At 25.9% G+C, this 72,089-nt stretch overlaps 1 protein-coding gene and 2 long non-coding RNA genes across 3 annotated transcripts; 1 reads left to right on the top strand and 2 right to left on the bottom strand.

Moving 5' to 3' along the window:
• Positions 1-8,893: 8,893 nt before the first annotated feature.
• On the bottom strand, positions 8,894-10,834 carry LOC135927286 (GATA zinc finger domain-containing protein 15-like). Its single transcript, XM_065463249.1, has 2 exons — positions 10,160-10,834; positions 8,894-9,043 (listed from the first exon to the last, which is right to left on the bottom strand). The coding sequence occupies exons 1-2, from the start codon at positions 10,832-10,834 to the stop codon at positions 8,894-8,896; spliced, it is 825 nt and encodes a 274-aa protein (XP_065319321.1).
• Positions 10,835-43,255: 32,421 nt separating this feature from the next.
• LOC135922486 (uncharacterized) lies at positions 43,256-43,719 on the top strand. Its single transcript, XR_010570926.1, has 3 exons — positions 43,256-43,446; positions 43,489-43,557; positions 43,618-43,719. It is a non-coding gene; the product is annotated as an uncharacterized LOC135922486 (long non-coding RNA).
• Positions 43,720-61,705: 17,986 nt separating this feature from the next.
• On the bottom strand, positions 61,706-62,082 carry LOC135931299 (uncharacterized). The gene is made up of 4 exons (XR_010573006.1): positions 62,022-62,082; positions 61,952-61,978; positions 61,860-61,910; positions 61,706-61,815 (listed from the first exon to the last, which is right to left on the bottom strand). It is a non-coding gene; the product is annotated as an uncharacterized LOC135931299 (long non-coding RNA).
• Between the last annotated feature and the right edge of the window lie 10,007 nt (positions 62,083-72,089).

The following is a 72,089-nucleotide window of genomic DNA, read 5'->3' as shown; positions in this document are numbered from 1 at the left end:
TGTTACTTAAATAAAACTATATGATTTTCGCAAATTGGCTAAAAATATAAATAAACTTTTGACATTAAAACTTTATTATTTTTGCTCAAATAAATCATCTATTTATTAGTAGGGATGTACCGATATTTTTTATCGGATCGGGCCGATATTTTACCTATTATAAAATATCGGTTATGGCCAATATTATAAAATTTGCCGATCCGATCCGATTTGATATCAAATGGCGTCCTTATCAAAAATAAAATGTTATAAATTTTTTTTTAAAAGTTATATCTAAAATAATTTTTTTTTTTATAAATAAAATCGAAATCCATATTTTTTTATTAATAATAATTAATTAATAAACATTCTGCCCAATTGTTAATTTTTTGCGCATTCTGTTTATAAAAGTGTGCGATAATCTCTTCAGAATCTGTTTTTAGTGAAGCTGGTGATATTGACAGTTACCATCACCGCAGGCTGATTTCTGATAAATTGGAAATTTTGATATTTCTAAATATAAATCTTCGATATATTAATGTTAAATATTATTTTAAATATTTATTTAAATTTCATAATATATTTGTTTATTACTTATTATGTATATAGATTAATGTTGTTACTTATTATATAAAAGTGATTTAACAATAAAAATATTTTATATACTTTTAAAATTGCAATAGAATTGAATATAAACTATAACTGATCATTATAATATATTTAAATGACATAAGTTATGGTATAATTAAATTATAGATGTTATACTGATAAAAAGTATATAAAAAATTAAAACCATTGTTATCTTTACAGAATACAAAATTAGATATGATATCGGATCGGTTATCTGCCGATATCAATTTAATATCTGGAATATCGGATCAAATCGTATCGGCCTCCAAAAAGTATTGTATTATGATATTTTTGTACATTTTAAAATAAAAAATATTTAAAAAAATTAAGACCCTATTTGAAATAAATGTTAATTATGACACAATTAAAATTTTTGAAATTGCAAAAAAACTAAAATCACTAAAATCTTAGTTAGTGTTGTTAAAAAGTGAAGTTTTTACCGCTCAGACCTTGAGTTGGAGTCGTAAAAATTGGCTCAGGCTCAAGCCCACTCAGGAGTTGGATCAAGCCGGCACTGGAACTTCTCGAGTCTAATTTTAAGTCAAAGTTTATATATTTATTTACCATTTAGAAAGAATATAATAAAATAATAATCTAGAATTTGTGTACCATGCCAAGCTATATATTCATAATGCCTCCTGTTGGAAAATCCTCTCTCCGAGTCACTTGAGTGGACTCTAGAATCTTAGGTAGCTCACATTCTTATTTTTAACAAGTATAAATATATTTAAAAATTCTTCCACTCTTAAATACTTTGTTTTGGATAATTTTATGAATAATATTTTAGTTTCTAAAGTAACTTTATTTTAAGAAAATAATAAAAAACACAAAAACATCTAAGATTAATTTTTCTTTTAGTGCTGCTTCATCTATTATACTTTAATATTTTTTATATAGTAAGTGATTAGGTAAAGAATGCATATATTTATATATAATAAATATCATAATATGACACTAGTGGTAAGGCATGATGGGGGGGGTTGACATTTTTAGTGTTTTTGCTGATGAAACTTCTGACGTGGCCAATATAGAGCAACTATCTATAGCCATTAGTTTTATTGATCTGGAGTCAGAAGATTTTAAAATGAAGGAACTGTTTGTTAAATTTATTTCATTGCATTATACTAAATCGGAGACGATAGGGAATAAATTATTTCATCACGGTTAAATTTGAACTATTAGAGGCCAAGGATATGATGGACTCCCTCGTTGAGTGGTCATGTAACAGGTGTGCAATCAAGGATAATAGAGCTTTACAACACAGCCCTCTATGTTCAATTCACATTGTCTAAATTCAATTATATCTGAGGCGTGTGGAATAAGGGACATCAAGAACAGTTTATGTGAACATATTTTAATTTAATTAGAATTTATTTGTTTTTTAATATTATTATATATATTTAATATATATTATCTTTAATAATGCTAATATATTTTACCATATTTAGAAACAATATCTTTGGGTTGGAACTATTTCACACCAAGAAGTGGGATTTATTCAAACGTATCATGACATTGACTAAAAATTAAAAATAGAAACTAAAAAGATTTTGTCCAACTAGATTCGTGAGTAGGTGAAACTATTTATTGACTATATTATGTTGTCTTTGCAGCACTGGAATTTATATATCAAGCAAGGAAAGAGATTCGGCATATGCTGTGAATCTTTTGCATGCTATTATTAAGCCACAATTTTTAATATCAATTCAATGTGTTTATTTTTGATTTAATTATACATGTGATTTTAGTAAAATGTTACAAAAAATTGATTTAGATTTAGAAGTTATGAATGGAGCGTTGAAATATTAACAAATTCAGAGAATAGGGATGAAAAATTTTATGAAATATATGAGAAAGTAAAGGAGATTACTAATATGTTTGGGTTTGAAATTTTAAAGCTAAAGTAGTTTCTAGACAATCCAATCGCTCAAATATTGATGCATCTACGATTGAAGATTTTTATAAAATAAACATTTTTATTCCCCTTATTGATAAATTTTTATTTCAATTTAAGAAAAGTTTTATTATTCATAATTTTATTTTAAAAAGCTTTTATTTTCTTTTGCCGGAGAAAATCTTTTATGCTGATGTAGTAGTCTCACATATGATAGTTACTTTGTGATATAGAATTTTGGTAAAAAAATCTTGACAGAATAGAGTATTCTTTGAAACCAAAAAATGTTATGCAAGCCCTTTCCATGTGTAATTGCACTTTAGACCTGCCTAAAATATCAAAACATTATTAATTATTTTAGCTTTTACCAATTCGTACCTGCACTAATGAAAGATCTTTTTCAACTTTAAAAAGGTTAAAAACTAGATACCACCGGTGAAAAACATTTAAATGTAGCCCTATTAAATATTTATAGGAGATTATTCTAGATAAAAATTTGATCTAGATGAATTAACCAAATTTCAGAGAAAAGATTTTTTCGTAAAATGAATTCTTAGTTATAACATTTATATAATTTTTGTATTAACTCTTAAAATTTATGCAATTAATCAGGGTTGGCATGTCGGTCAATTGACAGGCCAAATTCAGTCAATCAATTGACCTGGTCAAATATTCTAAAAAAATCTGAAGACATCATCATCAGAAGAACTTGAATTCATAGTGGCGCGATTGCGATTGCGATTTAGACGCGATAAATACAAAATGCAGTAAATATCATATCGCATTCATAGTTAAGGATCGCGCGATTTGAATCGCAAAAGCAAATCGCCGCGATTTTTTGAAAACACAAATCATTTTGTGTTTATCGCGAGATTTTGAAATAGTGCTTCGTTAAATACAGATTTTGGTGAATATAGCTCAAAATTTTTGATTTTGCGTTACTTTTAAATTTAGCGCTAATTTTTTATTAATTGAAATGAATTCAATGACAACCTTTTTTGATGATATAAAACCAAAGGATCAAATTAAGATTATGATTTAAATTTAATTTTTTTTTAGAAAATAGATAAAATAGCTTTCATTCTTTCTGTTAAAGAGTACGAATGTTTATATAATAAGCATAATCATTTGTATAAAAGTATTATATACAAGAATAAAGTCTGGGAATTATTAGCCAAGCAGTATAATACGCCTGGTAATAATCTTGCATACATATTATATTTATAATTTTTTTAGGTTCATCTCTGGAAAAATCTGAGAGATTGTTTTATAAAAGAAGGCAAAAGACTGAAAAGTGGGTCAGAGGGTGGCCATCACATCTCATGGCCATTCTATCAGGATATGCTATTACTGGTAGAAACCTTAACACCTAGATCACATAAATCCTCTTTAGATATAGAGGAATGTACTACTAAATATGCAAATGATATATTTAATGAAATAACAGGGGGTATACATGAATGTAAAATATAGCATTTTAATTGATAAAATATATTTATTATTTAGGTGATCTCATTGATAGTGAGAATATATCAGATGATATATTTATTCCCAAAGATTCTGCAGCACTAAATCTTAGTAATAATTCTGGTAATTAATAACATCAAATTTATATTATCTTTTATATAGAATGTCCTTGTTGGGTCACCTAGTTCCTATTATAAATGTCCTAAGAGAAAGAACAATGATATGGGCAATTTATATTTTTTGATAAATTTTAAATAGATAACTATAGGAAATTAATGAAAATAGAAGAAGATAAAGCATTAATAACCTTGGAAATGCTTAAAAATAAATCAACAGAACATGCAATATGTTTAATGTTAAAAGAAAAATTAGATGATTATACCAAAGAGGAAAAAAAAGAAATAACAAATAAAATACTTGATATAATAAAAGATTATTGATTAAAATTATTTTGTATATATTTTTGTTATTTGAAATATATATTTTGTATGTATTTATATTATTTGAAATAAACATTTTGTGAAATACATTGAATGATATAATTTTCCCAAAAGTCCTGCATTAATTAAGCTTTGTACTGAGTTGGTAATTAATAATGTCTATATATATATTATTTATAATGAATGATCTTTATCTTAGAGAAAGTTTAATGATATTGGTAATTTATGTTAACTTGCTTTATAAAAATATTTTCAATGGATGAATTTAAAACAACTATATAGCTTTTTTAGTGACATATTCCTACATATATATTTTATGAGTTTAGACTATATTAATAACAACTTTATTTTTATTATAATATATATAGAATACAAAACAAGATATTTATAAAAATTAGATGATTGTACCAATCAGGAAAAAAGAGAAATAACAACTAGAATACTTGATATTATAAAATGATATTAATAATAACTTTATTTTTATTATAATATATATAAAATACAAAACTAGGTATTTATATAAAATACAAAACAAGATATTTATATAACATACAAAATAAGATATGATTAAATTTATAAAAATCTATAATATAGGATTTTTATATAAGCATAATCATGGAATGAATTAGAATAGCAGTGTTGTTTTAATACTATATGAACCTTATGTTGCTAAATACCTAAATAAAAAATATATTTAAATAAATTGCTTTATTTTTACCTTAAACAAACCATAAGCTTTTCTTCAACACTTATAGGATGTTTTATAAATATGGTACATTTGGTATGTAATAAAGGTTTTACATGTTTGAGTGTATAATAAAAGGTTTCCTAAATTAAAATGAATTATATATAAAATAGATATAGTTGAAAAATTTAGGCTCATTTTTTAATAGTTTAGGAAAGAGAACATAAAATTCGCCCTCTTTTGTTTTATTAATATTAAGATGGTTTAATCTTCTCCTCTTCAAGATCATTCTGTAAAAAAATAATAATTTGAGGATGGATACCATTTTGAATTAATAACACTTTCCACCACTGCACTATAATGAAAATCGCTGCGATCGATACAGCTGATCGGTCGCTGCGGTATCGAGGCGAAAACACAATCGCTCTTCACTATGAATTCAGAGGAAGACGCTAAATGTATGGCTAATGATAATGCACGTTAAGCGTGCACTATTTTTTTCATGTTTTTCATAAATTAACAGGCACGCCAAAATACGTTATATATTTATTTTTATGTAAATAAATAAATAAAATTACGAAAGCTCTCGTTTATAAATGTTCGTTTTATAATTATTTTATTTGAATAACAGAAATAATCAAAATGGATACTCATAAATTTTAAAAGTATATTTTATTTATATAGTTACAATATCATTGATCATACCAGATTCTTATGGATGCACATCAAAGCAATTTTGATCTTTTTGATTTAGACAATATAACTTCTACAAGTCAAATAAATTTAGAGGTAACAATATTTTTAAGAATATATTTACTATTGATTTGAAATGTAATTATTTAAAGTTTTAACCTAAATTTTTTATCTATATATATATATTCTATAATCTATTTAATAGGTTGGGGCTCATTTTGAATCATTTAATGATTTGCAGGAAGCTATAAATAGATATGAGAATATAGTATATACAAATTACCATATAGCAACATGTACTAAACTTACCAATTTTGATCAAAAAATTATTCATACAATGATTTATAAATACATACGTTATGTCTGCATTCATGGTGGAAGAAAATTTAAAAGTCGTGGGAAAGGAAAACGACTTACCCAAACATTTCAAAAAAATTGCCAAAATAGTTTCTCAGTAAAGCACATAATAAAAGAAAAAGGACATATGCTTGAGGTTACAAAAATGAATTCTGGTCATAATCAAGATTTGGGTATATATTTTTATCAAATGTAATACCATTTTATTATTAATTAAGATTCTAATTTATTCAAACGCTTACCGAAGCAGCGTAAAATTACTGAAGAATCAAAAGCTGTCATTATTAAATGTTTAGAATATGATGCCTCAATTCCTAAAATAAAATATGACCTCCAACAAAAAGAAGTTTACAGAATAAATCGGGATTTGTACAATATAAAAAAGAAAATATTATATCTACCAGGGGACTCTGAGCTGCAGGATGTTTTTAACTTATTAAAAAATTTAAACCCTAATAATATTATAAAAATAGTTTCTGAAAACAATGACCTTCAGGGGATATATTATCAAACACTCAATATGAGGCAATATTTTAATGAATTTCCAGAAATTCTCATGGTTGATGCAACCTACTAGTATTGTTAAATTGTTGGATTTTTTTGACCACGACCCCGAGTCGAAGTCGTAAAAATTGGCCCAACCCAGCGCCAAGGTCGAAAAATCGACCATGACCCAGCCCGACCCATTGGGTCTGTTGAGCCGACCCGGGTTGGCATACTGGGTCGGCCTGCTTGGTCGACTTGCTGGGTCAATTTGTTGAATATATAGAAAATTAAACTAGTTTGTTTTAATTCGGGTTCATTGTTTTTGATATTAGAAATATGTTTTTTAAAATTTATTTATAAGTAAATTATAATTTTTTATATCTTCTTATCTTATTTATCACATTGGTCATAGATCTGCCGAAAGTAAGAGGATGTGAATTATAAGGAGGCCCACCCTCCCAATAATTTCGTTGATTTTTTTTTCTCAGGGATACCAACACTTGTACAGATGTATATTTATCAAAATGAGTGGAATTACGCCCTATCCAATTTGTAGTTCTAGAGTGAGGTATAGTTATGGGTGTGAAGGAGAAAAAGGTAAGAAAATAAAAACTATATCTTCTAAATACAAAATAGCTATTAATTATTTAGTTAAGATATTGTATTTTAAACTAAATATTATGTAATCATTAAAATACATATGACTTGATAGATTTTCCTTACGTTAAATATTCTTAACTTCACTTTATGGTAAAAAAATATATTTTGCTTCTCATAGTTTTTTTCTAACATCAAATTTATATACCTTTATCATACTATTTGGGTCTATAAGGTAAGGTACCTAGTAATGTTGTTAAACGGCTCGTTTTGAGCCGATTTAAAAAACGGCTAACTCAATATTTCATCCAGGAAAATATTCAGCAAGCCTGAAAATTTTGATCCTAGAAGGAACAAAGGTTTAGACATATAAAAACGAAATCTCGAGGCTTAGGCAATATTTTCCTGGCTAAAATATTGAGCTAGCCTTTTTTAAAAATCGGCTCAAAATGAGCCGTTTAACAACACTAGTACCTAGTCATGATGAATATTAATCTTATACGGATGTATAAAATAATATCATAAAAAATAATTTTATCGGTAAGATATAGTTAATTTAGAAATCTAGAAAACATTAATTTAGAAATAGGTCTCCCGGTGCCAGTGATATTTTTTTTAAATTATAAAATGATGTGAAGTTTTATTTTGTTCCTCTGTTTACATTTTCGTTCGAATTAAGAAAATTTTCTTTGCAGCCCGATATATAAACCAACATATTTTTATTTTAATATATAATATTTTTATAACTTTTATATAATAATATGTTGTGATGATTTAATGAAACATATTGACCATATTTTTCAGTTTTATAAGCATTGTTGAAATTTCTTTTATTTCTTTTGTTGTACATTTGTAAAGATTATAATTATATATGCATGTGTTTAAATTACTTTTATTAAAATAAAATTTTTATTACTTTTATTAAAATAAATTTTTTTTTTAATTTTAAAAAATTGATTACTTTTATTAAATTATGGATAAGGATGACATTATTTTCACCCCATCAGACAGTTTATCATTCTTGGATGATTCCACAAATTTCTTTGAATCTTCACTATTGAATAGTTAATCTCAATTTGGTGAAGATCTTCAGGTAAATTTATATTTCTGTTAGCTATGTTATAAAATCATATAAATGATAATTTTTTAAAGATATTAGATGAAAGTTTGATCCCGTTGAAATCTAGCAATGATCTTTGCAAAAAAATATTTGTGGAAACACCGAAGAAAGGGCATAGGAAATGCTCCCTGTGTAATAAAACATATATTGCACAACAAGTAATTTTATTTTAATATATAAAAGACGTAAAATTATTAGGCCGAAAATTTGTAACTAACGATGATTATAATTAATATATTTTTTTTTACCTTGTTTAACCCTCGCTTTTAAGTAATAAGATTAGTATTGGTTGAGCCAAACCAACAAAAATATATTACACTTTATGTACATTTTCAATAATGAGTTTTTGTAACTATTCACAAAATAAAAATAAGGTTTTTTTAATATGTTAAAGACAATTTTTAAAAGACAATTTGTAAAAGGTTTTTTGAATATCATATAATATAAAAACCTTCAAAAAATATAAATATAATATGTCATATTCAACATCTCCCCCTTTTTCTAAGTGAACTCTTTCTCCATTTGTCATCTCCTTCATAGCTCCATTAATCATTTGTCGATCTGTCTCGAATTAGTTTGTGCCTTGTATCATCGCTCGTCCAACATCGTTTGTTGATCCGTTGTTTGCATTTACCTTTCCATTTAGTTCCAGTCATTCGTTTCTTAATTGCTCCATAAGTCATTTGTTCGTATATCTTTGATTGTTTGTTTGACCAACTGATTATCGTTAGTTGAATCGATTATCAAACATCATGAAACATCGTTGGTTGAACATCATTGTTGAAACGTCGTTGGTTGAACATTGCTTGTTGATTTGCTGTTTGTATTGATCATTCCATTTCTCTTTCAAAATTTTATTTATTTATAACAATCATTTTCTATGTCGTAGGTCATATTTCCTGTTTTGATTTTGTTTGACTTTGAATTTTTTTTGAATTTTGAACTTGACTTTGAATTTTCAAATTTTGTTGCACTTGAACTTGAACTTGTTCACTTTTTCCCCCTCATTTTTTTCTCCTTTGTAGTATTTTCATTTGATATTTTGTTGTTGTTTAGCCTCAGTCATATCTTTTCATTAATTTTAGCTTGTTATCCTTATCATCTAATCATTCGCTTGAACATCATCTTCACACTAGCTTGTTCATCTCGTTATTCATTATCATTTTTATCAATGTTTGTAAATATATATTATGATCAATAAATCTCAAATAAAATAATTTTGGAATAATTGAAATGATTATGGAATAAATAATTTATCTGAATCAATCATAAGAATAAGAATCATGGTTTGAAATATAGAATAGAATATTTGGAATTGTTTCATTTCATTTTATATTATAATTTAATAATTTTTATTTTTAAATTTTACTCCTTTATTTTTCAATTTAAACACTTTTTTTATATCATAATTTCTCTTTAACTTGTTCTTTATAACAAAATTTCTCTTTCTCCTTCCATTTTCAACATACGATCTCCATATCGTACTCCTAATCTCTCTTTCAACATCACGATATTTAATCACCTTTGTTTTAATTTTCTTTTCCAAAGTTTTTTAAATTTTTTATTTTATTATTTTCTTCAATTTTTATTACATTATTGTTTTTAATAACTATTATTTCTTCAATTGTTATTAAATGATTTATTTCTTCTAATTTATAAGAATTTATTTCTTTTTTAACATTTAATTTGCACAATTCAATTTTAATCAAGTTTTTATTATTATGATGTTTATAATTTTCATAATTTTTATTATCTACTTCTCTATTATCCTCGATTATATTTACAATTTTATTAAGTATGTTCCCAAAAACTTTTATCCATGTCCTTCCCAGAATTGCAATTTTGTCATTTTGGACTACAAAAGCATCTAAGTTTTGAGTTTTGTCTTCATATATCACTTTTATTTTAACGATTCCTAGCACCTTTATTCTTCTCCCATCATAGCCAGTCAGTTTCGTATCCGATTTATTCAAGACTTTGATTCCTATCTTTCTAGCAATATTAATCGGCATTATCGAAAATCGTGACCCGGTGTTGATCTGCATGTCTACCGGTATATCGTTAAGGTATATCGTAACTTTGTAAGCATCATTTGCCTTGTCATCATCATCCATTCTATTTACGTCAAATCTGTTCTTGTATGACTGATTATTGTTCTGATTATTATTGTATCTAGGTATGTATCTCGATTCGTTCTGTCTATAATATCTATAATTATTTTCATTATATTTGTAATTATCATTATTATTATATCTATAGTTATCGTAGTAATTATTTTTATTGTTAAATCTCGTAGAATTATTATACGGTCCTGGCCCATTATACCCCCTATCATTATCATAAACTCTAGGATTATAATTGTTTCTATATCTTGGTTCATAATTATTTGTATGTCTCGAATCTTCATAATTATCGTATCTCGGTTTCCACTGATATCTATATACGTGCGACTTCATCCCTTTATAGTGCTCATCGTATTTCATCATCCTTAAATTTTTTACTAAATAATCTTCTAATTAATCTATTAATTTTGTTTTATCAATATTGTCTTATTTTATATATTTCAACATTAAAATTTTATTATATTTTTATTCAATTTTATATTTTAATCATCTCTTACGTTTTTTTAGAATAATATTAAAATCATTTTCCATAATCCTCTTTTGTCTAGCTTCACCATGTTTCAGTATAATTTGTAGCGTCTTAATTCGCTGCCACCATGATATTTTCTAGGAAGGCAGGTGATTAAAAAGTAAAATATTTATTTTATTTAATTTAACATTTCAAATTTATGTATATCTATATATAAAATTCTTGTCATTATATACATTTTTTATAATAAAGTATTTACATATTAACAAAATACATATGTCCTTTACAATTTCATTTTACTTTTTCTTATCTTTAATTACACTGACCTTTTAAACTAAAAAATACAATATTCAATTTTAGACCTTTTAAATTGAGTCTGAGTCGATTTTTCGACTCAAAAACTGACAAAAAAAAAATTTTTAGAGGTGGAAGAAGTGAACAAACAATCCAAACGATATACTCTCGATGATGGGAAAGAACACTCAAGCTTTCGAAGGAAGGAATTTAAAAAGAAGGGGAAATGTTAAATATGATTAAAATTGAATATTGTCGGCTCAGTAGTTGGCTCAAGCCGACTTTTGAGCAGAAATTTATTTATTTGTGAATAAGAATTTTAATATTATAATTATGTAGGAATAGTGTGTCATCTCTATTTTGAGGGAAAAAATTTAAGCTAGCTCGATGAGCACATGAGTGAGCTAGCTAAATTTGTCCCATAACTTTTAGATGGCACTATACCCCTGGCCCGAACCCTATTTTTTAAAAAATTATTTCGATTAGGGCCTAATATATTTTTTTCGAACAGGGTCGGGCTTAAATTTTTATCTTGCGATATCATTACATTTTGTCAAATAAATTGATATATTTAATTCTTGTTAGAAGCCAGGCGCTATTATTCTTTATAGAATATTTTTTATTTTAAATATGGATATAACAAAATTTTCGAGAATATTTCATCATATATTTTTATTATTTAAAATAAATTTCAAAATGTAGACATTTTATACAGATTATAATATTAAAATTATTACTGTATAAAAACTCTAAAAAAATGTAATTTAACAATTACATAAAATATAAGTGATTCTTATGCAAATAATGATAAAAATAAGACGATATTTTCAAATATAAATATACACAGTACTTTGTATTTGACAGGTCAAATACGAAAATTCAAATAAATGTTTTTTTAAGTCAATATTAACTTTATTATAATAGTAGAATGAATCGATATTATCAATTTTTAAAATTCATTGTAATTCAATAACTAACGTTTAGCTCTCAGTAGTGTTCTGATTTATATTCAATATTATCATTTTCTTTAATATTTTTAATCGATTTTCCTGATGTCAAGATCTTCAATTGATTTCTATTTTTGTAAGAATATCCCAAATCAACCTATTTCTTTCTAAAAAAAAATAAAACTAGGAATTGGTAGTCTCTTAATTGGGCATGGTTGGCAAACGGAATTGATTATTTCTTACGGAAATTACTGATTACCATATAACTATTAAACATGTCGTTTATACTTCTGAAATTAATTATATCACTTAAAATAATTTAGTCACCACCACCTTCGGGGACTTAAAAATAATACATTATGATGACATGTATTTATATCATTTTTCTCTTTTTAAACATATTTTTAATATTTTTTTCTTCAGATTTTTTTTAGAGTGTTTGACCAGGTCAATTGACTGAATTTGACTTGTCAATTGACCGACTTGCCAACCCTGATTAATTGCATAAATTTTATGAGTTAATACAAAAATTATATAAATGTTATAATTAAGAATTCATTTTATGAAAAAATTTGATTATGAGGTTACTTTTCTCTGTGATTTGGATAATTCATTTAGAATCAAATTTTTATCTATAATAATCTCCTTATAAATATTTAATAGGGTTACATTTGAATGTTTTTTACCGGTGGTATCTCTAAAATAAGTTTTTAACCTTTTTAAAGTTGAAAAGATCTTTCATTAGTGAAGATACGAATTGGTAGGGAAGCTAAAATAATTAATAATGTTTTGATATTTTAGGCAGGGAATCTAAAGTAATTACACATGGAAAGAGTTCGCTTAACATTTTTTGGTTTTAAAGAATACTCTATTCTGTCAATATTTTTTTACCAAAATTCGATATCACAAAGTAACTATCATATGTTGCATCAGCGTAAAAGATTTTCTTAATATCCTCTCGTGTTTCGAATGTAATCAACAGTTAGACTCGACCGGCAAAAGAAAATAAAAGCTTTTTAATATAAAATTATGAATAATATTCTTTTCTTTAATTGAAATAAAAATTTATTAATAAGGGGAATAAAAATGTTTATTTTATAAAAATCCTCAAACGCAGATACATCAATATTTGAGCAATTGGATTGTCTAGAAACTACTGTTTATATTTTATTTTCTATATTAAAAAATAAATTATTATGTAAAAAAAAACTTAAAATATATATATGAGGCAGCTTGGCATGGTACACAAATTCTAGATTATTTTATTATATTCTTTCTAAATAGTAAATATAAATATAAACTTTGGCTCAAAATTACACTCGAGAAGTTCCAGTGTCGGCTTGATCCAACTCCTGAGTGGGCTTGAGCCTGAGCCAGTTTTACGACTCCGACTCAAGGTCTGAGCAGTAAAAACTCACTTTTTAACAACAAAAGATTTTAGTTTTTTTGCAATTTCAAAAAATTTTAGTATTTTATTGTGTCCATTTATTTCAAATAGGGTGTTAATTTTTTAAATATTTTTTATTTCAAAATGCACAGAAATATCATAATACATTACTAATAAGCAGAGTTGTTAACGCTCCTTTTTAAAAGTAGCTAACTCCCGCTCCCGCTTCTACCTTCTCAAGAGGAGCTAGCTCCCGCTACCGCTACTACATTTTTAAAAGGAGCTAGCTCCCGCTTCAAGTAATGGAGAGCCACTCCATAACCGCTCCTTTGATTTTCATTTTTTTAGAAGATATACGAAACAAAATCATATTTTTTTTATCAAAAAGTTTTATTTATATTAAAATCTATCAAAATATTTATAACCTTTTATTACCATAAAAGTAATAAATTTTCTAATTTAGAATCTAACAAACATGCATGCCTCTTCCCTAAGACCTCTTTTGCAATACTAAATAGGCTCTCCTCAGGAGCACTAGAGGGAAGCGAGATATTATATTTTATAAAAATATTTTTTAATTAAGGGAATTTCTCAAAAATAGTAATTTTGGTATCATTATTTAAAAAATATTTGTCCAATATATTATCTTCCTGATGGTCAATTTCATGGAATCCAAAAAATCTTCTAAATCATTTTGTTAAAAGAAAATTTCTTACTTTTAGATGCTTTTTTAGATTGAAGCTGCTCACTTTTGAAAATTAAATAGTTTTCAAACACAAAAGACATTTTGCCCTTAAATTTGTTTGATAATTTGGATTAAAATTAGAAGTTTAAAATATTTTTTGTATGATGGAAATGGAAATTCGATTTCTTCATTTATGATCTCTAAATCCATAATATCAAAAATTATTTTTTGTTGTATATCTATAAAATGAATATTGACTTACAAGATTTTCCAAAAAATTTTCAATATAAAGAGGAAAAACTTGATATTTAATATTTAAAATGATAAATCAATATAAAACTGGCTAAACATTTAATAATGGATAAATTTAAATTAAATAAAATTTTATTTTTATTGAATTTTAATTAACAAATATTATTAATATTTATAAAATAATTTAATTTATACATTAATCTTATAGGAGCGGTAGAGCGGCGCTCCTCTATTCCAGCCCTAAAAGGAGCTAGCTCTCGCTCCCACTCCTCAGTTTTAGAGAGGAGTGGTACTCCAGGTGCTTTTGAAAAAATGTAGCGGCGCTCCTTAACAACTATGCTATTAAGATATTACAAAAAAAATTAATGATTATTTGAGCAAAAATAATGAAGTTTTAATGTCAAAAGTTTATTTATATTTTTAGCCAATTTGCGAAAACATATTGTATCTCTACACCCACAATCCTTATCCTCAGAATCTGTTAAAGTACCAGATAACCACATTTGCAAATTATACATGCTCATTTTTTGATCCTAGAATCAAAAAAACCTTTTTACCAATTTTCCTAAATAACCTTGGATTATGAAAAATTTAAAAGAATATTTGATGACTACAATACATCGAAATCAATATATGAATTCGAAAAAGAGGAAAATAACGAATCAAATTTAATGTCTGTTAGTATTTTGAACGAGCTAAGAAGGTAAATATAAATATTTCATTACTCCTAAATAACATTTTTAAAACTTAATTGGAGAGACTAAATTTAAATATTATGCTTACATTTAACAAAATTTATAACAGTTATTGGAGTTAATAAAAATATTTATTTAAAAAAATAGAGTCCTAAGAATTTATAAAATTAATAAAACATATCGTTGCAAAATAGGCATTTTTAAAATAGGTTTGTTACAATGTTTTACAGTAGATTCGACGATATAATAATTAGTTAATTTAAATATTTTATTTTAAGGAATGCGTACATTATACCAAATCTAGCTACAGAAGAAATCGAAGTATACCTAGCAGATCCGGTAGCTCAAACGTCCTTTGATATAGTGGATTGGTGGTGTAGAAACTCGAAACGTTTTACAAAGCTCTCGACAATGGTCAAAGATTACTTATCCCAACAATCTATGTCCATAGCCAGCGAACGTATTTTTTCTAGGGCCTGCGCCACTTTTACTAAGAAAAGGAATCGAATGTCAGCGATAACTTTGAAACATTGTCTATGTGTGAATTCGTGGGTTGTTAACATTTTAAATTTGCGCGAAGAATATTTTATGTAATTTATTTTATGAATATAAATCTTTATTTTTTATTTGTGAAAATAATAAAGATATTGAAAATGTGGCGTATTATATATTTTGTATTTGCAAATTTTTTACTTATAAAATGTAAAAGAGCCTATTTACGATAAATAAATAATTCTAAAGATATCTTATAAATTAAAAATTGTTATTATAATTTCCAAAAAGAAAGATAGAAATAAAAATAATTTAATTCCTAATTAGTAGCATCTCTTAAGATCTAAATGTTTCAAAATTTTGTCTATGATAATATTTTTAAGCACGAATATTATGCTTTTGGATTAGTCATTCACTCAATTACCAAAGAAAAAAAAATCAATTTAAAATTATAATTTATAATGAAGCAGTGGTAGATAGTATTTATGGGGTAAGGCCTGTAGTAATAGGAATTCATTATGATTTATGATTACATATTATAGATATTGATGATAAGTTTTTTATTGATATAGATATTTATGAATATAATAATTTGTAAGGTTCAATACCTAACAGATATAAGGGGAACATTGTTATTTTTATGATGTAACTTCATATGAATGAATAATGGACGTCCGAGAATTGCATGTATGTAATTTAAATACACTTATATTACCAATGAATGGAACATATAAATTGGCGTATTATGGCAGAATCAATTCGTGATTTAAATAATAGGTAAATATAATAAATGTTTGTAAAACTCATAAATTATAAAAAATAGTTCAAAATTTGTTAAAATTATTTCCAAGATATTAAATCAAATAATTATAATCTTATGTTTGAAATTTTCCAAATTTGATGTAAAATATGTATAGTAATTATATAAAAGAAATTTAGCATATTTAAAAATTAGGGAAAATTCATTTATCCGAATGCCGTAAATTTAAAAAATGGGATCCTTGCTGAACTTGTCCCGTCTTTTCTTATTAACTACCAATCTCCTAAATAGTTTCAAATGATATACTACTCATATTTTATACCCTCAACCCAAGTTAAAAAAAAAAGAATAAAATAATAGCAGTATCAAAATTTTACGAGACCCTAAGGCTTAGAATATTTTTCTTATATCAAAAACTTTTGCATGGCTCAAAACAAGTATATAATATTTTATTTCTAGATTTTTATGCTTGAAGTTAAAAAGTAATGAAATAATGTAATTAGAAATTACTTAATGAACCCAAAAGTTTTAAAACATCTTTCCAATGTCAAATTTATATAAATAAACTTAAAAAAAAGATCTAAAATAAAATTTTCCGTCGTCGAATAATTATAATGGCAGTGACACCATATTAATGCTCCAAAGGTTTAACAAACTCTTTATAATATCAGAAACTTTTTATTGGGTTCTAACATAAAGAAATAGTTTTTTTTTATCATTTTACATTTCACACATGGAGTTTAGAAAAATGGCACTATAAATTTATTTATAAACATAAAAGTTTTGAACATCTTTCCAATATTAAAAACTATTAACTAGGATAAAAACAAAGTTTTATAAAATTTTCATAATTTTTTCCTAGTGGACTAAATTATAATAACAGTGCTAATTTTAAACCAAAAGTTATAGAACATTTTTTATATCATAATTTTAACTAGGCTTAAGACAAAATTTAAAATTTTTTTTATAATTTTGTTCCTCGTGGTAAAATATAGTGGAAGTGCCAATTTATTACTATATTCAAAAGTTTTAGAACATCTCTCTAATATAAATAACTTTAAACTACGCTTAAAATAAATTTAAAATAAATTTTAACATTTATTTTTTCCTCGTAGAGTAAAATATAATGACAGTGCCCATTCATTACTAAACCCAAAGGTTCTTGAACATCTTTCTAATACATAATATTTAAAGATTTAAAACAACATATTAAAAAAATGCATAATTTTTTCCCTCGTGGTAAAATATAGCAGAAGTGCCAATTTATTATTAGACCCAAAAGTTTTTGAACATCTTTTTAGTATGAAAAACTTTAAACTACCCTTAAAATAAATTTTTAAAAAATTTTAACATATTTTTTCCTCTTGGAGTAAAATATAATGGCAGTGCCAATTTATTACTAGACTCAGAGGTATTGGAACATCATTTTAGTATCAAAAACGCTTAACTTAACTTAAAACAACGTTTTAAAAAATTTCCTTCTTTCCTCGAGGAACACAATAAAATGGCAGTCCCAATTTATTATTAGACTTGATATTTTAGAACACGTTTTTACCATAAATAAAAAACTTTTAACAAGGCTTAAAACATAAAAAAAATCATAAATTTTTTTCCTCGTGGAGTAAAATGTAATGATAGTGCCAATTTATTACTAGACCCAAAAGTTTATGGATATCTTTTCAGTATCAAAAACTTTTAACTAGGCTTAAACAAAATTTTAAAAAATTTTCATAATTATTTTTCCTCGTGGGGTAAAATATAAAGATAGTGCCAATTTATTACTAACCCAAAAGTTTTATCTTTCTAATATCAAAAACCATAAACTAGGCCTAAATTTTTTTAATTTTCACATTTATTGTTTCCTCGTGGAGTATAATATAATGGCATTGTCCATTTATTACTAGTCCCAAAGGTTTTAGAACATCATTCTAGTATCTAAAACTTTTAACTTGGCTTAAGATATGTTTTAAAAAAATTTTACAATTTATTTTTACTTCGTGGAATAAGATATAATAACAATGACAATTTATTACTAGAACCAAAGATTTTTGAACATCTTTCTAATATCAAAAACATTGAACCCGGATTAAAACAAACTGGTTGAATTTTCAATATATATTTTTTTCACCCAGTTAGCCAACCCAGCAGGCCGACATAGCAAGCAAACTCAGCAGGCCGACCCAGCACGCGAACCCAACAGACTGACCCAGCAAGCCGACCCACCAAGCCGACCAGATAGGTCGGCTTAAGAGACCTTATGGGTCAGGACGGGTCTGATCTATGGCTAAATTGGTTTGCTCGGGTTTAGGGTCGTTTTTTTCGGCTCAAACCTTGCTGGGTTTTTGCCAAGCCGACCCGACCCGGCAATTTAAAAACACTACAACCTACAAATTAAATCATTTTCAAATGCCAGACTTTACTCTCTTCGTTATTGATGGAGAAGAGCAAACAAGATTTGCTGCCATCTGGGTTGTAAAGTCTGAAAATTATTTAAACCCTTTCGCGCCCGGAATATTTCCCATGAACAAAAATACTTGTACTTTGAAATAATAAAATAACGATTTTGACATTTTGATATAATAAAGTAATAATTTTGACAGGTTAATGATAAAATACGAAATAATAAATATTGTTTTATAAATAAATATCTCTAAGTACCAACCATTAGTTTCTTTAAATATAAAAATTAATTGAATAAAAATTTTGATGACAAATGATCTCGCTGGGCGCGAAAGGGTTAATAGTTAAAAATATGTGTGATTTATTTAAATCATATAATGATAATAATAATAAAATTAAAGTAATCTCTTATCATATCTTATCTATCACGTTGGTCATAGACCTGCTCAAAATGAGAACGTGAATTTTATGAAGGCCCACCCTTCATAAAATAATGCCGAATCGCAGATAAGGGCTTCGCTGATAAAGTTTATGGGCCGCTATTACTACTATTAAAAAATGTTAAAAAAGCAAATAAGCTAAAATGGCTGTGAAAATGGCCCCTATAGGTTTGAAGCGAGAAAAATATTCAAAATTTAACTTTTACAGATTAGACAGATTTTACTATTTAAAGTAATTTATGTAATTAAAAATTTAATAATATAAATTTAAGAAAATATACAATTCTAATATTAAATTTTTAGTATATATATAATTCTAATATTTAATATAATTATAATATAAATATAATTCTAATATTTAATATAATTACAATATAATTATAATTCTAATATTTAATATAATTCTAATATTTAATATAATTCTAATATTTAATATAATTCTAATATTTAATATAATTCTAATATTTAATATAATTCTAATATTTAATATAATTCTAATATTTAATATAATTCTAATATTTAATATAATTCTAATATTTAATATAATTCTAATATTTAATATAATTCTAATATTTAATATAATTCTAATATTTAATATAATTCTAATATTTAATATAATTATAATATAATTTTTTTAGCAATTTTAATGTTATAAAGAAATTTATAAAATTAATATAATATAATTATTTTATATAATTAATATAATATAATTATTTTATATAATTAATATTAAATTAATGTGATATAAAGAAATTTAGATAATTAATATAATATAATTAATATATTTAATGAATCTATAGTAAAATAATATATATATTTTTTTTAAATAATTTATATAACATGATATTAAAACAATTTTATTTTATGCATGATATACCTTATCTATTTAATAAGAAAAATATGGATTTTTTTTTGTAATATTTATTCTAAAAAAATAACCATGAGTTGTAGAACTAGGAGCCATTTACTTGCATCGTTTTCTGAATATAATATCATGTGGCTTGTAGCTGGGTAGGCAATAAAAATAAATTTGAGGGTAAAGGGGTATATCAAATTATTCGTTCCTCAGATTTATGCATATATTTTAATTTTTTTGAGATTTCTGATAATTAATGGGACTGTTAATCCATTTCATAGTAAGAACTCTTATATAATTTTTTTACCGTATGTTTCTATGTAAATTTTTTAATTTTTTTGAGATTTCTGATGATTAATGGGACTGTTAATCTTTTTTCTTACTAAGAACTTCTTATAAAAATTTTTACAGTATATTTCTATTAATATATTTTAATTTTTTTGAGATTTTTGATGATTAATCTTTTTTATTACTAAGAACTCCTTATATAAAATTTTTACCGTATGTTTCTATGTATATATTTTAATTTTTTTGAGATTTCTGATGATTAATGGGACTGTTAATCTTTTTTCTTACTAAGAACTTCTTATATAAAATTTTTACAGTATGTTTCTATGTGTATATTTTAATTTTTTTGAGATTTCTGAAGATTAATCTTTTTTCTTACTAAGAACTCCTTATATAAAATTTTTACCGTATGTTTCTATGTATATATTTTAATTTTTTTGAGATTTCTGATGATTAATGGGACTGTTAATCTTTTTTTTTACTAAGAACTTCTTATATAAAATTTTTACAGTATGTTTTTATGTATATATTTTAATTTTTTTAAGATTTCTGATGATTAATCTTTTTTCTACTAAGAACTCCTTATATAAAATTTTTACCGTATGTTTCTATGTATATATTTTAATTTTTTTGAGATTTCTGATGATTAATCTTTTTTCTTACTAAGAACTCCTTATATAAAATTTTTACCGTAGGTATTTATACCAGTGACGAAGCGTCCATAGAAGCAAGGGAAGCATTGCTTCCCTTAAAATTTTTAAATAAACTTAATATAATCTTTGTACTATGTTAAATAAACTAAACTGACTTATAATTTTTATAACGTTAAAAAGATTAATATAATTTTTATAACGTTAAAAAGATTAATATAATTTTTATAACGTTAAAAAGATTAATATAATTTTTATAACGTTAAAAAGATTAATATAATTAATATTATTTTTACTATATTAAGAAATATTATTATTTTTATACGTTAAAAAATTTACTATTATTTTTACTTAGTTAAAAAATTTACTATTATTTTTATTACGTTTAAAAAAATATACATGAGGGAAGCAAATTTAATATTGCTTATTTTTTTTAATAAATAAAGAGAAAATCATGCTATGGTATTGTGTAATTTTACCATTAAAAAATAAGCATTAGGGAAGCAAATAAAAAAATGCTTATTTTTTTATATAAAAGAGAAAAAATTTTTTATATAAAATTTTTTTCCTTGTTTTTTTAAAATAAAAAATTTTTCGTTTTTAAAATCCTTAATTAATGTTTATAATTGTAATTCTATTATTGAAAATTTATTAACATTATCACCTAGCTCAAGAAATTTTAATGCGAAAAAATTGATTTTTGAAAAAGAAAAACCAAAACCAATTTTACAAAACTTAAAAAAAGAAATCAAAACTTGCATCCGTAATTTTTTATCGATAAATATGAAAAATATCAATGGCTCGCTGGAATTTTCTAATTCTCTATATTGTTGGTCTTGCCTATTATTTCCAAAGGAAAAATATGTTTAGAATGATAAAGGATTTTCGGATTTGAATATATTTTCAAAGGCAGTTAAACGGCAAAGAATCAACCGCTCATTTGCAGTCGATGCTTTAATTAAAAACATTTGGCCAAAATCGCATTGAAAATATGATAGATTCGATGCGCAAAATATCAATCGAACAGCATAATTCTAAAGTCAAATCAAATAGAGGAATATTGAAAATATTGATCAACTATATGTTTTCTTGGAATTCAGGAGCTCATATTTTGTGGTGATGATGAATCTTCTAATTCAGTAAATAGAGGAAATTATATTGAATTAATTTATTTACTCGCGGAAGAAAATTTACTATTGAAACATCATTTAGAAATAGTCTAGTTTTTATTGTACTATCAAGCAATATTCAAAATGATTTGATTAATTCTATTTCATATGTCTTACACCAAAAAATATTAAATTCGTCGAATTGTTAGATATTAGTAAATTCCAAATAATCAATTTCCCAAAATATTTAATAGATAATTCAAACGACACTTATTCTCAATTTTTTGACTTACACAATCTGGAACCAAATTAAAGGTAGTGTTTCCGGATGTTGAATTCAGAAAGAAAAAGAATGTTAATGAAATATATGCACCGATTTATGAAAAGTTTAAAAGAGTTTTTTAAATTATGCAAATTCATCATAACTTTGGCTTCAACAATAGCAAGTGCAGAACGGAGTTTTTCATCTTTAAAAAGAATCAAATCTTATTACAGAAACAGGATGAGCCAAAATAGATTATCGAATTTATCTTTGATTTCAATTGAAAAAAAATTATTAAAAAATTTAAAATCTAGAGATAACTTTTATAATGCAGTACTTGATCATTTTACTCAAAAACAAAGACGAATACTACTTATTTATAAATCTAATGTTTTTATGGTTTGAGTTTGACTAAAGTAAAAATAAAAATTTTTTTTTGATTGCTTCCCTAGTAGTAAACTTGACGCTTCGTCACTGATTTATACAATATAACTATGGATACATACAAAATTTATGTTTATTTCAAGTGTATAATTTGAAACACAGAACATTCAATTATTATTCATTATGAAATTTTCTAAAAATTCGCGTAGACAATATTATAAAGTATTCTATAAGGATGTAATTAATTATATTATATCAGGTTAAATAAAAAAATAATGTTTTAATGGTGCACGCAACAATAGTATAAACGATTATGATAGGTAGGGTATTACAATATGAAAAATAATTATTTTGAATTGAAATAATATATATAAAAAAAATATCGACAATAAATATAAGTTATATAAACTGATAAAAAAAAATATATGAAGGAAGGGTTTAGTGTACTATTAGCATTCGAATGATAATTATGATTAGTAGTATTATGAACTTTTACTTAAAGAGCTCTCCACAAATGATGATATAGCAATAGTTGAGGAACATAACATAGATTTTGAAATTGGCATATACCACTTCAACCGAACCCAACTACAATAAAATAACTTGGATCAACAGTTATGATATTTTTTTACTGATATCATAAAAAATATAAAAAAAATAGAGTTAGATGATGGGTAAAAAGGTCACCAGTATAGTAATATAAAAAAAATGGGCTAAATGCCAGTAAATTTTTTGGAATATAAATATCTTGATATTTTTTCTAAATATTCAATAGGGCCATACAAATTTCCACAATATATGATTATTATCTCTCTTATCTTATCATCTAGTATGATATATTATTTTTTTCTTTCGGAAACTTTTCGCCCATCATCTAACTGCATCAATACAAGATCCATATCCTGCTCTATATTTTTTATGATATCAATAAATAAATAAATGTTGGGGCGAGGATAAGGAACGTATTCCTTTAAAGCTCGATGAAAGCCTTCGACGTGGTTATTGGTCCTCACCCCTCTAACATCAAATGTGTTCCACATTTCATATTTGAACTTGGCATTACTGTTAATCCAAGTATTTTCAAAATAATTTAAAAAATCGTAAATAGAACTCAATTGAGCGACTTAATTCAATCATTATAGATGGCACATCCCTTTCTAATAAAAATGGGATGGCCATTATAATTCGAAAAATTTTATAAATATTAGGAATTCGTCTGCGCAGTTGGGTCAGGCGATATTCCTGAATGCGTCTTACGATGCATTGACAGAAATGGAAGCAGCAACCCTTTACAATAATTCTAGGGAAAATTTCCTTAAGGGTTAAAAATACGCCAATTTCAAAATCTATTGTTGCACTTGGTGGCGAAAAAATTAAGCCTAATGATAAACAATAATTTTTTAATAAATTATTCGAATATATGTATTTTTAAATTTATCTGGTAAAAGAATATACGCGCAAACAATTAAAGTATTGTTTATAATAATATTTATGGTGTAAAATTGTTTAAATAATTTAGGGGCGGCATTAAATGTGCCATCTTGATATATTTTATCTGCCCAACAAAGGTGAGATAAAAGAATACGAGTAGAAAAAATAAATAATTTATTATTATCATTACAAACTAAAAAATTATTATTATTCAAGGTAACTTTATGTTCATCAAGCAACGCTATATCAGCATTTGTGCGAGGTAACGATGGCCGCGTTGATTGAGTAACGCGCGCCATAATTGTTTTTACTGACAAAGGTTTTAGGGTGTCGCATCGCAAAGGAATCTAATTTCCTTTTGCGCATAACTTTTTTATATTCTTTATGTAAACTTAAATATTTATTTAATTTTATTTGATTTTTTAATTCATTTACTGTTAGCTAAAGTTCATAATACTCTTCATCATTATCATGACTATGTTGCTTAGTCATTGTAAAATGAGTACCTAATACACCCCTTCCTTTACAGTTATGTAAATGACATTTATAATAATGTCTCGATTACGAAGATATAAATATTTATAAGAATATATTAAATTATTATTAAATTTAGAAGTAATAAATTTATATGGGCACTTTTTTTTAAAAAGAAAATCTGATTCTCTTGATAATTAGCTTTGTTTAAAAATAATGAATATAAATTATTAATAATATATTAAAGTATCTTGAATTGCTCTATAAGTAATAATTTCATTAGGTGCTGAAATTTTTTATTATAATGATTAGTATGTAAAATTATATTTTACTTAAAAGAGATTCATTATCATGAAAAGCAAAGTTTTCATTATCATTCAAGGCAGAGTTTTCATTAATAGGTGCTGAAATTTTTTATAATGATTAGTATGTAAAATTATATTTTACTTAAAAGAGATTCATTATCATGAAAAGCAAAGTTTTCATTATCATTAAAGGCAGAGTTTTCATTAATAGGAGCTTAAATTTTTATTATAATGATTAGTATGTAAAATTATATTTTACTTAAAAGAGATTCATTATCATGAAAAGCAAAGTTTTCATTATCAATCAATGCAGAGTTTTCATTAGCTTTGTTTTAGGATAATTGTTGTGTTTGGACCGATGGGTCCCCCAGTCTGAATGGGAATAATACAGTCCGTGATCGGGGGTCCGGGATGGTCAATGACTGGATCCAGGGGGCCGGGTTTTATCGATTTAGTCATGGAATCACTTGGACAACGTAAGTTTCAAAGTTTATTCGAATAAGTGAAATTACCACAAAAAAGAAAAATTCAATTTAAAAACATGAAAAATATTTAATGATTAATGGTGTTTTGTTTTCCACCTTTATAATTTTTAAAACAAAAGGGGGAAAAAAAGTTGTTATTTAATCGCGATATAATCATTCATGAAACTGGTAAGAACCAGTTTCAAATGCAATATAAAAATAAGGTATAATATATTAATTTCATAACAAAATAAAGGAAGATGGGAAAATAAAAGAAACAAGGAGAAACAAAAATAAAAGAAATAAGGGGGGGGGGATAAAACATAACAATAATGAATATAAATAAAAGTTTACTTTGACATTCATTTGAAATATAAATTACTCCTTCGGTCTGAGTAAATTTATATCTTATAAATTAAAATTTTTTATATTTCTATTTATCATAAACTTTGTGTTGATATTGAATTAAATTTTTACAAGTAGCAATTAGGATCTTTAATACATTTAATTTATATTATTTAAAAATATTTTATCTACCAGTACACTCTTTGGATATACTAAATACATTATATTTGAGAATACCTTTCCCCTTACATGATTCTTTTGAGCATACATAGTAAGAGGTTGACTCATTATAATATTTATGTATTCTGAAATTTGATGATACTGGCATCTACAATTATAGTTAATTTATATACCCATTTTTTGAATAAAATATACCTTATATATTGAACTTCTTTTTACTGTGCCAATTGAAGATAAAGAGCTGCAAATAATATTTATGGATTATTGAATTATAAAGGCTAGTTTTACTGTAATTTGGCTTAATTAAATGTAGTAAAGCTTCTTTTTTTATACTGTGCCAATTGAGATAAAGAGCTGCAAATATTTATGGATTATTGAATTATAATAGTAAGGCTAGTTTTACTGTAATTTGGCTTAATTAAATGTATTAAAGCTTCTTTTTTTATACTCTGCCAATTGAGATAAAGAGCTGCAAATAATATTTATGAATTATAATAGTAAGGCTAGTTTTACTGTAATTTGGCTTAATTAAATGTAGTAAAGCTTCTTTTTTTATACTGTGCCAATTGAGATAAAGAGCTGCAAATAATATTTATGAATTATAATAGTAAGGCTAGTTTTACTGTAATTTGGCTTAATTAAATGTAGTAAAGCTTCTTTTATAATAGTAAGGCTAGTTTTACTGTGATTTAACTTAATTAAATGTAGAAAAGCTTCTTTTTTTATACTGTGCCAATTGAGATAAAAATGTAGTAAAGCTTCTTTTTTTATACTGTGCCAATTGAGATAAAGAGCTGCAAATATTTATGGATTATTGATTTATAATAGTGAGGCTAGTTTCACTGTAATTTGGCTTAATTAAATGTAGTAAAGCTTCCTTTTTTATACTGTGCCAATTGAGATAAAGAGCTGCAAATATTTATGGATTATTGAATTATAATAGTGAGGTTAGTTTTACTGTAATTTGGCTTAATTAAATGTAGTAAAGCTTCTTTTTTATACTGGGCTAATTGAGATAAATAATCTTTAAGCTTTGAGCATATAAACTTTAAGCTTAATATTTGAGCATACAAATTATAAGGTTAAGCGAAATTTAGCGAAAAGTTTGCCGACAAAATACCTAATTATAACTAAAAAATAGTAAAGGCGGTACGGGTATCGGTCCGATTCATTTTTCTTTCTTTTGTCATCAAACCATTTGGAGTCAAATGGCAAATTATTTTTCCTAAAATTATATATTTTTCCTTCTGAAATTATATTTTTGTAGAAAATTCTAAAATTGATATCGGCTCTTGGAATCGGAATCTTTCTCGCATCCTTACATTTATAGGGCAGACATAAATAAAGCCAAGAAAATTCTAAAATTAAGACAAAACCAAGCTAATATCAAATATAAATACAGTACCTCAAGGCAAAGGTAATTGGTTTTAATTAATATTTACATACACATTTTTGTAGAAAATTCTAAAATTAAGACGAAACCAAGCTAATATCAAATATAAATACAGTACCTCAAGGCAAAGGTAATTGGTTTTAATTAATATTTACACACATTTTTGTAGAAAATTATAAAATAGACTAAACCTCAAAAGCTATTTATATACCATTTTTGTAGAAAAATTATAAAATAAAGACTAAACCTCAAAAGCCATTTACATACCATTTTTGTAGAAAATTATAAAATAAAGACTCAACCTCAAAAGCTATTTACATACCATTTTTGTAGAAAATTATAAAATAAAGACAAACCTCTAAAGCTATTTACATACCATTTTTGAGAAAATTATAAAATAAAAACAACCTTAAAAGCTAATATCAAATATAAATACAGTACCTCAAAGCAAAGGTAATTGGTTTTAATTAATATTTACATATTAGTATTAGTAAGATTCTATCTTAGTATTAGTAAGATTCTATCTTAGTATTAGTAAGATTCTATCTTAGTATTAGCAAGATTCTATCTTAGTATTAGCATGATTCTATCTTAGTATTAGCAAGATTCTATCTTAGTATTAGCAAGATTCTATCTTAGTATAAGATTCTATATTATTAGAAAATATTTTTCAATTGGTTTTAATGATGTATGGCAATTTTTTTTTTCTAAAATTTATCATATATCTTTTATAATTTTAACAGCATTTGAACACATGGATAATATTAGGAATATTTTCTAAAAAATAGAACATTAGAAGAACATTAATTATGGTAAATTATTTATATTTTCAAATAAATATTTTATATTTATAACAATCTTTTAGAATTTTTTTAAATAATGATACCTTCTACATATAGAAAGTCAAGTTATTATAAAAATAAAATATATTTTACCTGTATTTCTCCAACCTGTCTCGGGAGAGGTTACACAGTAAATAACCTATTTACTGAAACAGCAGCATGCAACGGTAAATTATTTAATATATAAGATGTGATTTATTGTTTTCTAGATATTTGCAAATATTTGAGTGAAAGAAGAGGAAGTATTTTACAAAATTATTTTTAAATTTTATTATAAATATTTAATCAAATTTTTCTTAATATATTTTTCCTTAAGTCACGACATTAGTGCCTCCTTTGATAAATCCTAGACAAGAAGTTGGAGACAGTGATGTGGGGAATTCTGGGAACTTGTTGGAGGAAAGTCAAATGTTCAATCCTCCACAAGACGTTGGAGAAAGTGATGTGGGGATTTCTGGGAACTTGTTGGAAGAAAGTCAAATGTTCAATCCTCCACAAGAAGTTGGAGACAGTGATGTGGGGATTTCTGGGATCTTGTTGGAGGAAAGTCAAGAGGCTCTCCCTTCTTTGGTTCATACAGAAGAAGATGGAGAGAGTGGCCTCCCTCTTTTACCATTTTTAGACGAAAGTTTTATAGATGAAGAAGTTGTAGTCGATATCTCCATTGCAGCTAATAACTCTGAAACTTTACCGGTAATATTTGATAACATTCAATCCGCATATTTAAATGTAGAACAATCATGATTTTATTCTTTCCCAAAAAAACGAAATTTTTTATATTCTAATAAATATCTTTATATTCACCACAAATATGGATTTTTATATAAATGTAGGCCAAAGAATTGTGCTGCAAGAGGTACATTGTTAAATATGATGTTTACATTGACACGTATTCAATATGTGTAGAAAATATTAATAATTCATTATTTTGATTACAAATTAAAAATGTTTTATTATCATATATCCAGAATATTTATCGAAATTCACGATACCATGCTGGCCAATCAATATGACAGATTGATTAATTTGAGAGGTAAGCCACATGCCAATCGTCAAGGTTGTTTCAAATGGTGTGAGATAAATACAACATATAAGTGTGATAAATATGATGTAATGCTTCACATACAAAATGCTCAAAATTATTTCACAAAAAAATGAAATCGTCGCGTTTAGTCATTATGATTTAACATTAAATCTGGCAATTCGTAGTTTACTCATTTTAATTTAACATTAATTACCGCAATTCGCAGTTTAAACATTTTAATTTAACATTATATACGGCAATTCGCAATTTAGTCATTTTAATTTAACATTAACTACGGCAATTCGGTTTTCTCATTTAAATTTAACATTAAATATGGAAATTTGTAGTTCAGTCATTTGAATTTAACATTATATACGGCAGTGCTTAGTTCTTTAGTTTAACATTAATTACGGCAATTCACAGTTTAGTCATTTTTAATTTAACATAAAATACGGCAATTTGTATAGTTAGGCATTTTAATTTAACATTCATTATGGCAATTCGTAGTTTAGTCATCCAATTTTACATCATTTAATCATAATTTACTCAAATTCTTTAGTCAAGGCAATTCCTAATTTACCTGGCTGTTCGTAGTTTTTAGCAATTCTTATTTTAGTCATGGCCATATTTTGTTATAAAAATTAGAGGTCTGCAAATAACTTAATTTTTGCCTGGTCTGTCCAAATTTTATGCACAGACAGACCAATTCCTTTTTTTGACTAAGTTTACCCCGGCCAGTTTTTCATAAATATTGAAATATATCTATGGACTAATAATTAGTGATAAATTGCTGGGTCGGGTCGGCTTGGCCGAAAACCCGTCAAGGTTTGAGCCGAAAAAAACGATCCTAAACTAGAGCCGACCTATTTGGCCATAGATCAGACCCGACCAATGGGTCTCATGAGCTGACCCATAGGGTCGGCTCGGTGGGTCTGCATGCTGGATTGGCTTGCAGGGTCGGCCTGCTTTAACTTGCTGGGTCGTCCTGCTGAGTCGGCTTGTAAGGTCTGCTTGCTGGGTGGACCTGCTGAGTTGGCATTATGGGTCGACCTGCTGGGTTGGCTAACTGGGTCGACAAAATATATAGAAATAAACTAGTTTGTTTTAATCCGGGTTCAATGTTTTTGATATTAGAAAGGTGTTCAAAAATCTTTGGTTCTAGTAATAAATTGGCACTGCTATTATATTTTATTCCACGAGGAAAAAATAAATTTTGAAAATTTTTTAAAAACATATCTTAAGCCTAGTTAAAAGTTTTAGATAGTAGAAAGATGTTCAAATAATATTTTTATTTAGTAAAGGCGGTAATGACATATGATTATGAAAACTTCCGGTGGAAAATTTGAAGTGATAAAACGGTAAATATTATTTTATTTTAATCATATTTATTTACAGATTCTATGAACATTATATCTCAATATTGATAGTAATTATAACTTACACTAAAGAAATTAAGCTTAAAATCAGTCATAACCCACCTTTAAAGTAATTAAATTATACTGTAGTTCTCGGGTATAGGCTTTTTCTTTGTCCCACTCTTTTTAAATTATAGCCTATAGAGGTTTAAGCAACATTTTTCGAAATGTTGTGCCTACAAGTACGTGCGGCTTGCCCACAAACGGGTGGAGGGCTCCTCATATTTTTACTTTTATACATTGTTCCAATTAGATGGAAATGAAGAAAACCTAGCGTAGCTCTGTTGTGTATTCAACGTTAGAGGGCGATGCGCTATATATCACGTATCCTAGTTAAAAAAATTTGATACTAGAAAGATATTCTTAAACCTTTGGGTCCTGTAATAAATTGGCACTGCTATTATATTCAACTCCACGAGGAAAAAATTATAAATTTTTTAAACACTTTAAACCTAGTTAAATGTTTATATTAGAAGATGTTTTAAAACCTTTGGGCCTAGTAATTAATTGGCACTACCATTATATTTTACTCCACTAGGAAACAATAAATGTGAATTTTTTTAAAAAATTTACCTTAGGCTTAGTTAAAAGATTTTGATACTAGAAAGATGTTCTTAAACCTTTGGGTCTAGTAATAAATTAGCACTGATGTTATATTTTACTAAGAGGGAAAAAAATTTACGAATTTTTTTTAAGACGTTGTTTAAAACCTAATAGATGTTTATGATAATAGGAAGATGTTCTAAAATCTTTGGGTCTTGTAATAAGCACTGCCATTATATTTTACTTCACATGGAAAAATAAATTGTGACAATTTTTAAAAAATTTATCCTAAGCCTAGTTAAAAGTTTTTGATACTAGAAAAATGTTCTTAAACCTTTGGGTCTTGTATGGCATTGCTGATATATTTTATTCCACGAAGAAAGAAATTATGGATTTTTTTAAGACATTGTTTTAAACCTAGTTAAATGTTTATGACATTAGAAAGATGTTCTTAAACCTTTGGCGGCGCCGATATTGGACTTTTAGAAAAAACGTACCGTTTTTATACATATCTACATTTTGAACTAATTTCTCTTTCTCATAATAAATCTTCATAACTCCTATAAAATAAAAATGTTTAGTTTTTTCAGGGTTTCATATTTGCTTAAAATTCAAAAATCTCCTAAGATCTTTACTCTTTTGAAAATCAAATAAAGTGAAAATTTCTTTTGTAATAAAAAATTTTGAGCATAATATTGTAAAAAAATCCTCTTGATTTTCCCTTTGTTTTTTTTTAAGAAAGAAAAATTTTTCCAGATGTTTTTTTATATTTTTATCAGAGACCTGCAGAGGTACCATTTGTACGGCCCGGCCCGGATTTTTTTTCCAAAAATTTTTTAGGCCCGGCTCGGAATTTTTAGAAATTATATTCGACCTGGTATATTCAAAAAATTCATTATTTCGTATTTAATCATATTTTTCGGCGATTATTATCATTTAAACGGCTCGTTTTGAGCCGATTTTTAAAAACGCCTAACTCAATATTTTCGCCAGAAAAATAATGACTAAGCCTCAATATTTCGATACTATATGTCTAGACCTTTGCTCCTTCTATGAGCAAAATTTTCAGGCTTGCATAATATTTTTCTGGATAAAACACTGAGTTAGACGTTTTTAAAATCGGCTCAAAACGAGCCGTTTAACAACACTAAATATTTTATTATTTTTTATTCTAAACAGATATTTAGTATATTACAAATTGATACTATAAAAAATTTGTGTAAATAAAATTTTGAGAATATACTATGTATTTATAAAAAAAATAAAAATGATATTTTTAATAAAATATATAACATATATTATATAATAATGTATTTAATCCTTTGCGTATTTATTCCATGGCAGGAAAACTATAATTTTATTATGTAATAGATACTATGAGTGTTAGCTAGTGTTAACTTTCACCAAACATTATATTAATCATAACTATATATAATCATTATAACCATATCTAATTGACGAATATGGCTTAAGGCCGGGGCTGCAGGTCTCTGATTTTTATTAAACAAAAATTGAGCATGCTCAAAAAAGATTTATGAGATTTGAAAAGCAATTTTCTTTTACGAAAAGACCATTTGCTCAAAATTTTGTGCCAAAATTCAAATGCTCATTTGAAGATCTTTGTTAAACCCTGAGTTTTTTTCATCTTTTAACGATAGGAGAAGTAAACTATATTAAAATTAATATAAAAGAAAATTATCCCATAATTTTGGTTATTGTTTAAATTAAGAGAACTTATCGAAAATAAAAATCATGCGAATTTAAATTTGATTAATTAAAAAAGATATCAATATTTTATCTCCGATCGATTCTCTTGATTATTGGGGGGTTAATGCTCAAAGGTTTCCACACTTGGCAAACCTTGCATGTTAAAATTTAGTATCTCATGCAACAAGTGTTCCATCAGAATCAGCCTTTAGCACAGCTGGTGATATAGTGTTTTTAAATGGCTCGATTTGAGCAGTTTTTTAAAAACGGCTAACTCAACATTTGTCAAAAAAATATTGCCTAACTCTCGAGATTTGGCTAGATGTCCAAACTTTTGTCATCTATACCAAAATGGTTAGGCTTACGCAATTACTTTCTGAATAAAATATTAAGTTAGCATTTTTTTAAATTGGCTCAAATCGAGCCGTTTAACAATACTACATTGTATATAGTCCTCATAGGAGAAACCTATTTTCCCAAACTTGAGGCTCTTATTTTTATAAAGAAAAATATTCAATATTATCATTTTAATTATTTTACATTTTATTATTATATTGTTTTATGGATTGATATTGAAGTTGTTTTTACTTTTTATTCAAATAAAGATACATAGTTTGTTGTATAGAAAAATTAATAAGAATATACATATACTTAATGTGCTAGCTTATAAATGTATACTTAATTAAGGCTAAAATAGATAAGCAAAAATTCTGATCATCAAAAAAATAATATGGAGTATGTATAATTATTCTCTAATCTAAGGGCTACAACTTAAAAAAATAGAACATTATTTACTATATTATAAATAAAAACCATCTTTTTAGGTATAGCTTTTGTGACTTTTTGATTTTTAAGAGCTGGGATAAGTGAATATTCTAATGAAACCGCTTTAAAAAAAATTCACCCACAGATTTTTATAATTTCATTATCTTATAAATAGGCCTATTCAAAAACGAATTCGAATCGAATAGTGCATAAGCGAATCGAATAATTTACTATTTGAATTCGTAAGAATAATAAAATCTACTATTTGTATTCGATTAGAATTAATTTTTTTAATAAAATAAATCATACTCAAATATATTGACAAATTTTTTTATTACAAATTTGATTTTGAAAAAATTATAATAATATGTAATCAATAATCTGATAATAAATAATCAAGTTATAAACAAAATTAAAATGTATATTATTAATTTAATTTATAATTTAAGTCAATTTTTAAGGCAAAGAGTTTTTCTTATATTTTTTTCCTTATATGACATGCGGTTTCTTGACAATAAATTAGTTTCAACTGAGAAAAGCCTTTCACAAGCAGTTGATGTTCCTTGTATAGATAGATAATCCCTTGCCATTTTCGAGAGTATGAGGATCCGATATGCATTTGGCTTCCACCACATTAACGGGTCAGTATCACTCTTTGCTCTTGGTTCACTCAGATAAAAATTTATTTCACACAGTTGAATATCACTTTGTTTAAAAACAATGTCTAGCCTGTTTTGTTGAATTTTATCCTTATTTGTTTGACATAAATACCTGTATATCTATTGTAAATCTCTTTAAATTTGTCCATTAACTTGGACATATCAATATCATAATCAACAGATATTGATTTAAAATATTCTACTTTAAGCCTGGGATCTAATATTGTGGTTATTATTGCATCATTGGCAGTTAAATTATAATAGCCCAACAATTTATCACATGCTACTTTGAAACTATTATTAAAGGATTTATGGAAACCAGGTTTTTCATTTTTTAGATTATCAAGAATTAAAATATAATAAGATGTAACCAAATTATAAGTAGGATAATTCTCCCCACATACCATATTTGTAGTTTCATAAAGGCAATGGGATAGCTTTAATTTTTATAAGATCCTCCCATTCTTCCTATATGTTATCAAAGTATTATATTATTACCTAATTATAAATATTAGTTTACCTCTGATATTTGTTTTTCTTGAAGAATTTTAATATTAGTTATTACTTCATTAACTAATTTTGTTATATCAGGCTTTAACAATATGCCCCTTCCAATCATTTGGTAGGTGCTATTCCACCTTATTTCACTATCCAATTTTGGTTTTAAAAAATTTAGAAGAGGGTGTAGGGAACTACATATATTTTTTAATAAATTTAATTTTTTAGGGGAATTACGAATCATTCTAATAATGTTTCTTAGTTTTAGAATTAAAGGATCTAAAATTTTTAAAATTTCTTTGGATATTAAATTAATTACATGGGCAAAGCATCGGATGTTCCCTATTTTTATTAGTGGATATTTTAAAAAAAATGTATCAATAAATGTTTTATTATTAGTTGCATTATCTAAAGTTATATAAAAAAAATTATTCTCTAAATTATAATTTTTAATTATTTTAACAAAGGCTTTAAATATATTTTCACCTGAATGTGTTTCATTTATTGGACTGACATCCAAAATTTTGTTATTTATTTTAAAATTATCATCAATAAAATGGGCTGCTAGCCCTAAAAAAGGAACCTGTGTTAGGTTAGTCCAAATGTCAAATGAAAAATTAAACTGTCCTTTATTTTTAGATATTATTTCCTTTACCAATTGTTCTTTTTCTGTAAATGTATTATAAATGTGCAATTTAAGAGTATTGGAGCATATTGATTTTATAGAACAATCAAGATCACTTATAAAATTTTTAAAATCATTTGAATTGATAATTTCAAAAGGTATATTATTATTTATAAATAATTTTAATAAATTATCCTTAAAATTAATTTTTTTTCAAGAATTTGGTGTAGACTTTAAAAAAATGTCAATTTTTTTTTTACTAAGGTGTGAATGAAACCTATTATAATGATTAATAAGAGGAGATGTTGTTTTGCCTTTAAATTTTATAATACTCTTGCAATGATTGCAAACAGCCTTTTCACCGTCTTTAAGGATTTGATATTGATCCCATATGATTACTCTCTTTTGTGAGGAAATTTTCTCATCTTCAACATCAAGCATAATTTCATCAGAAGCATTCTCCTCTAACATAATTAGGCTAGCTAACAATAATTATTGTAGAGATGTAATATATTTTTATATACCTCTGGTTTGTGTAATTTTTAATATAATTTATTAAGAGATTCAAAAAATAAACTTTTGGTGAGATTCAAAAAATGTGGCAAATAAAAATTTAAATTTTCACTTCAGAAATTTTTAAATTTGTGCTAGAATTTTTATAAACACAAACATATAACCTGTCAGATTGGCAGGTCAACAAATAGAAATGACAAATGTTAGATTTTTTAAACAAATAATTCGTTTTATTCGGTATTTAGATAAAACAAATAATTTATTATTCGTATTAGTAATTATTCGATTATTCGAATTATTTTTGAATAAATAATGGCAAAAAAAATTTTTTTTTTAAAAAAGGATTCACAATCCTATACTAATTTATAACATTTTACATCTATTTATTATGATCATTTTATTATATATTTTACACATTAAACTAAACCAAATATATCGAAAGTAGTTCTCAAATTATTATCTTAATTAGTAAAGCTTTCTAGTTGATTATTTTATTACTCATTTAATAGATGCCACTCAATTTTAAATGTTATTTTTTTAAATCTTATACCAATTTGCAATTTACTGAACCCCCCCCCCCCCAAGATCTAAATCGGCCCGGTATGAGAGATTATTATTACAACAATTAAAAAAATATTTTTATTACCTTTTGATACCAATATCAAAAAAATTAATTTTTACACCTCCCCCCCTTTCTCCATCCACCCTCAAGACCTAGTCATATCAAGACAAAAAATGAATACTTTCAATCTAAAGATATTTAAATTAGCTTTTATTTGATATCCATATCGATATTTTGTGTTGATAAAAATATTCCTGACCCCACAAGGCCTAGACCCGCCTACTATGAGTGATTACTATTATTACAATAAAAAAAATATTTTAATTACCTTTTATTTGATACCCATATCCAAAAAATTATTTTTTACACCCCCCCCCCCTCCATCCACCCTCCAGACCAAGTCATACCCATCAAGACAAAAAATGAATACTTTCAATCTTAAGATATTTAAATTAGCTTTTATTTGATACCCATATGCATATTGATATTTTATGTTGATAAAAATATTCCTGCTCCCCTAAGACCTAGACCCGCCCTCTATGAGTGATTATTATTACAAAATATTTTAATTACTTTTTATTTGATACCCATATCAAAAAAAATTATTTTTTATACCCTATCCCCTTCATCCATCCCCCAGACTATGTCATACCCATCAAGACCAAGAATGAAGACTTTCAGTCAAAAGATCCTTTATTTTCCCTAACCATTATATTTCACAAAGCAAATAATCAACATCACATACCAACTATTCCCTAAAATTCTTATGCCCATCTCCTTCCATATGGAAAAATCTTGTTTTTACAATCTCATTATTCTCTATAGATCATTTCTCCTTACTCTCCATCACATCTGCTTTCATTGTACAAAATAATTTGACATTTCTCTCACTGATAAGTTCTTTCACTCAATTCATAGCCTCTCCTTTAGTCACACAATGGAACGCTGCCCCACGTGTTCCAAAAACATAAAAATCACCAAATCCGGCCTTTTCACCAAGCACAAATCCAAAGGCATTGCTTGTCCTGAGTCTGGAAAGCGTCCTTCCCCTCCCTTCCAAAATCCCCTCTCCATTTTTTCTACTCACAGTTATACTTCCACCTCATCCAATAACGCCCACATACCAACCACATCAGACACATTTATTTCCCTCCCACCTACCACTCACGTCGACATCATTAACTTTCTAAAATCTGACAAACCTCCCATTATTTCTAGAATTCCCAAAGGCTCTAGAATACAAGTAGCCAAAGCTCTCTCTACCTGTCTTCATTCACTATTAAATAACTTTTCCTCTCTAGATCATTGGCTCAAACTCTTTTCATTTTCTTTCACGACTCTCCAACCTCCCAATCCTGAGATTCACAAATCTTTAACCTAACAAATTAAAGACGCAACCATACACCCCCTCACCCTCACATCCACCTTATCTCCTCATAATTATAAAAAACTTTCCAGCCTCCAATTAAAAAGATAATTTCTAATAAAATAAACAATCTAAACATCAAATCTGCTCTCCGCTTACTAGCATCTGACGACTCAATTGCAACCAGTAATGAGGAGAGCTACAACAAACTTAAGCACCCTTCTGGAGGTGACCTCATACCTCCTCCTCCGCCCAACATATTTTATACTAATTTTACCCCCGTCGAGGTGCGCAAAAGTATCCTATCCTTTCATCACGACTCCTCGCCCGGGTACGATGGGCTTCGCCCCATCTTCCTCCAGGACCTTACATCCCCCCTCATAGTCAGCCAAATCCCTATTTTACAGAATATAACAACATTCTGCAACAAAATAGCACATGGACCTGTTCCCGAATCCATCAGGCCACTCCTGTTCGGCGCTAAATTAATCGCACTCGAAAAGCCGAACAAGGATATCCGGCAGATAGCAATGGGGACCGTATTCCGTCGTCTCGTTGCTAAACTTATAGCTTCCAAAATTAAGGACAACGCAGCCTTAATTTTAGCACCCCATCAACTCGGTATTGGCATCCAGGGCGGTTGCGAAATAACCACACACGCTACTCGCATCCATCTCCAAACCAACCCTAGTGACGAAATCCTCGTCAAAATTGATTTCTCTAACGCCTTCAACTCCATTCGCCGTTCCCACTTTCTTCCACAAATATACCACTCATTTCCCACCTTCTCCCAATTTTTCCACTCCTGCTATTCCAAGCCATCTCATCTCCAATTCAACAACTACTTACTTTCATCATCTGAAGGGATCCAGCAAGGCGATCCTCTAGGCTCGATAATTTTCTGCATTGGAGTCAACGAAATGGTCAAAAACATTTCTACCAACTGCAATCTTCCACTCCACACTTGGTACTGCGACGACGGAATATTCTGCGGCTCCCCTCACGAGGTCGCCAAGGCCCTCGCCATTATTAATACACATTCCGCCGCAATTGGACTTTCACTTAACGAACAAAAAACCGAGATCTGTCCACTTCATTGTTCCATCCCATTCACCCATAACTTCCTTACAACCGAGCTCTCATCCCTCACTCATCTCGGCTCACCTGTCGGTGGCTTGCAATCCATTAATCACTTCTTCACTAACGCATCATCTAGCTTACTTCATTTCAAAAACATCTCTAAATTTCTCCCTCGCCATCAAGCTTTTTTTCTCCTCAAAAACTTTTACTACATTCCTAAAATTCTTTACGCTCTTCGATCCACCTCAATCTTTAAATTTCCCGACTCACTAAAATCATTTGAAACTTCCGTCAAATCTCTTGCCGAAGAGATCCTTAATCTTCGCTTCAACCATAATTCATGGCTACTGTCATAAATGATACTTATTTTAGTAGAAATGTCAATCAATTTTATAAATATATAAATATATTAGTTTTTAATTAATGAAATGTCAGTCATTTCTGACAAAGATTTTTGTTGATATTTTTTTTGAACAAAGAAACACTTTTTTAATTTTTATGACTTTTCGAATTTTATATTTTTTGTGACTTTTAAATTTTTGATAACCTTTTTTTTATGGTAATAAAACCTTTTTAAATTATGATAATATTTTGCGCCTTTAATTTTTGACCCTTGTAATTTGATAATAGTTTTATTTAATAAAGATATAGATCCGAAAATTAGTTTGCCTAGCAGTTAATTTGATAGTTTGCATTCTGAGTTTAGCCTTATATTAGAATTTAGTCTTAGTAATTTTTCTGATATAATTAATATTTGAACCTCTTGTTTCCTTTTGTGTTTTTGTCAGCTACAAGCATCACTTCCATGCAAGCTCGGGGGCATCGGCTTACGCTCACCTCTAACTCTTTCCATCAGTGGATTCATCGCCTCCCGCCTCTCATCCGACTCACACATTAGCCAGCTTTCTCACTTTCCTGACCCATTATTAGCTGAAGCCCAGACCATTTGGGACAATTCCGTTTTCCCAAACACTCCTCGACCCTCCTCCCGTTTACAGAGAGACTGGGATACTCCACTCAATGAAGGCTCCGTCGCTTACCTAAAATCGAGCCTTCATGACGACGATCTCACAGTCTTTCACCAATTAAACCAAGGATCGGGTTACGAGTTTCTGGAAACTATACCCTCCAACAACCTCGACTTGTTGCTGACCGCTGACGAGCTAAGATTTGCCATTGGATTACGGCTCAATTGCGAAATTGTTCTACCGTACCAATGCAAACATTGCGAAACCAGCGTCGATCGCAAGGGCAGACATTGCCTCCATTGCCGCTTTTGCCGAGGCCGTTTTCCACGGCACACCAATTGCAACGACATCATATTGCGCGCTCTCAAATCCGCAGGCATTCCATCAAGACTTGAACCCACCGGCATTTTTAGATCCGACGGAAAACGTCCTGATGGAATGTCCTTGATTCCTTGGTCAAGGGGCCAGCTACTAGTCTGGGACTTCACCTGCATTGACCCAAATGCACCATCCAACCACAACGTCGATGCCCTCGCTCTAGCAGAAACTCGTAAAACTATCAAATATAGTTCCATTGACCCCTCTTTCTTATTCATACCTATCGCCTGCTCTACTCTTACCACCTTCGGTAGCAAAACTCTAAGTTTTTTTAAAGAATTAGGCAAACGGATTCGGGAAAAAACCGATCAGCCTAAAGAGTCCCTTTTTTTACGACAAAGACTTGCTACCGCCATCATTCGCTCTAACTACCTAAGTTTCATCTCTTCCATTGAATAATCTCCTATGTCTATGCTCTCTCTCTCCCTTCTCTTTCCTAGTTTCCATTCTTTTATCCCTTACCCTTTCGCAAATTATATTTTTATATTTTTTTACCTTTATTAATTTTACCATATAAAAAAATTTATTATTTGCTATAAACTTTTGATAACATATTATATCAGCAACTATTGAAATAAAGAGAGAATTTACCCGTAAAAAAAAGATATCAAAACTAGCTATTATTTGATACCTATATAAATATTTTATTTTGATAAAAATATACCTGACCCACCAGACCTAGACTCGCCCATTAAGGGGGAGAGATTGACCTCCAATTGAATAGATCTTTTGATTAGCTATCGATTGATACCCTATATTAGACATATCTTATTTCATAAGGCCAAAAAACAACATTGAAATTAATTAAATAACAATTAATTTTTAAAAAATAGCAAAACGCGTGTAAAACGCGTTTTAAATTAAGATTCTTATATATCATGGTTCAAACGTGATATACCATATAGTTCTTTATCCTTTTAAAAAATTGAATTCTTAAAGGGATCCCATTAAAACCCATGATGATCTCGAATAGTTCTGATTCCATACATTGCAAAAAAATGAAACAAATTTTTTCTAAATTTTTTTACAAAATAAGTCTAAAAAGTTGCCAGTTTCTTTTAAAAATAGTAGCGAATAGCCTGCTTATCTATTAAAATTGATAATAAACTAGAAATATTAACTGTTTACAAGGAATTTGAGCTAAAAATAGGCTAGACATCTGCAAAATTAGGCCCACTCCTACCCGGCCCGAGTCTGGCCAGGCCTGAACGGGCTTTGGGCTGGGCATAATTCTATTTAAAATAATCGGGTTCGGGCCGGGCCTAATATTTTAAAAAAAATTCGGGCCAGGTCGGGTCGGACCTTGGAATTTTTTTTAAATATATCTAAATTTATTAATTTTATATTGAATTTTTTATGTAAAATAAAAATATTTGATTTTATTTATTGAAACTAAACGACATATAACATATGTCTTTTATTTTGAGTAATTATAAAAATTAATTATATTTAAATAAATTCGGGCCGTGTGGGGTCAGTAAATTTTTTAAAAAAATAATTCAGGTTCGGGCCTGGCTGGCAAAACTTTTTTAAAAAATTTTGGGTTCGGGCCAGGCCGGAAAAACTTTTTTAAAAAATTTCTGATTCGGGCTGGGCTTGAAAAATTAGGCCCAATGCAGATCATTACTAGACATATAAAAAAGTGATTTTCAATGCAATTTATGTGAAAATTTTTCTATATAATTTTAAAAATTATGTTTCCAAAAATTAAATATATATAAAATGCTAAAATATAGAAATATTTTGAGTATATATTCAATATAATTAGCATTGTTAAAAGCCCAATTAGGGTTGATTTTTAAAAACAGCCCAATTAAGATTTTAGCCAAAATAATACAATGTAAGCCTCAAGATTTGGCAAACAGATGTCCAAAACACTAGATATAATAATATTGAAAAGATAGCAAATATTTGATATTATATTTGTAATTATAAAAGAGCAGGTTCATAATTACCTAATAACTGGGAAAAACAAAGAAAAATAAATATAGCCACTAATAATCTTTGTTTGTTCTAGACACTTATTGATTATTTGAACCCTAAGCTGTAAAATTATTTAAAACAATGGAAAAGGTTATGTTTAATCAGAGGTGATCCAAAAGAGGGCACTTGCTACAAAGATTATCAATCAAAATTTGCTAATCCAACTGAATAATATATTAGCCATTAAGCCCCACCAACTTAAACTTATGTATATATTTTCTAAATAGATTTCTCTTTAAATATTCTTTTTAGATATGATATGTATATTTTTAATATTTATATATCTTGTAATCTTTTTTAATAATGAATTTGAAAATAAAGATTTTAAAACATAAATATATATTTTATTTACATATCATTTAAGAAATTTCCAACAAGGTATGAATAACTTATTTATCACTCACATTTTTATACAGTTAAATTTGTAAATGATTTTAATTTTTGTTTTTTTATTTCAATTTTCTCTTTCAACAAAATTTCCTAAATATTAGCACATATATATAAATAATAATAATAAGATACATTGTTTTTCAATTCATTTAAAGTATTAAGCCTAGGAATATTTTCTATATATTGTAGATAGTCAGCAAAAACCTGATTTATATCTTCAATATCTTTTAGAATATTTAGATTATTTTTTTCAAAGCTATATAACTTATATACATAAATTTGTAAAGTTTTACCTTTTTATCATTTTGAAAATATTCTTTGAAATATTAATTTTGAATTCAGCCTTATTTTCCATATTTTATTAAATCTATTGTTTAGAATCGGTTTATCTTATTTTATCCTAAAATTGAATAAATTAGCGTATCGTGCCGCATGATATACTTTTTTTTTGTGTTTTGATGTTTTGTCGCGTGACTTTTTGCTAAATTTTGCTTAAGCTTAAAATTTGTATGCTCAATTTAACAAGCTGATTGATCAATATATACTTTATATATAAATATTACCTTATGATTCCTTCACATTTTAGAAAATATGATAGTTATATACTACTATGTATTACAAATGCACCAAGCCATCATGTGCGGGTAAAGGGATATTTAAAAACAATGTCTTTAATGTATCCAAACAATGCACTGGTATATTTTTTATTAATCTTATATAAAATAATCATATTATAGCTCTTGCCTGCTTAGAAAGTTTATCTAAAATATTTTCTCCAGCATCATTTGAGACCATAACCAACCCAGGTAAATTATAGAATATATTACTATTATGCTATCTTGTTAACCTGGAAATTTTCTTCTTAGAATATATTGCTAATATGCTATCTTGTTAACCTGGAAATTTTCTTCTTAGAATATATTGCTAATATGCTATCTTGTTAACCTGGAAATTTTCTTCTTAGCATCAATTGATATAACTCCAACTAATCAATGTAAATTTAAAATATGCTATCTTGTTAACCTGGAAATTTTAATCTTAGCATCACTTGATATAATCCATTCAGAAACTCCAACCAACCAAAGTAAATTTAAAATATGCTATCTTGTTAACCTGGAAATTTTAATCTTAGCATTACTTGATATAATCCATTCAGGAACTCCAACCAACCAAAGAAAATTTAAAATATGCTATCTTGTTAACCTGGAAATTTTAATCTTAGCATCATTTAGGAACAATTAATTTTTTTAAAGCAAAATGCCCAATATAAATTTATAAAATCTAAATTTAATAAAAATCTACTATTTTCTAATAATTATTTATATTCTCAAAATAGAGAAAACTATTATATGCATACATAGATATTTATTAATTATTAGGTTTTTACCTAAAAATTCACATCACTCTTTATCAATATTATGATCATGCTGTCAAAATTTTCATTTTTTAATGCTTTTTATGCCAAATTTACACCATTTTATATAATATTGTTATGCAAAAAGTAATTACCCTAATTTTATATATTACTATTGAAATACAAATTGCAATCATTATTTTATATAACGCCTATTGATATACAAATTGTAATCATCATTTTATATACAATTAATATTCAATTGCAATATATACAAATTTTTATACACCACCATCAATATACAGTCTTAATAAATATAATTTTATAATTGATATGCAAATTGCAATCTTTATTTTATATACCTTCATCAATATATAATCTCAATAAATATAAATTTATATACTATTGATATATAAATTGCAATCATTATTTTATATAGCATTATTATACAATTGCAATCATTATTTTATATTTATCAATCACAATAATAATATTTATATATACTATTGATATAATTGCAAAAGTAATAATAAAATTGTTAGGCTTATATTTCATTATTCTTACAACATGCATGCTTATTCATTATATCATATTATTTATAAGTAATGTTGCTAAACGGCTCGATTTGAGCCGATTTTTAAAAATGGCTAACTCAATATTTTATCCAAAAAATATTAGGCAAGCCAGCAGACCTTGCTCAGAGGTAGCATAAAGGTTTGGCATCTATTAGCTAAATCTCGAGGCTTAATCAATATTTTGCTAGCGAAAATTTGAGTTAGCCGTTTTTAAAAACTTGACTCAAATCGAGCCTTTTAACAATATTTGTAATCAGAATACATATGATAAATAGATTTCCTAGTAAGATAAGTAACTAGAAACCTCTAACAAAATAAATCTCATATTTATAGGGATAACAAGTATAAATCCCTATGATAAAAAATTTTTTAATGGAGTTCCTAGTAGGAAAAGAGATTAACATATTCCCATTAATCATTAGAAATCTAAAAAAAAATTAAATATGAGTAAATCTGATATTTATAGGAATAATAAGTATTTATCTCAACGATAAAAATTTTATTAATGGAGTTCCTAGTAGGAAAAGAAATTAACATATTCCCATTAATCATTAGAAATCTTAAAAAAAATTAAAATATGAGTAAATCTGATATTTATATGAATAATAAGTATAAATCTACGATTAAAATTTTATTAATGGAGTTCCTAGTAGGAAAAGAGATCAACATATTCCCATTAATCATTAGAAATCTAGAAAAAAATTAAAATATGAGTAAATCTTATTTATAGGAATAATAAGTATAAATCTCTACGATAAAAATTTTATTAATGGAGTTCCTAGTAGGAAAAGAGATCAACATATTCCCATTAATCATTAGAAATCTAAAAAAAAATTAAAATATGAGTAAATCTGATATTTATAGGAATAATAAGTATAAATCTCTACGATAAAAATTTTATTAATGGAGTTCCTAGTAGAAAAAGAGATTAACATATTCCCATTAATCATTAGAAATCTAAAAAAAAAATAAAATATGAGTAAATCTGATATTTATAGGAATAATAAGTATTTATCTCAACGATAAAAATTTTATTAATGGAGTTCCTAGTAGGAAAAGAGATTAACATATTCTCATTAATCATTAGAAATCTTAAAATAAAATTAAAATATGAGCAAATCTGATATTTATAGGAATAATAAGTATAAATCTCTACGATAAAAATTTTATTAATGGAGTTCCTAGTAGGAAAAGAGATCAACATATTCCCATTAATCATTAGAAATCTAAAATAAAATTGAAATATGAGTAAATCTGATATTTATAGGAATAATGAGTAAAAATCTCTACTATAAAAGTTTTAATAATGGAGTTCCTAGTAATATTAACCATATTGTATTATATATAATATTGAATTATAAATAAATTATATTAAATAGATAAATAATATTATAAATATATTAAATATGAAATATATAATATAAATTATGCTATTTTAATTATATATTAATTATGTTAATAATATTAATTATTACATTATAATTAAATCATATTATATAATTTTATATTACTAAAATTTATATTAATACAATTTATATATTTTTATTTATATTAAATTAATTTAATTACTTTAAATATTATATTAATAATATATTTTGTTAAATATTACAATTATATATTTTGTTAAATATTACAATTATATATTTTTATTTATATTAAATTAATTTATTTACTTTAAATATTATATTAATAATATATTATGTTAAATATTACAATTATATATTTATTAAAATTTATATTAAATGATTTTAATATTAATTATATAATTATATTAAATATTTGATTAAGGTATTTACTAAAATTTATAATGAAATTAATTTAATATTAAGTACTTTAATAGAAAAAACTATCTAATCTGTAAAAGTCAAATTTTTGATATTTTTTAAATCTCTCGCTTCAGCGACAATGCGTTATTTTCGACAATATATATGTTAGCGTCAATACGTTATTTTCGGCAATGTGTATATTGTCTGATTTTTTTTAAACAATGTGTCATAATAGTGGGGTAGGTAGGGTGAATTTGTATTCCATTTAACAAATTAATAAATTTATTATTTATTTGAAATTATTTTATTAAATTTTTATAATTTATAGATTTTATTTGATATATTTTTTAAATAATATTTTTAAGATTTTTTGATCTTATAGTATTTTTTAAATAAATATTTTGGACGGTTAAAGTTTATTGGTCTTATATTATTTTTTAAATATATTTTTTCGCAAGGTCTAAAAGTCGAAAGGCTGCATGATACGAAAGGCTAAAAAATAATATTGAAAATAAAAATAACAAAGAAAATGATTAATGTGTAATTTGATTGATTTATTGCTTTTTTTACGAGAAAAATATTATAATAACATTACATTATAATATATTAAAAAAATGGAAATTTTAAGATCTTTTCAATTTTTTTATTAATTCTTTGAAATAAATTACGGTTTTAATTTTATTTAATTTTATTAATTTTTAATTTATATTTTTAATTAAATTATATTTATTTATTTAAAAAAAATGGAATATAATATATTAAAAAAATGGAAATTTTAAGATCTTTTCAATTTTTTTATTAATTCTTTGAAATAAATTGCGGTTTTATTTTTATTTTTATTTAATTTTTATTTTTAATTAAATTATATTTGGTTATTTTAAAAAAATGGATTATAATATTTCAATTTTTTTATTAATTCTTTGAAATAAATTGCGATTATAATTTTATTTAATTTCATTAATTTTAAATTTAAATTTTTAATTAAATTATTTGGTTATTTTAAAATAATGGAATTTTTAAAATTATATGTATATTCTATTTAAGTTTTTTTTCAAAACTAAATTGATAGTAAGTATAACGTTATTGTGAGTACTGGATTAGGGAAAAGGCTAACATCTTATATGCAATTTTGAATATTTTTATATCATTCTACTCAGAATTAAATTTCCTATCTAAATATGCTTTGATGTATTTTTTCACGTTATTGGTTCAAAAAATAAATTTTAAAAATTTTTTTGTGGTAAAAACGTTGGAAGGGAAAAGGCTAACATCTTATATGCAAATTTTGAATATTTTTATATCATTCTACTCAGAATTAAATTTCCTATCCAATTATGCTTAGATGTATTTTTTTACGTTTCCGGTTCAAAAAATAACATTTTTGTCGCGAAAACGTTCGAAGGGAAAAGGCTAACATCTTTAGTTTAATTCTATAAATTTTTATATCATTGAACTCAGAATTAAATTTCCTATCTAAATATGCTTTGATGTAATTTTTTACGTTATCGGTTCAAAAAATAAATTTTAAAAATTTTTTTGTGGTAAAAACGTTGGAAGGGAAAAGGCTAACATCTTATATGCAATTTTGAATATTTTTATATCATTCTACTCAGAATTAAATTTCCTATCCAATTGTGCTTAGATGTATTTTTTTACGTTTCCGGTTCAAAAAATAACATTTTTGTCGCGAAAACGTTCGAAGGGAAAAGGCTAACATCTTAAGTTTAATTTTATAAATTTTTATATCATTGAACTCAGAATTAAATTTCCTATCTAAATATGCTTTGATGTAATTTTTTACTTTATCGGTTCAAAAAATAAATTTTAAAAATTTTTTTGTGGTAAAAACGTTGGAAGGGAAAAGGCTAACATCTTATAGGCAATTTTGAATTATCATTCTACTCAGAATTAAATTTCCTATCCAATTATGCTTAGATGTATTTTTTTACGTTTCCGGTTCAAAAAATAACATTTTTGTCGCGAAAACGTTCGAAGGGAAAAGGCTAACATCTTAAGTTTAATTTTATAAATTTTTATATCATTGAACTCAGAATTAAATTTTCTATCTAAATATGCTTAATTAAACTTAAGATGTTAGCCTTTTCCCTTCGAACGTTTTCGCGACAAAAATGTTATTTTTTGAACCGGAAACGTAAAAAAATACATCTAAGCATAATTGGATAGGAAATTTAATTCTGAGTAGAATGATATAAAAATATTCAAAATTGCATATAAGATGTTAGCCTTTTCCCTTCCAACGTTTTTACCACAAAAAAATTTTTAAAATTTATTTTTTGAACCAATAACGTAAAAAAATACATCAAAGCATATTTAGATAGGAAATTTAATTCTGAGTTCAATGATATAAAAATTTATAAAATTAAACTAAAGATGTTAGCCTTTTCCCTTCGAACGTTTTCGCGACAAAAATGTTATTTTTTGAACCGGAAACGTAAAAAAATACATCTAAGCATAATTGGATAGGAAATTTAATTCTGAGTAGAATGATAATTCAAAATTGCATATAAGATGTTAGCCTTTTCCCTTCCAACGTTTTTACCACAAAAAAATTTTTTAAATTTATTTTTTGAACCGATAAAGTAAAAAATTACATCAAAGCATATTTAGATAGGAAATTTAATTCTGAGTTCAATGATATAAAAATTTATAAAATTAAACTTAAGATGTTAGCTTTTTCCCTTCGAACGTTTTCGCGACAAAAATGTTATTTTTTGAACCGGAAACGTAAAAAAATACATCTAAGCATAATTGGATAGGAAATTTAATTCTGAGTAGAATGATATAAAAATATTCAAAATTGCATATAAGATGTTAGCCTTTTCCCTTCCAACGTTTTTACCACAAAAAAATTTTTAAAATTTATTTTTTGAACCGATAACGTAAAAAATTACATCAAAGCATATTTAGATAGGAAATTTAATTCTGAGTTCAATGATATAAAAATTTATAGAATTAAACTAAAGATGTTAGCCTTTTCCCTTCGAACGTTTTCGCGACAAAAATGTTATTTTTTGAACCGGAAACGTAAAAAAATACATCTAAGCATAATTGGATAGGAAATTTAATTCTAAGTAGAATGATATAAAAATATTCAAAATTTGCATATAAGATGTTAGCCTTTTCCCTTCCAACGTTTTTACCACAAAAAAATTTTTAAAATTTATTTTTGAACCAATAACGTGAAAAAATACATCAAAGCATATTTAGATAGGAAATTTAATTCTGAGTAGAATGATATAAAAATATTCAAAATTGCATATAAGATGTTAGCCTTTTCCCTAATCCAGTACTCACAATAACGTTATACTTACTATCAATTTAGTTTTGAAAAAAAACTTTAATTCCATTATTTTAAAATAACCAAATAATTTAATTAAAAATTTAAATTAAAAATTAATGAAATTAAATAAAATTATAATCGCAATTTATTTCAAAGAATTAATAAAAAAATTGAAATATTATAATCCATTTTTTTAAAATAACCAAATATAATTTAATTAAAAATAAAAATTAAATAAAAATAAAAATAAAACCGCAATTTATTTCAAAGAATTAATAAAAAAATTGAAAAGATCTTAAAATTTCCATTTTTTTAATATATTATATTCCATTTTTTTTAAATAAATAAATATAATTTAATTAAAAATATAAATTAAAAATTAATAAAATTAAATAAAATTAAAACCGTAATTTATTTCAAAGAATTAATAAAAAATTTGAAAAGATCTTATTCCATTTTTTTAATATATTATAATGTAATGTTATTATAATATTTTTCTCGTAAAAAAAGCAATAAATCAATCAAATTACACATTAATCATTTTCTTTGTTATTTTTATTTTCAATATTATTTTTTAGCCTTTCGTATCATGCAGCCTTTCGACTTATAGACCTACCCATATTTTTTTGATATTTATTTTGATGTGTTATAATATTTTTTTGTTTTATTTAAATGGTTATATTATTTTTTTAATATATTTAAATGGTTATATTATTTTTTTAATATATTTTTTTTGAGATTTTATTATATTATTTTTTTGAGCTATACATTTTATGTTATATAATTTTTTTAATATATTTTTTGAGATATTTTATTTATTGGTTATATTATTTTTTGAATATATATTTTTGAGGGGTAGGCAATGATCATTGGGGGTAGGTCTATAAGTCGAAAGGCTTGGTAATACCAAAGGCTAAAAAATAATATTAAAAATAAAAATAACAAAGAAAATGATTAATGAGATATTTGATTGATTTATTGCTTTTTTTAGAGAAAAAATATTATAATAACATTACATTATAATTTAAAAATATGGAAATTTTAAGATCTTTTCAATTTTTTTATTAATTCTTTGAAATAATTTGCGATTTTTAAAAATTAATTTTATTATATTAATTTTTATATTAATATTTTTAATTAAATTAATATTTGGTTATGATTTTATATATTAAGTAAGTATAAATATATTATAATTACTTGATAAAGAAGTAAATGAGAAACATAAATTTTTTAAGGTATTTTTAATTTGAGAAAGCATTTAAGAGGGGAAAGGCTAACATCTTAAACGTAATTTTGAATATAATTATATCACTGAACTCTGAATTTAATTCTCTATCCAGAACCGTTTAGATGTATTTTTTTACGTTTTCGGTTCACAAAATATTTTTTTGTCACGAAAGCATTTTAACGAGGAAAGGCTAACATCTTAAACGTAATTTTGAATATAATTATATCGTTGAACTCCAAATTTAATTCTCCAGAACCGCTTTATTTTTTTACGTTTCCGGTTCACAAAATTTTTGTCACGAAAGCCTTTTATAGGGGAAAGGCTAACATCTTAAACGTAATTTTGAATATAATCATATCATTGAACTCTGAATTTAATTCTCTATCCAGAACCGCTTAGATGTATTTTTTTACGTTTCCGGTTCACAAAATATTTTTTTGTCGCGAAAGCCTTTTATAGGGAAAAGGCTAACATCTTAAACGTAATTTTGAATATAATTATATCGTTGAACTCAAAATTTAATTCTCTATCCAGAACCGCTTAGATTTATTTTTTTATATTTCCGGTTCTCAAAATATTTTTTTGTCACGAAAGCCTTTTATAGGGGAAAGGCTAACATCTTAAACGTAATTTTGAATATAATTATATCATTGTACTCAGAATTTAAATCTCTATCCGAAACCGCTTAGATGTATTTTTTTACGCGGTTCACAGAATAATTTTTTTGTCGCGAAAGACTTTTATAGGGGAGCTAACATCTTAAACGTAATTTTGAATATAATTATATCAGACTCAGATCAGCCACCTTGGCCTGTCTTGTATTGGTGGCCCAGTAGAGACGTGCTCTGGGAAGATCCAAAACCGCTTAGATGTATTTTTTTACGTTTCCGGTTCACAAAGTAATTTTTTTGTCGCGAACGCATTTTAACGGGGAAAGGCTAACATCTTAAACGTAATTTTGAATATAATTACATTATTGAACTCTGAATTTAATTCTCTATTCAGAACCTCTTAGATGTATTTTTTTACGTTTCCGGTTCACAAAATTTTTGTCGCGAAACCCTTTTATAGGGGAAAGGCTAACATCTTAAACGTAATTTTGAATATAATTATATCATTGAACTCAGAATTTAATTCTCTATCCAGAACCGTTAGATGTATTTTTTTACGTTTCCGGTTCAAAGCATTTTAACGGTGAAAGGCTAACATATTAAACGTAATTTTGAATATATTTATATCATTGAACTCAGAATATAATACTCTATCCAAAACCGCTTAGATGTATTTTTTTACGTTTTTGGTTCACAAAATAATTTTTTTGTCGCGTAAGCCTTTTATAGGGGAAAGGCTAACATCTTAAACGTAATTTTAAATATAATTATATCAATGTACTGAGAATTTAATTCTCTATCCAAAACCGCGTAGATGTATTTTTTTTACGTTACCGGTTCACAAAATAATTTTTTTGTCGCGAAAGCATTTTAACGGGGAAAGGCTAGCATTTTAACCGTAATTTTAAATATAATAATTCTCTATCCAAAACCACTTAGATTTATTTTTTTACGTTTCCGGTTCACAAAATAATATTTTTCTCGCGAAAGCATTTTAACGGGGAAAGGCTAACATCTTAAACATAATTTTGAATATTATTATATCATTGAACTCAGAATTTAATTCTCTATCCAGAACTGCTTAGATGTATTTTTTACATTTCCGGTTCACAAAACAATTTTTTGTCGCGAAAGCCTTTTATAGGGAAAAGGCTAACATCTTAAACCTAATTTTATTGAATAAACTATAAAATAATAAAATTAATTTTTAAAAACCGCAAATTATTTCAAATAATTAATAAAAAAATTGAAAAGATCTTAAAATATCCATATTTTAATATATTATAATGTAATGTTATTATAATATTTTTTCAAGCAATAAATCAATCAAATATCTCATTAATCATTTTCTTTGTTATTTTTATTTTCAATATTATTTTTTAGCCTTTCGTATTACCAAGCCTTTCGACTTTTAGACCTTGCGATTTTAATTTGTTATATTCAGTCTTGTTAAGGAGCGGCGCTCCGGAGCGCCGCTACATTTTTTCAAAAAAAGCATGAGGATAAATTTAATATATAAATTATATTATTTTTTAAATATTAATAATATTTGTTAATTAAAATTAAATGAAAATAAAATTTTATTTTATTTAAATTTATTCATTATTAAATGTTGAGCCGAGTTTTTCATCTAATCATTTGAAACATTAAACATCAGTTTTTCCTTTTTATATTGAAAATTTTTTGAAAAATCTTGTAAGTCATATTAATATTCATTTTATAGATATATAAATTGGGAATGGATAAAAGATCCAAAAAATATGGAACTAAAAGCCAAATTAATTAATTTTTTAAGGAAACAAATACCCGACGGAAAAATAGCTACAACTAGTTCACGGGAACCTTGTAATGATTTGAAGATTTCTTTGGATTCCATGAAATCGATTACCATGAAAATAATATATTGGATAGATATTTTTTAAATAATGATAGCAAAATTACTATTTTTGAACATTTCCATGAATTAAAAAATATTTATATTAAATACAATACCCCGCTTCCCTCTAGTGCTCCTGTGGAGCGCCTATTTATTATCGCAAAACAGGTCTTAGGGGAGAAGCGTGGGTGTTTGTTAGATTTTAATTTAGAAAATTTATTACTTGTAAAAGCTAATAAAAGATTATAAATATTTTGATATATCATATAATATAAATAAAACGTTTTGATAAAAAAATATCATTTTGTTTCGTGTACCTTCTAAAAAAATGAAAATCAAAGGAGCGGTTATGGAGCGGCACTCCATTAGTTGGAGCGGGAGCGCTCCTTTTAATATGTAGTAGCGGGAGCGGGAGTTCGCTCCTTTTGAGAAGGTAGGAGCGGGAGCGGGAGTCGCTACTTTTAAAAAGGAGCGTTAACAAGACTGGTTATATTATTTTTTTTTATATATTTTTTGATTGACAATTTTTTTAATTATATATTTTTTATATATTAATTTCTTACGTACTTTTTTTCTGAGATATCTTTTGATCGCCAATTTTATAAATATAATTTATTTTAATGGGTTATATCATTTTTTAAATATATTTTTTGGAGATAATCTATTTTAATTTGTTATATTCTATTTTTAGATAATTTATCATTTTTTACATTTTTTTAAAATGATTTTTTTATATTATTTTTTACGTACTTTTCTGATACATCTTTTAAATATATATTTTTTCTTAAATTATTTTTTATATATTTATATTTTCGTACTTTTTTTCTAAGATATATTTTGATCTATAATTTTTTAAATATATTTTTTAAGATAATTTTATTTATATTTATTATATACGTACTTGTTTTCTAAAATATCATTTGATCTCTAATTTTTTTACGAATATTATATGAATTATATTTTTTACAATAAATTTTTATCTTATATCTTTTAATAAGTGTATTTTCTAATATATATATGTTTTATTTTTTATTGACACTAGTAGTCTATTAACAGCAAAATTCCTAAATTCACTTTCAATTATATATTCAAATTAATGATGAGTAATTTTCCTGTAAATCATCAATGCCTTGATTTGATAAACTCGAGATATAAAAATAGAATTTATGATTGCATTAATGTCTTAAAATAATTTACTTTTTCGTGGTGGTTTCTACCACATTGCAATGGGCTAATTAGAAGCTTATTAGCAAAAATAATTGCCACGGGTCAAAACCCTGGGTCACTTATTAAGTCTACGTATCATTTAGGATTTAGTGTTAAATGAGAAGGCAAAATAGCTTCACATCCCATTTGTATTATATTTAGAATTCTCCTCCTAACATGGCTATTATCAAAGTAGACTTTAAAAATGCCTTCAATAGCAAATTTCTTGAACATTTCATAAATTTTTTTTATCCTAAATTTCCTAATTATTCAAAATTCCTAGAGATATACTATAACATTAAAGCTCTCCATTATACAGTCCACGTGTCATTGATTTTGAAGGATCCAGCAGGGGGCCACATGTCCTCATTTATTTTACCTTGGTATTGGTATTCATGTTCTTATCCATTATCTTAAATCTAAATTTGATTTGGATGTATATTTGGAATCTTGATGATGGAACAATCTGTGTAGCTTTTCCCAAAATATTGGTTTTCAATTTCTTCAACCAATTTTAAGAGACAAATCTGCTTCCATGATGACAATTTTAAAGCAGTTATTATCTATTTGAAAATAAATTTAAAAAATCCATACCAGGCGATGCCAAAATTTTTAAAAAAAAATCCAGGGTAAGCTGTGGTCTCTGCGGATATATTTATTACCTTCAATATAAATATATCTTTAAAACATAATCTTCATTATATTAATTTCTGAAAATCTATAAAAATTATATTTATCTGCTCAATAAAAAAATATTCCTACATGAATTTTTATATATTCATTTGCAATTTAAAACCTAAATTTATTCTTGGTAGATGAAGGTTTTGCCTAATTCAAATTTGCTTATCCTTTGGATATACTGAAAGATATTGGGTTGATGAGTGGAGGGTTAATGATATTTTTAACAATGGGCAGGTGAATTTGAAATAATTTCAGGCAAAATGAGCAAATGATTTCTATTAAATTTAAGTAAAAAACATTAAAATAATATATAAAGAGCCAAATCAACCAATATAATAATTTTAAGCATTGGACAGGCAAGTTAAAAAAATTTTTTAAATAAATGAGCAGGCAGGTGCACCAAAACCTGCCCATTGCAGACCTTTAGTCAGTAAAACACCGAAAACAGCAGATCATAGTGATATTTTACCTCTACCAAGGAATTCATTTATAAATGATGTGTTTGCCACTTTTATTTTCCTATGCATTTACCACCAGATATCAAATGACAACATTTTTAGGCCCAATGAGAATTTAATTAATGCTCATCCCAATTTCAATTTTTTATTAAAGTTGTCTGACCTTTTTTTTTATATATATTTGCTGAATTCTGATATTTCATAGAAGTGATAATTCATAAAGCATAGTGTTTTTAATTTAACCACTCTCCAATATTATAAATAGTGTTTACTTTGGTACACAGCAACATATATTTTGGTATAAGCTTTGATTTAAAAAAAACAAATATTCAATTATATATGAAATATATGATAAAATAAAGAGTAACAAAGATATATAGTTGCATTATCACCAGAGGTCTGTAAATTGCAACATTCTTAAGCCAGTGGGAATTTAGTTAATGCCCATCCTAAGTTTTGCTTGGCCTAATTTCAATTTTTTACTAAGGTTGCCTGAACTTTATATATATATTAGCTGATATATTATAGAAGTGATATTTCATAGTGTTTTTAATTTAACCACTCTCCTCCACTATTATAAATAGTGTTTATTTTGGTGTTCAGCAACATATATTTTGGTATAAGCCTTCATTTAAGAGAAAAAAACAAAATTCATGATAAAATAATGCATAAAAATTATTTGTTAAAAATTATACTTTTGAAAATGAAAGAAAAATTGGCTAATATTACTAATATCTTAACATCATCTGATATTGATATGGCATGAATTCTGATTAATTCGGTTTTAAAAGGTAAAAGGAAATTTTTTTTATTTAAATTTAAAATATATGAATTTTTACCATTAAAATTCTCCTTTATTCAACCCAGATGTCATAGACTCTGATGAAAGGAACTTTTACCTTGATATTTGTGATCTCATCAAAAATAAAATAATTTAAGTTTAACTTTGAAGTCAACTCTCCTTGATTCAGCCCAGATGTCATAGACTCTAATGAAAGTTCACACAAAAATAAAATAATTGAAGAATTTAAACTTGCCTATTCTTTGGATATACTGAAATAAATAGTGTTTACTTTGGTGTTCAGCAAATATTTTAAAAATATTATCGAAATAAAATTTGTTGAAAAAAGAATATTTTACCTGCAGTGGCAAATTTGATATGGATATTGTGTTTCGCCATATTATAAATCACATGGAATTATTACTGGCTTAAAATTGCTATGATGATTATCTTTGGACAAATATTTTTTTAAAGAACACTATTGGTTAAACTTGATTGACGTTTTTTGAGGTTTATTATAATAGATGCATACAAAATAAACAGGCATATAAATAATTAAAACAATACAAGATATTTCTAAAAATAACATTTTTAATACTAAATCTATTTATTACAGTATAAAGTATTTTCGATTGCTGATATAAAAAAAATTTGCGTCTAAAGAATTACAAGTGATAAAAAAGATTAATTAATTCATACATATGCCTCAATTGATAATGGTTTTTAAAAACCACATAATGCAATAATATAATTCGTAGCAATTTACATTGACAAAAGGTTATCATACTAATATAACTCTTTGTTACCATTTTAGACAATGTTTTATAGAATAAACTAATAAGGAAAAATTTATAGGCCTATACCTAGTGTTGTTAAATGGTTGGTTTTTTTCACCACGACCCCGATTCGAAGTCATAAAAATTGGCCTAACTGAGAGCCAGGGTCGAAAAATCGACCACGACCCAGCCCGACCCATTAGGCCTGTTGAGCCGACCCGGGTTGGCATACTGGGTCAGCCTGCTGGGTCGACTTGTTGGGTCGGCCTGCTGGGTTGGCTTGCTTGGTAAATTTGTTGAATATATAGAAAATTAAACTAGTTTGTTTTAATCCGGGTTCATTGTTTTTGATATTAGAAAGATGATTTTTTAAATTTATTTATAAGTAAATTATAACTTTTTATATCTTCTTATCTTATCTATCACATTGGTCATAGATCTGCCGAAAGTAAGCGAATGTGAATTATACCCTCCCTATAATTTTGCTGAATTTTTTTTCTCAGGGATACCAACACTTGTACAGATGTATATTTATCAAAATGAGTGGAATTACGCCCTATCCAATTTGTAGTTCTAGAGTGAGGTATAGTTATGAGTGTGAAGGAGAAAAAGGTAAGAAAATAAAAACTATATCTTCTAAATACAAAATAGCTATTAATTATTTAGTTAAAAATATTTTCCTTTTAGATATTGTATTTTAAACTAAATATTATGCAATCAGTAAAATACATATGACTTGATAAATTTTCCGTTATATATTCTTAACTTCACTTTGTAATCGAAAAAAATTATATTTTGCTTCTCATAGTTTTTTTCTTTCATCAAAACCTAGTCATGATGAATATTAATCTTATAAGGATGTATAAAATAACTTTTGTAGACTTCTTATAACTTATTTATAGATTGGATTAATTAAACTATATACTACTGACAATTTTATTTTTATAATCTATATTTCATAACAAAAATCATTTTATATAAAAAAATTCCTCTTATAAAAAAATCCTCTTTTTTACGCGAAAAAAATTAAAAATAAAAAACATTTCTTTCTTTTTTAAATAAAAATAAATTACAACTTTCACATTATCTCTTTTTCATATATAAAAATACAATATATCTTTGACCTCATTTCTTTTTCATATAAAAATACAATATATCTTTGACATCATTTCTTTTTCATATAAAAATTCAATATATCTTTGACATCATTGTAATAATAATTTAAATACACATAATACTACAACACGCCCCCTTAACAAAAATCCTGGGCTTTTTATATCACTATGCAAAAAATATTAATCAGCGTATAAGCATTCAATAAATGATTCCCATATTTTTTTGTTTAAACAATATTTTTATGTCTGTATTTCTTCTTTATCACTTCATACACTCAATCAGATCTTGATAATCATCCCAGTATTGTTTTTAGAAGGTCGATTCTAACCTTGCCATCCTCCTTTCTTTTAGGCGATTTTCGTAGTATCCGTCATAACTTGTTGTCCTTCTAACATAGTGTCGTTCCTCTTTTACGTTGGACATACAATGTACGTGGGTAGTGGTTGCTTCTTGATTACACGATTATTTACACCATTGAAACCATTGTCATCTACATCTTTATTAACCAAGAACTATCCTTAAATATTTTCTTTTTTTACAATTTCCTTTTTCAATCACTTCTATGCACTCTCTTCCGTAATTGATCCCTGTGCCTGACACCTTCATTATTATCATCAAATTTTTACCCTATTTAATTTGTTTCCCGAATTTTCTATTACTACACCTTTCTTTCATTTTTTAGTACTTCCATATAATCTAATCCATACTAACTGTCCTACAGTATATTCCAATTCCCTTCTATCAATATCCTCCACAATTACATTCGTTTTACAAGATACTAACATATCCAAAAACATTCTTACCTTCCGGCCTATCATTTTTTCTGCCGGAGATTATTACCCATCGCGTTATTATAATACAAATGCTTCACCCACATTTCTTCTTTTCCACTTTTGGTTTTCTTCAATCATCCTTTAATCGCCGCTACCATCCGCTCCACCTGTCTATTGGAACTGGGATGATACGGTGGCGTTAACACATTATATACACCCGTTTTTTCACAGAATCTCTTGAATTCTTCCCCGATAAAATCTTGTCCATACTACAGTTTTCGGAATACCAAACTTCGACCATACTTTTTTAAAATGTTTAATTACAATATTCGCCGTTAACCTATGAATTTCTTCAAATTCTATTCATTTGGAGAACGCATCTACACTTAATATATACTTTTTTCCTTCATATTCGAAAAAATCAACATGAACCCTGTCTCCTGGTTCTACAACTTTTGGTCTTGTACTATTTTTATCCTTACGGGGCATGTCAGACCATGCATTACAAATCTCACATTCTTTTCCCAATTTATCAATATCCTCGTTCATTTTCGGCCACCATACGTAGGGGAGACCGGGGTAAAACGATAGGCATTTTGCATATTTACCATAAAAATTTTAAACAAGAGTCAAACACAACAAATTATAGATCAATGTGTAGCCCCATCCCTCTTCTACAAGATAAAAAAAAGTGTAGCCCTCTATCTATAATATTTTAGGAGCTATGATTAGTTATGTAAAACTACTCATTTTCGCCATTTTACCCTAATGGATAAGCACTAAGGTAAAGTGGTTAAAATAATATTTGACACATATTTATTGTTTTATTTAACAAATATTACAAATTTAAGATTTATTTATGATTTTTATTTAAAAATTAATCGATACAACAAGGACATGTAAAATAATTATCATAATTAGCACATTTAGAATGTGCCCATTCAAGGCACATTGTACATTTTAGCCATTCATCGCCCTCGCGACTATTTTTATAGTTTTTATTTATCCATGAAACGCCAATTTGTTTAAGTTAAAATGAATTAGTTATTTGAAATAACGAACGAACTTTAAACTGAAAATGATTGTTTTTTTTGTAAAGTAGATGCTTTCATAACTAAAAACCTGAATCTAATTTATAAACAAATAATAAAAACAGTCTCTATTAAAAATTAAAGGCAATAAAATAAAATTCAAATAATATATATACTTTTATTCAAAATATATACTTTTATTCAAATAATGTATAGATTTTCAGATATTTTTTTGTAAATAATAAATGCTTTTATAGCCATAAATCTGAATCTAATTTATAATACAAATAATAAAAACAGTCTTTAATAAAAATTAAAGTTTTTAAAATAAAATTCAAATAATATACTTTTATTCAAATAATATATATATTTTCAGACATTACAATATGATCATAGGTTAATATTTTTAATATGGGGTATTATATATGATTAATTACATTAAGCAAGCGATAGCTTTTCTATATTTAAGTAAATTTATATTTTTGTTATATTCTCAACCTTTTGATCTATATTTTTTTAATGTCAGGTCCTTAACAATTTTTGTTTATTACATTTTTTTATATTAGGCTGCGTCCAAATTCATTTGGAAAAATACTTAAAATTTTAAAATTTTCACAAATTAATAACAAAACACTTTGGACACATTTAAGTTTTAAAAAAATAAAAATTAAAATATTCAAAATGCTTGATATGAATCAATTATTAGTTATTTATTATATAATATTTGAAGAAACGACTCAACATAGAAATAGGCATAGATATTTGGAATTAAGGTATATATTATAATTAGGGAGGTAAATTTCCCGGGAAACTACATTTCGGGGAAATTTCCCGGGAAATTTGGGGGAAAAACAGGAAAATAGGGAAATAACGGGAAAAAACGGGAAACTATCTTTTTTATAATACTTTACAGGTCAATATTGATTTTTTTTTTATGTTTTATTGAAAATATATAGATTATAAACATTATAATTAAACAAATATAAATTATTTTCAACTAATTTGCAATTACTTTACATGTTTTATTTGAAATATTATATATAGACTAAATAATACTTAAACAATTAATTTTGAATAGTTAATTATCTTCGTTTGAAGATGAAAATGATTCCAGATCAGAGCTTGAAATTCTGGAATCCAGCAATTTGTCATTTTCAGAAATTTCCTTTCTCATAAAATGTAGATTGGCTCTTATATAAACTAAGTTTTTTATTCTATTTCTAGATTTAGAATGAATATTTCCAAAGGAGGACCATATTCTTTCGGATGCTGCACTTGTTGGTGGTACTGATAAAATTCGTATGGCTAGGGTCGATATGTATTGATTGCAACATAGACCTATTCCATTTTATTTGAATCTAATATTTCTATTTTTTTTAAATAATATAGTGTTATTTATTATTTTACCTTTTAGAATCTCTGTTCTTTCAGATTCTATAACTTTTAATTTTTTCCTTTTAAATATAGGAGTTGGAATATTTTTAATGATAATTGGGTTTTCATTCTCTTTGTTTGTGGTATCTTGATCTAACTATTATTCAATAATAAATATAAAATAATAGTAAAATAATATACAGCATCCAATTCAAATACTGGATTAGCAATTTGATTCAGATATGATTCTGCCTAAAAATAAATTACTTTTTAATACAAATATAAAATATTACTGTTCCCAGATGGCTATTTTCATATTCCTAATTAAAATCAATTTTATATTTTTGTCTTTTAATATTTTACATTTGTCTGTGTCAATATCAAGCTTGACTCAGAAAATTTGGTAATATTTTCAACATTTTCCTTCAACCATGAATAATTTTCAATATATATGACATCTTCCCCTTTAAGAACTCCAGATCCAGAACCTAAAATATATATAATTTAAAAATAAAATTTTTATTTTTACCTGATTTTTGCTGGGTGATATAACTTATTAAATTTAGCCTTTACTGCTAAAAATTTTTTCTTCACTTGATCATAATTCAAGCTATAGGTTTTTCCTATTTCCTCCCATATTCGCTTGTTTTCTTCAGAATCTCTAAATTTTAGGTCACTTTTACATCAGAGGCTTCTGTGCTCTCTGATGCTCTCCATAAAATTATACTCAGACACTAAAAAATATATTAATATATAAAGAATTTGCCTAATTTCTATAGAATCTCTATTTAATCACATAAGGTGATGTCAAAATATTAGCTCAATAAAACTTAGTAAATATTTTCTATATAAATAGTCAATATCTTAATAAATCATACCCTATTATTCTTTTTACATTAATTTCTAAAGTTAATATTGGCTGAATTGTGGTAAAAATAAATTGCAAAGGGTTTGTTTTCAATTGATCATAATTGAAGTTATATGTTTGATTTTATTTCAAAATTTTTTCATAGTCCTGGCCTTTCCTCCCAAATTTGCCTAATTTCTATAGAATCTCTATTTAATCACATAAGGTGATGTCAAAATATTAAATTATTGTTTCAAAATTTATAATATATACACTTACTAATCTTAAATGTACACTTCTCCCAACCATGTTATCCCTGATATTTTTATTTATTGGATTTTCATAATCGTTTAGGTTAAATTTATAAAAATTAATATCATTAAAAATTTTACTTACTAATTTTCTTCTAAAAATTTCAAAATTTTGAATATATTTTTATTCAACTTTATTTTTTTTTATTATTTTTAAAAAAAAATAAATTTTTACAAATACCGAAAAATGAAATAGGACACTATTTTATTTTTACATTAAAAATAGCTTATGTTATTTTTTTCCTCAAAATTTATTTATTTATTTTATTTTTTTTTAATGACTTTGGACGCAGCCTTAACAATTGATGTGTATTAAATTGTTGTTTTTTTGTTATTTTTTGTAAAATGTTTAATTTTATTATTATTATATGTTTTGAGATTAATTTGAATAATAAAGGCTGATTTTGATATTTTACATTACAAAATAAAAGAATAAGAAAAACTCGTTTACTATTAAAATACATTACATAAATGGCGCAGTCGATAAAAAGTCTAACGGATTCAAACCTGTGTTACAAAGATTGGTACAACTTATTTCAAGAATTTAAAAACACACAACCAAGTTTCACATCATCACAAGAAAAATCTCTGTTATTAACACCAATAGGGTGTGATACGTACAAAATAGTGGTAAATTTATGCGCACCTGATAGTTCGGGAAACAAAGAGGTATTAGAAATACATAATATTTTAATCAAGCATTTTCATCCTAAACTTAATATAATAGTAGAGAGTTATAATTTTTATCAATATAATCAACAAAATGATGAAAAACTAATAGACTATATACAAAAGCTAAGAAAATTAGCAACGACTTGTGATTTTGGGGAATATTTAAATACTGCATTAAGAGATAAATTTATATTCGGGGTTACAAAATTCAAAGAATTTATATATGGAAAAAAATTCACATTACAAACAGATCACAAGCCATTAATGGTTTTATTTCATCCAAGATAAGATATACCCACAACATCAACTGCCCGAATATAAAGGTGGGCTTTATTATTAGCCGGTTATCAATATGAAATAGAAGTCAAAATTAGTAGACAAATAGCAAATGCTGACATGCTATCTAGATTACCCCTAAAGGGAACTCCAATATCAAAAGAAGAAGCGCTAAATCAAATACAGGTGGGAGAAACACCTTTAAATGCAAGCGAAATTGAAAGAGAAACAATGCGAGATGATATACTTTCTAAAGTATACAGATATACAATAGATGGATGGCCAATAAACTGTGATGCATGTTTAAAGGAGTATAGCCAAAGGAGAGAGGAAATTACAACTGAGAGAGGTTGTTTTTTATGGAGAACGAAAATGATAATACCACAACAATATCGAAACAACGTGTTGGACATGATACATTAAGGACATATCGGAATGGTAAAAATGAAGATGAGAGCACAACAATACGCGTGGTGGCCTAATATAAACCAAGATATAGAAACCTGGGTCGAAAAATATAGAGAATGCCAGGAACAACACGATATGCCTCAAAAGACAGCAATTCAAAATTGGCCAAAACCACCAAAAGCATGGCACCGAGTATATATTGATTATGCTGGACCATTTTAAAATCATTATTGGTTGGTAGTGATAGATGCTAGCAGTTGCTGGCCAGAAATAGTTCCCATGACTAGCACTACAACCGAAAGCACGATAAAAATATTAAGAAATATTTTTGCAAGATTCGGATTTCCCAAAATAATCGTTTCTGATAACGGACCCCAATTCAGCAGCAAAGATTTCAATAATTTTTGTGAAAAAGCGGAATTCAATTAGTGCACGGAAGTCCTTACCATCCTCAGACAAACGGCATGACCGAAGAGTATGAATAAAAGAAACGAGAGGGATTTAGAAACCAGCCTAGCTATTTTTCTCTACAATAACAGAAATACACCAGGAACAGAAACTGAACAAAGTCCTGAAACACTACTAAAATTTAAACCTAGAGGATTGTTAGATCAAATTTTCGAACGGGGAAACAAAAAGGAGAAGTTTGAATACCACAATCAAAAATTTCAGATAAATGAAAAAGTTTGGTCGCGCCTTAACAATAATAAAGAAAAAAAAATGGGAAGAAGCCATTATTAAATGCATACTCGGATCACAACGTTATGAAGTAAGTATAGCGGGTAATACGATTATACGTCATACGGAACAATTAAGGAAAAGAACCGAAAATGTATTAATTGAAGAATACGAAAGAAGAGAGTACTGAAGTAGAAGAGAAAACCGAAGAGATAGTGAACCTAGAGATAGTAAACAAAGAGGATGCAATAAAAAATAACGATGAAATGAATTCAAAGGAGAGGGAGGAAGAAACAAGTCAAGATCGATATCCCAAAAGGATACGATCGAAACCAGATCGACTGGAGATTAATGATGTGTATTAAATTGTTGTTTTTTATTATTTTTTGTAAAATGTTTATTTTTATTATTATTATATATTTTGAGATTAATTTGAATAATAAAGGCTGATTTTGATTTTTTACATTACAAAATAAAAGAATAAGAAAAACTCGTTTACTATTAAAATACATTACAATAATGTATTTATCTGTGACCATATATTGCATAAATGTTTTTTTATAAATTTTATATTACCTTATGGCATCCCCATTAAGGTTATATTGTAATTTGTAAAATATGAAATATCATCAATACGATTAAAAAATATAATTGTTTTTTTACTATGATCATCACCTTTGTCTTTTTCAAGTAACACACAGACACGATAAGTGGGTTATTGCTTTGTATATATTAATAATCATTTAATATCCCCGTTCGTCCAAATTATTATTCTATTACAAAAGGCAAGCGAAAACAATAAACTTGATTATTAATTTTATCTTCTATTTTTTATATAATAATATAATTAATGTGGAAATTTATATTCAATACTTACATTTCGATTAAATGTTTATGCTAATAAAAAAAAAGATTTTATTTTGGATTTATTTGAATATATAACATCTCCTATATGCGTGTCAACCTCAACTACAAAAGCAACCCTATTAAGTTGTGCGCAGTGCTTCACTAGGGAGGGGCGCGCAGGGGCACTAGCTCACTGAAGCAATTTTTTTTTAATGGCTCCTTAATATCTCCTTGAACTAATAATAAATTGTTTTGATTGCCCCCTGAACGATTTCTTTTAAATTCTATTAAGTAATATTTAGAATTAATTTTATTATTTAAAAATAAATAAGACTATCTAAATCTATATTAAATGAATACTATTTTAATTATTAGAATAGATTAGATTAATACATATAAATTATTTCACTATGCCAGCTTGCAATCAAATTCTGTGTTAAAAATAGAAAATATCACTCACTAAATATTAATTTAGAATTAACAGTTGAAACTTAATTGACTTTTATTATTTAAATTATTATATAACCCTTAAATAAATACAATCATTCATTAATTAAAAATTAACAAATTTAATATTGTAATTAGCCGAGTTCAAAATCATTAATCAACTATATCATTCATTTTTAAATTTAATTACCATGCCTCTTCCTAAAAATATTTCAAGGTTCAAATAAGTATAGGAGATTTCTTTATAAAAAAGTACATATAGTTTATAATACCCTATTGTATATAATTAGTTATAAAATATTAGGTAAAATGCCACTTTTACAGACGTATTTAACAGTTATATAATATATAGTTTATATTTTAATAAATTTTATTAATTAATGCTTTTGATAATAAATATAAGTAACAATTTGCATTCAATTCTTTAACTCCATCTATTTATATAAAAATATTATTAAAAATTAAACATCTTATTATTCATCCCACAATGGATGTATTAATTAGATATCTTTTCTTCTCTTTTTTTATGTGTTTTAAGGAAAGCTATTTTTTTCTTATTTGAAAAACTTTCGAGTTAAATTTTTAATACGAGTATATTTTTGATATTACAAACTTCAATTATTTTAAGATATAATATATCAACTCGAGGTGGTGCGACAATAATATATAAAATCTTAATAGCTTGATCATATCACTCTGGTTAAAATGTTTCATTTCTAATGTGGCAGTGTAAATAACTTAAGGCTTCAATTTATTTAAATAATTTCTTCTAAATATTTTTAGCGTTTTTTTATCAATTTGTCTAACATAATAAATTCTGATATGAGTTAACATCGTGAGTATTATGGCTGTTACTGCAAATCAACCAGCATCTATTATTTGTGTGGCAATGTAAGATAAGATTATTACTACGGCTGCTGAGTAGTGTTGTTAAAGGGGTGGTTTTTTTCGACCAAGACCCCGAGTCGAAGTGGTAAAAATTGGCCCAACCCTGAGCCAGGGTCGAAAAATCGACCATGACCCAGTCCGACCCATTGGGCCTGTTGAGCCGACCCGTGGTGGCTTACTAGGTTGGCCTGATGGGTTGGCTTGCTGGGTCGGACTGCTGGGTTGGCTTGCTGGGTCAATTTGTTGAATATATTGAAAATTAAACCAGTTTGTTTTAATCCGGGTTCAATGTTTTTGATATAAGAAAGATGTTCAAAAATATTTGGTTCTAGTAATAGATCCACTGCCATTATATATTACATACGAGGAAAATATAAATGCGAAAATTTTACAAAAATTTATCTTAAGCCTAGTTAATTTTTTTATACTAGAAATATATTCTTAAACCTTTGGGTCTTGTAATAAATTGTCACTGCTGTTATATTTTAATCCCCGAGGAAAATAAAGTTGTGAATTTTTTTTAAGACGTTGTTATAAACCTAGTTAAATGCTTGTGATATTAGAAAGATTGTTCCTTTGTGAATTGGTACATTTACTATATTCTACTCCACGAGGAACTAAATTATTAATTTTTAAAAAAATTTTGTTTTCTTAGTTTAAAGTATCTGATACTAAAAAAAGTGTTCAAAAACTTTTGTGTTTATTAAAAAATTAGCACTGTTATTATATTTTAGTCCATGAGGAAAAAAATTACGAAAATTTATTGAAAATTTGCTTCAAATTTTTAGTTAAAAGTTTCTGATAATAGAAAGAGGTTCTAAAACTTTTGGGTCTAGTAATAAATTGGCACTGCCATTATATTTTACCCAACTATGTAAAAAATTTATGAAATCTTTTTAAATTCTGTTTTAAGCCTACTTAAGTATTATATAGTAAATAGATGTTCTAATAGATTGGCACTAGCATTTTAATTTACTCAACGAGGAAAAATTAAATATGAAATTTTTAAATTATGTTTTATAGTTAAAAGTTTTTGATACTAAAAAATGTTCAAAAACCTTTGGTTCTAGTAATAAATAGGCACTGTATTAATATTTAACCCCACGAGAATAAATAAATTATCACGGAAAAAATAAATTACACAATTTTAAAAAAATTTATTTTAAGCCTAATGTTTTTGTACTATAAAGATGTTCTAAAACATATGAATTCACAAAGAAATTTCTAGTAATATTATTTAACCCCCGCGTAAAATATAAAAATAAAATTATATATTTATGTTTTGAATAAGGTTCATATAGTATTAACATACTTCTATTCTGATTCATTCCACGAGGAATGTTGAAATATAAATATTTTTATAAATTTGTTATGAAACTAGTTAAAAGTTATTTATACTATTAATTTTTTTTTAAACCTTTGATTTCATAGAGAGATTCCCATTGACATTATTTTTTATAATTCCTTACGTTAAAATTTAGAAATATTAAAAAATATATATTTATGTTTAGAACCCAATAGTAAGTTTGTGTCTAATAATAAGTTGTCGCTATCATTCTATTTAATCCACGAGATAATTAAAGATTTAAAAAATTTTATGAACTTTGTTTTGTGCCTAATAAAAAGTTTTTGATATTAGAAAAATGTTCCAAGGCCCTAGTGTCTAGAATAAATTAATATTGCATTTTTTTTAACATGAATCTAGTTTAAATTTTTTTGGCAATAGAAATGAGTAGTATATCATTTGAAACTTTTTAGGGGATTGGTATTGGAAAAGAAAAGACTGGGGAAGTTGATAGGTCATACTATTTTAAAATATAAGTCATTTGGATATATTAATTTAATAAAATGATCTTAAATCGTCCATCTATATGCTAATATTTTGAAATATTTAACTATTACAAATTTTTTATATCAAATTTGGAAAATGTTTGTAAGACAAATAATTTTAGCAAAATTTGAACTATCGTAATTTGTGATTTTTACAAAAATTGATGGTGAATTTTACAAACATATATGATGTCAGGAAAAGTACGACAAAAATATTTTCTAAAAGAGATAAGGAAAAGTTATTGATGGAGATTTTTATAACCTCTATTTTTTTTCTATTCTCCAGAATACTCCAAAATAAATTGTCTAAAAGCATAGGAGAAATGGGTAAAATATTTTAAAAATAACGATGAATCCAAAAATAGATGTACTATACCTATTTTAATTTTACTTTAATTTGTCCTCTTAAAAAAAAATTTTTTAATATTTTTTTTATGTATACCTATTATGTACTTTTCTTAATTCATTTGAGCTTGATTATAAACAACTTATTATCATTAAAATATGATAAATTTTTTATTTCCTTATGCCATTTCTTAAAATATATGAAGCCTTAAAATCGTATTTTTTTTCAATTAACAATCCACCAATTATCAGAATTTTTTTTAAATGATATAAAAAACGCATATCTGTGGTTTTCCCATTCCTTGATGTATAAATTTCATTAAAAAAAAATCAGTTATTGAAATATTAATTAATTTAAAATCATTAAAATATTTAACCGAAAGAAAAATGAAATATTTTTCCACTAAAAACAAATATAATTAGAATGGACAAAAATCCAAGTAGATACTTTGAGAGATATGTTATAGACATTGCACGTATAAGTTGATCTTAGGTCAGAATCTCTAGAAGAAATGGGTGGAAATAAAAATTCCAAATCACATTTAGAAATCTCTATAGAATCTTTGGATAATAAAATTTTTTGTTTAAATAAGTCAAAGTTGTTTAACCAATCAGCCAAGTTTATAGATAAAATAATCACGGCCAAAACTAATTAATAAAAAATTAGACATCGGATAAAGATTTCTGCTAATCACCCTCAGGGTTATATTTTAGATATAAATAAAATAATCTTTAGTAAATATAAAGGTAAATTATCTAATGCTGACGGATAATTAAACAAAATCCTTAGCCAATTTCCTAATTATTTTAGCTGATTTTTAGGCTAAGCTTAATTAGCATAGTCGCCAATTTTACAACACAAGATCAGACCATAATAAAACACTATTAAATTTGATAATAAAAATTTAAATCATGGAAATTTCCTTTCGAAAGAAAGAAAGATTAATGAAAACAAGGATTACGTTAAGTGACACAATATATTGCCAACACAGAAACTCTTCGTTATATTTTAAAAATGGGAAAATAACAAGATTATTAAGGTATGTAATTTACGATATAAGCTTTTTTCCCCCAACTGAGGCTTAGGGAAAATATGAGATACAATAATTTGTAGGCTTTTTTTATTAATATCCTTAGTAAATTGTTGATGCAAATTTAACTAGAAATAATTTTATTTATTTAAATTCTATTTGAGAAATGCATAATTTATACAATCAATCTTATTAAAGGTTATAATTAGTGTTGTTAAACGGCTAAGCCGAGTCGACTTAGCTACGACTCGAGCCTAGTTTCTAGTCGATAAAACGGCTCATTTAGTTGGCTCGCTTAGTCGGCTCGCTTATTCGGCTTGCTTAGTCGGCTCACTTAGTCGGCTCACTTAGTCGGCTCACTTAGTCGACTCAGAGGTTAGCTTGAGTTTAATTTAAATTTAGAGCCAAAATTTATTTTTATGTTATTAAGATATTTTAAATAATAATGTAGAATTTTATTTATTTATTTTTAGTGAAATAATTTATTTTATTTATATTTAATGTTAATATTTTATTATTATCAAACAAAAAATTTTTTTAAATTTTATTTCAAATATGTTTTGATCTTATAATAAAAATGGATTTATTTATTTGATTTTTTTTAAATAAAAAAAAATTCATATTTTCGAGCTAAAAATTTTAAGCAAAAAATAATTTTTGAAATACAAAAATATTTTTGAAACATATTTTGTTGATTTTTTTATAAATTTTTAAATCTTTTTTAAGAAATAATTTTGTTAATTTTATCATAAATAAATAATCTTTTAGGTCAAATCTTCTATAGTTTTTTTATATTATTTTTATAAATATATCTATATTTTAAGTTTATTTTATTATAAGAGGTGGTTTTTCTAAATAATTTTTTTATAAATATATCTATATTTTAAGAATATATAAAAGAGCTGGTTTTTCTTTTTCTAAATAATTTTTTTTATAAATATATCTATATTTTAAGTATATTAAAAGAGGTGGTTTTTCTAAATTATTTTTTTATTAATATTTATTTCAAACTTTTTTTAATGCGACAATTGTCATATGCGTTATTTTTTAAGATTTTTGAAATTTTTGGACACAAAAGGGTTATACTATAATTTATATTGTAAAGATATTATATTATAAATTCAATGAAGATGTTCCCTGGAAAAATGATAATTATCATAATAGGTAGGTATTAACATATAAGATTTTTTTGTGACGCTAATGGGCAAAAATATGTTTCTTTAACAGGTAAAATTTAATGTAGATGTACCCTAGATAAATGACAATTGTCATAATAGTTATTTTTAAAGTTTTTTAAATTTTTTTGACGTAAATAGGCTAAAATAAGTACTGCTAACATATCTAAATAAAACTTCAGCGAAGATGTACCCTAGAAAAGTAACAATTGTCATAATCATTATTTTTAAAGTTTTTTAAATTTTTTTGACTTAAATAGACTAAAATAAGTATTGCTAACATATCTAAATAAACCTTCAGTGAATATGTACCCTAGATAAGTGACAATTGTCATAATCGTTATTTTATAATTTTATTGATGCAAATCGATAAAAATATAGATTTTAATCATGTTAATTTAAAAGCTCGCGTGTTGTTATTATGGCATTTATATATCAAATTGTTTAATTAATTAAAAAGTAAATGTTTAGCATGAATTATAATTTTATTCATATAAATAAACTTATATTTTATATATTCGTTTGTTTAAATCAATTTATTTTATATTATCCTATTAAACAATTAATTTAAGAATGTATATAAATTGTTAAAATTTATTAGATAGTGAATGATAAAAGTTATATATTTAAAATAAAATTGTACCTTTATATTATCATCATCTTATGCCTATAGCCTT

This window comes from Gordionus sp. m RMFG-2023, chromosome 1 (assembly GCF_954871325.1).
Source record: "Gordionus sp. m RMFG-2023 chromosome 1, tfGorSpeb1-WG-v2, whole genome shotgun sequence".
Taxonomy (NCBI): domain Eukaryota; kingdom Metazoa; phylum Nematomorpha; class Gordioida; order Chordodea; family Parachordodidae; genus Gordionus; species Gordionus sp. m RMFG-2023.
This window is presented reverse-complemented; position numbering and strand designations above follow the sequence as displayed.

Coding starts and splice junctions, on each gene's coding strand:
- LOC135927286 (XM_065463249.1), bottom strand. CDS start 10,834: ATGATGAAATACGATGAGCACTATAAAGGGATGAAGTCGCACGTATAT. Junction 9,044..10,159: donor TGGGAAGGACATGGATAAAA/GTTTTTGGGAAC, acceptor AAACAATCAAAG/ATATACGAACAAATGACTTA.